We start from the raw sequence: 72,089 nt of genomic DNA, 5'->3' as shown, positions 1-72,089 counted from the left end.
CAATATCATTCCTGTTTGCAACTAGTGGGATATTTTCCTTGTCCAAAATAATTGGCGTGTTTTGGTCCATCTTGGAGTGATTAGTACCTGCAACGCTTGAATTTTTTGAGCCACAGAAATATGTTTTTCGATTAAATCTTAACGAAGTAATTTAAATTTGATAGAATTAACTTGGATCTAATATGGCCCGTAGCATTAGCACGGGCATGAAGTTGATGTATTCTACTTAATGTATGTTACTTGTGGGTCTATCTACAGGCTGCACTCATCCATTTTGATGCATAGTTTTATTCACTGATATAGTGAAAATTGGTCATGGCCTCATGGGAACTTCATTGTTGTGTTCAAAGTTCTGAAACATGATGGGCTCTTGTATGCAAAATAGGACAAATGAGCAGGCATTTGATTTGTGATGATGAAACTTCTTCCTCGAGCAGTGCTACATTGATCCACAAAGCAGGTATGACAGAGAGAAACCACACTGTATATCCAGTTGAAGTCGCCATCCATTAATTAATTTGAGTTCCAACTTTCTATGTTATTGGCTAATCCAAAATCAATGCTTCATTCCAGGAGGACAAATACCTAGGTTTTGTGATGTTTCTAGGTGGGGATTAGATCCTGCACCATTCTTGTTTTTGGATTTGTTTTCCTACATGTACTGATTCATGTTGTGTGATGAAATCAAGCCTTCAGACAGAGTCTATATCTGTTGGAGTATTGATTATAAATTTGTTAGATGCAAATCAAGCTTTCTGGAATAATTCAGTACAAATAGGCACTGTCAGTATGCTAGCAAATTAGTTTCCCTCTTGTGCAAATCAGTGCATCGATGCTTAAACCTTGAGTAGGCTAGAAATATCAATATAATGGACCTGATATTTACTTCATTTTCATGAAACATATTGTCTTTTTATTTTCCCTGTAGCATTAGCATGGGCAGGTATACTAGTTACATAAAGTTCACAGATACATTTCATTCATCAGAGTACTGAAATAGAGTTATTACAAACCAAGTTAGATAGAGTAGTAGCGGAAGCAAATTAAGTTCAAAACTAGCATTTGTCACATAGTTCAAATATAGTGCCAACATATGATCATAGTCCACAAAAGCATATAGACAGATTAATAAAGATGCCCGCCTAAGGCTCACTCCTCATCCACTGTGGGATAGAAGCAATGCTTGCAATATTCGTGATAGACGGTACCATCTGCAACAATGGGAATAAAACCCTGAGCATGAGAAGGTACTCAGCTAGACTTACCCATCATAGACCAAAAATAAATTGACTCCAAGGATTATGCAAAGCTTTATAAGTGGAGGTAGCTGACAACATTTTGCATAAAAAGCGATTAACTCAATTGTATAATTATACTTCGGTCATCAAGTTAATTATAGCTATTCATCTCTAGATTAGTAACTATCCTATGCCAAACATGTGGTATATCATTTTAATATCATACAATAGTAACCATAGTAGGTGTAGTAATTCCATGTTTATCCGAACCATCACATTCCATAATATAATTACTACGATGTTGGAGCTAGCCAAGTTTCTCACTATTCGGGAGAGACGACGATTCGAATTGATTTCAATCCAGCTAGGAATTTATTCCCAATACAAACCTAGGTAGACCAGCTACTCGGCTTTATGGTCAGAACGAGTTATCCGATCAGCTAAGTGATAGGCATGTGTTCAATCTCGTCAAAAGTTCCAACAACTGGTATGGTCCTTGATCGGCACAGATGGAATCACATGAGTCAACCTACGCATAGACTTCGCCCGGCCTCCATTTACATTACCCCATGGTTCTTTTTCATGATAGCAAATATAGCCAACCGTGCTTCGGTATCCACCTATATCTCACAAGTGATAGGAAATCACCCGACTTCTACCGGTCTAAGCAGGGCTAAGCATATATTTGATCCTAGACCTACATAGGGTTAAAGGTGTATATATATATCTAGACAAGGTAGTTCCATGCATCAAGTGTTTCCAGACAACTCTTATAACATAATGCATCAATCATAAAGGACTCAAGTAGTATTTTATAAAACACTGAGAGACTTAGAATACTCCTGGGGCTTGCCTTTCAGAAAAGAGGAGGGGCGGTGGTCAGGGCACTCTGGGAGCTCTTCTTGGGTCTGCTCCTCTTCTTTGGGAGCTGCGGCTTGAGGAATCTCCTGTTGGCCCCCTTCCTCTTCTTTGTTGAATTCTAGCAATGTTATCTCCTCGGTCGATCCTATATGCATGATCATGGAATAAGATATTGCTGAATGCATGTGTGACCAGCGGTGGACCCTAGAAAATATTACAAGGGGGCTAAACAACACTACTGGTCGATCTTAAGTCTCAACCCCCTACACTATAGAACTTTGCCTAAAAAATCATGGGAGCTCCACAGGGGTTCCACTGTCGTGATACGGGTAGGGGGGGCTTGAGCCCCCCCCCCCCCCCCCGCCCGCCCCACTACTGTGTCCACCCCTATGTGTGACAACACGTATAATATGATAAGAAGTTTGCACCAGAATTTGGAAGAAGGATTGTAGGAACTCGAAAGCTCCCAAGATCATGTCATTAAGGAATCAATTACATAAACGGTCGGTATCAGCTGATTCGAATGTGGCATTGGAATTGGCTCTCTTCAGATAGCGCCAGTAGATAACTATAATAGCTATAATCGGTGCCAGAAAAAACATGTTGGACTCTGCAAAAAGGAAAAGATTAGGGTCCAAGTTATCTTAAATTAGGAATGTTTTCTTTTAGGACAAAAATTATAATGAGTCGTGCTTAAGTAGGATTCATACGTAGGTTCTAGGTATAAATATTGGACCCTGGCTATTGTAAAGGACACACAATCAATCAAATAAATGTTACTTACTTTTTTGGCTCTAGCCACCCCTTAGGAGTAGGAGTAGAGTAGATCTCGGTGAGTTCTTCAGCGAGCAGGGCTGCATCGGATCTGGACGACCTTCCGGCTTGTTTGTAAGTACCATCATGGCTTATACTTCCGTTCGTACAGGCTGCATCAATCCAGTCGACCTCCACTGCGACTCTGGTATAAGCTAGTTATCGATTCTTGTCTAGTTCAAGTATGGCTACATCGATCCGGTCGACCTCCACTACTTGAACTAGATTAAGGTCAAGTTATCAGGCTCTATCTAAGGGTGGTATCCTTTGGATAGATTCATTAAGTTACCAATATTGCTTATTTTTCATTATTTATTTAATTACAGCAATATCACTTTGCCCGATTAGGATTTATCTAGATCGGCCTTATATCCTGTTTAACCCATCGTTTATTAATTTAAACTGATCCAATCCGCACCTTAAACTGATGAGTTATGCATTATCAACTATTTTATGTCAATCTTGATCATGCATAGTGTGCGGTTAAGGCATGCCTAGGTCTTGAATAGATCTATCGGCTAACGAAAAATTATTCCATGGCCTGTTATCATGGACTGTGTGATTCTACCTCACACCCCACTATTAGCACTGTAGGAGCGGGGATCGTTATTTGGTAGATCTGTTCCTGATAGGGCATGACCTTAATTGTGCGCTATGCCTGAATCGACTGTTTTAGACGATATCGAGTGTTTTCACATATGCAGTTCATGCCACGAGACCATTGAAGTAAGGGTAGGTTGAAAGATATGTTAGCCCCATGATCTTATTATTGTATTACAGGCCTGCATGATTCTGCCTCATGTCCCACTAATATTAGTAATAAGTTAGGGTCAGTCGAATTTATTATTGTTTCTATGGCCGGCATGATTCTGCCTCATGCCCCACTGGTCATAGTGATAGATGAGATCTAATATGTTTATTAGATTTATCTCTATTAAATGGTTAAATGATGATGAGCTAAATTTTTTATATAAAAAAGGGATTCGGTTACTTACAGTCATTGGCTTAGCATAAACTGATTAGTGTTGACATCTTATTACCATTGACTAATATTTGTCTAAATAACTATATTCAACCTAAATGATAACCAATTTTTCTTCCATAATTCCATGAGCTTTAACTGATTTATTCTTATGAGTATGCTGGAATCGGCTATTTAGTCGATCTCCTTCCACATCAGCTCTCAGAGCCGCATATTCGGGACTGTCTGGCAACACTGGTATGTTCTGCCTTAAATTACTAATTAGCTTTCTCTCCTTGTCAATTGTAGGGTCAAATTGACTAGCACGTTTTGGGAGGAGCGCGCATGATCGATCATCTCAGCGTTGAAGCCAGACAGATCTCTAGCTCCATCGAGCAGACCCTTCCGGCTTGCTCGTCTGCCTGGCACGAGACTGAATTTTCATGCCGACAGAAGTGATGAATGCATCCTTGTAAGTATTTTCAATAGCATGGTGCCTAAAGTAATAACAAGTGCATCCTATATTACTGAGTAGGTGCATATCTCTTCTCTATTACTTAAGCAAATACTCCTGCAATTCATTTACCGAACTACCAACACAGTAGCTATTTGTTTTACCCATTACTGGAGTTATATACATCAAAATAATATGATTGTGGATATTCTGGAAAGCTTATGAAATTGTCTACAACTTTATTTCAATACACTTAAGGTGATTCAATAGTTATATAGGTCAAACAAATCAGTCAATCAAATCTGTTCGGAAAGTAACCATCTCAGACAGCAAACTTATAACAGCTAAAACTCTTAAACCCTAAGGCTTATGACTGTAAAAATTTAACACAAGGTGGATTAGTAAGTTATCTACAACTTTGTTATTAACAAGTTTTATAGATAACACCATTATCAATATGAAATCATCCACACAATCAAAACTATACATGCAGCCCTTTATTTGAAATTATAAAGTGATAATTAGTTAGTTGCATACAATCAATTGCTTCTAAGCCTTACTATTGACATCAATAGTTACTATGCATCATAAGAACCATAGAAAACATCATGGTCAATCACAAACTATTTATTTAATTACATTTACTAATTTAATTAGATAATTAGGGGAATAACAAACATACACCTAAATGTGCACAATAAATTCTCATAAAATTATAGTAACTTCCTAGTACTTACAATAGGCTAATGTGACAATTTTATACCATTTGGTCATGTATAACATCCTATGCAAAAATAACAAGCTAGCAAGGCTTATTTTAGCAAAAATAGTTAACCCTATAGAAAAGTATCAAACAATAGATTCTAAATTTTTCCTAGCTTACTATTAGTGCCTTAATACTGTACAAAAATTTACATAGCAATATGTTATATATTTTTATCCCTATAATTTTCCATAGAAAATGCCATTTATTAATAGATAAATAGAAAGACCATATTTCGATCAAGTTTACTGCAAGTTTAATATTTTTCCTATCTAGATCATGTCAACACAAGACCAACAAAATTGGAATCATAATTTTATCATTTTTCTAGCTCAAGATATCTAATTTATAAGTTCACTAACAATCAAAAAGCACTTACGTAATACATTTTAATCACCAAGAAAAATATTAGAAACTGTACATTTCATATTTTTACAAAACACTACACTTCAAGAGAAACAGAACAAAATTTGGTTCACCAAAAATGGACATCTAGAACTCCACTTATGATTTTTCAAAGTTGCATGCAAATCTAAAAATAAATGAACTAGCTTTCTATTTTGAGCCATTGATAGTCGGGACCCATAGGTCAGTCGGGCCCGCATGTCAGCGATACGATAATAGGGGAGCGGCACTGCTCGACGTGGATCGGTCAGAGTTCATCGACGATGAGCTTTTCCGGCGACGGCACCGACACTACGAGCATCCCCACCACATTGCGCACACGTTGAGCTACCTAGTTGAACCTATTGCCGGAGCTAACGACGACTGGTGGTGACCATGGTGGCATGGTGGTGTGGTTCAACAACAAGGCACCAGAGCTGGTCGAGGTTGCTTGATCTAGGTTTATGCCAAGACTCTACATCCTAAGGCGACTCTAACGCACACCCAAGCATGACTAATGGTGGTCGGAGACGGCCCGGCCACGGCGACGGAGAACAGCGGCGAGGTCATGCATGGCACGACGGCTTACTGGGCGTGGCTAGCAAGCAAATGTGGGTGCGCTGGTGAGGTGGGAGTATGATAGGACTATGGTGGTGGCAGAGGAGTGATGCAGCGTAGAGCGAGCGGGGTGGCCAGCAATGGCAACGGCGGCGCTGTCCGAGCTAATGCAGGCTGCTACGCGAAGGTGAAGGAGAAGGTAGGGAGCGAAATGAGAGCATAGGCGAGCGCTGGGGCAGGTGAACGCGCGTTGTGGCTCGACATGGCCTAGGCCAGGCAGGGCAATGGCGATGCGTGGCCCTCTACATGGCGTTCAAGTTCTAGTGCCAGTCGGCCACCGAAACCAAGCCAAGGTGGCCATCAGAGTTTGACAAGCCAACTGTCAGCACAAATTTATGTTGACTAAACTCCTAATCCAAGGCAGATTAGCAAAAACTTCCTAAACCAAAGTTGTAGCCCTATATACCACCTACAATTCCTATTAAAGGATCAAGTTCTAATTCTTAACCAATATAGAGTAAAATCATCCCAAAGTTGAGCCAGCGAAACTGTAAACCAATTCTGACTTAGAAATATTTCTAAGTGTTGAAAAACAGTGACATGTTCATTTTTGGGAGCTCAAAAAGACTAAGCTATGCACTAAATTAGCTCATGACCCAAAAATAAAAGTTGTAGCTCTACTCAAACACTACCACTTTGCTTTAGTGAACATATCTATGCAAAGTCTCTATGACATAATCCAAACTAGGTCAAACATACTACTTTCAAATGATGGCTTACACTAGAACTATGACTTAGTGACCAAACTAGCCCTAGTCATGAATACCAAAGTTGTTCATAATGACATTCTAAACATGTTTAATGTATTCCTAAGATCACACAAGCATTTCATATATTGGTCACACATAAAACTCCCCTAGGTCAACATGCATATCATCACTTAGGAGCTTAATTAGACAAAAGGGTCTACATGAACAATGTTCCATTAGTCATCCTAAGTGTAGCTAAGGTTTTTTAGTAACTAACATCAACCACTTACACTTATACACTCATGATCATAAGCATACACAAAGGAAACATGAAATAACAAGGCATATTTCATATGTTTCAATCATATGTTTCATATGTAAAAGCTTATATATGAATGCTTGATGCTTATGCTCATGCAATGCAAGTCAAAATATGCAAGCCTAACGCCTAGGGTGTTACTACCCCTCCCCCTTATAAAAATCTCATCCCGAGATTTGCAAGACCTACCATTCTTTGAAAAAGGCGGGATAAACCTCACATAAATAATCCTCCCGTTCCCATGTAGCACCTTGTTCACTATGATTATTCCACACCACCTTATAGAACTTAATGACCTTACACCATGTTACTCTTTCCATCTCTTCTAACACTCAGATTGGTTTCTCCTCGTAGGTCAAATCCGATTGGTGCTTAATGTTGGTGGGTGCAACAACTTCCTCAGGTATGCGAAGACATCTCTTCAACTAAGAAACATGGAAGACATCGAATATTGCACTCATCTCTGTTGGAAGTTGTAACTTATAAGCGACCTTCCCTTTCCATTTAGAAATCTTGTATGGCCCTACATATCTAGGCGTAAGCTTTCTTTTCACTCAAAATCTCTGTACTCCTTTCATGGGAGATACTTTCAAGTATACATAGTCTCCCACTTCAAAAGTTAGTGGTCTTCTTCTTTTATCAGCATAACTCTTTTGTCTTGATTGAGCTGCTTTCATATGCTGTTGGATAATGTGCACTTGCTCTTTAGCTTTAGTGACAAAGTCAATGCCAAAGTATCTTCTTTCACTGGGCTCAATCCAATTCAACAGAGTTCTACATTTTCTATCGTACAAGGCTTCAAAAGGAGCCATCTTGATGCTTGCTTGATAACTGTTGTTGTAGGAGAACTCAGCTAAAGGTAGCCATTTCTCCTATGAACCCTTGGAAGATATAACATAAGCTCTTAGCAAATCTTCTAAGATCTGGTTCACTCACTCAGTCTGTCTAAAAGTTTGTGGATGGTATGCTAAACTTCTGATTAGTTTAGTCCCCAAAGCCTGGTGCAAGTGTTCCTAGAAATGAGCTATAAACTGCGGTCCTCGATCTGAGATTATAGTCCTAGGTATTCCATATAGTCTCATGATCTAAGAAACATATAGCTCAGCATACTTCACCGTGTGATATGTTGTGTTAACTGGTATAAAATATGCTGACTTGGTGAGACGATCTATAAGTGACCCATATTGAATCATGACCTTGCTATGTCATTGGAAGGCCTGTGATAAAGTCCATACTAATTTCTTTCCATTTCCAACCTGGAATAGGCAAAGGCTGAAGTAATCTGATAGATTTCAAATGAACGGCCTTTACTCTACTACAATTATCACACCTAGCGACATAAGCTACGATCTGCTTCTTCATCTTAGTCCACCAAAAATAGGTCTTCAAATCTTGATACATTTTGCTACTACCTAGATGGATAGACAACTTGGATGAATGTGCTTCATCTAAAATTTGATTTCTAAGCTCACAATCTTTTGGTACCACAAGTCAGTCCTCAAACCATAGCACACCTCTTTCATCTAATCCGAAATGCTTTATTTCTTGCTCTTGCATTTTTCTCTTGATGTGAAATATACCTACATTTGTTTTCTATAGTTCTATGATTTTGCTCTCAAGTGAACAACTGATAGTGATATTGTGTAGTACAATAGGATGTAGCAAATTAAACCCATCTTCCAACAATACTTCCACAGTGTTGTAATGAGATTTCTGACTAAGTGCATCTACTACAACATTGGCTTACCCTGGATGGTAGTAAACCTCCAAATTGTAGTCATTAATCAGCTCTAACCATCTTTGTTGTCTCATGTTCAACTTAGGTTGGGTAAAGATATATTTGAGACATTTGTGGTCCATATATATATGACATACATTGCCCAACAAATAATATCTCCATATCTTTAATGCACTAAACTACTGCTACAAGCTCTAAATCATGTGTAGGGTAATTGACTTCATGTTTCCTCAACTGTCGATAAGCATAGGTAATAACTCTTCCTTCTTGCATGAGCACACACCCCAAACCTATACCCAATGCATCACAGAACATATCAGAAGGTTTTTCAATGTCGGGTTGTGCTAAAACAGGAGCTAGTAGTTAATAGAGTCCTTAGGGTGTGAAAAGCTGCTTCACACTCTAGTGTCCATCTGAACTTTTCATCTTTCTGAAGGACTCTAGTTATGGTCTTAGCTATCTTGGAGAAATCTAGAATGAAACGACAATAATAACCTGCTAACCCTAGAAAACTCCGGACTTCATGAACCAAAGTCGGGGCCTTCTAATCCATGACTTCTTGTACTTTAGATGGGTCTACCGATATTCCATCCCTCGATAAGATATGACCCAAGAAAGGTACTTTACTCAACCAAAATTCACACTTGCTAAACTTTACATATAACTTATGTTCCCTTAGTCTGGACTAGAACAATTCTTAGATGCTCTGCATGATCTACCTCATTCTCCGAATAAATCAAGATATCATCGATAAACACAACCATGAACTTCGAGCTTGAGCATGAATACCAAATTTATCAAGTACATGAAGTAGGCAGGAGCATTCGTCAGTCCAAAAGACATGACCAAATACTCATACAAGTCGTACCTAGTGAAGAAAGTTGTTTTAGGTATGTCCTCTAGCCTGATCTTTATCTGATGATAACTTGACCTCAAGTCAATATTGGAGAATACCTTTGCTTTTGTCCAACTGATCGAACAAGATATCGATACGAGGCAAATGATACTTGTTTTTTATGGTCACAGCATTTAGTGGCCTATAATCCACACACATTCTCAAGGAGTTGTCCTTCTTCTTCACAAACAAAGTTGGACATCCCCATGGAGATAAACTAGGTTGAATGAGACCTTTGTCCAACAGTTCTTGTAGCTGAATTTTAAGCTTAGCTAGCTCATTTGGTGGCATTCCTATAGGGTCTTCTTGAGATGGGTGCCGTACCTAGCACTAACTCAATCTTGAATTCCACATCCATATCAGGTGGTAAGCCTAGTAAAAGCATCTAGGAATACATCAGGAGACTCACAAACCACTAGGGATATCGCAAAGGGTAGTGGCTTGGATAGCACAAGACAAGTTATGGAGTTCAAAGTTGCAGGAAAGTGGTACTAGGAAAGCGTTACCTCCCTTGGGTTCTCTCAACATAATGGTATGAGCGCTAGTGTCAATGAGAACACCATGATCTTTCATCCAATTCATGCCTAAGATTACACTTATGGATAATCTGGGTAATACTATCAGATCCATTGTATACTCCCTCTCTTGTATAGAGATGGGCACATTTCTCACCATCTTATTTGTAGAAATAGTAGCCCTAGCTGAACTTATACTATAACTACCCTTGCTTACCTTAATTACTTTCTGATCATGTCTAGATGCAAATGCTTGGGTCATAAATGAATGAGAAGCTCTCGAATCAAATAAAACAATGGCAAGATGCTTATCAACAAGAAACATACCAGCAGTGACAACTTCTCTTGCGGGCACCTCTTCAACAGCAGTGTAGTGCACGTATCCAGGACATGCCTTAGGATTCAGCCTGTCTCTGATTTCCTTGGTTTTGATTGCTATTCTTGTTAGGATGGGGGCATTCCTTGGCCCAATGACCTACTTGATTATAGTTGAAGTAGGGTTTATTATTCTTGGGTCCTATGGAGCTTCCTTGCCCTTCATTCCCCTTGGGTAAGACAATAGTGAACACCTTATGGAACACCTTCTGAGGTCGGCTTGTTCTAAGCTTTTGGTGGAGGAGGCTTCAACTTGGGCGTTGGTGGTCGAAATTGTGGCCTAGCTACCACTAGAGCTCTGGACTGTGAAGATCCTGAGGCACCTACCTTAGCTGCCCTCTTGCGGCTCTTTGCTGCCGCATGTAGATTGTTGTGGTTCTCCTGAGTCAATGCATCACTAATGAACTCGATTGTAGGTGGTGCACTTGGAGTTGGCCATAGTCTTCATCAACTTAGTGCCAAGGCCTCTCTTGAAACTTTCTATCTTCATTTCTTCAGTGTCAACAAAACATGGGTCATACCTAGACAGGTTGTTGAAAGCATGCATATATTCAGTAAGGATCTTTGTCCCTTATGTGAGCCTCATAAATTCAGCTGCCTTCATGCGCATTAGTCCTGGGGGAATGTGATGTCCCCTAAAGGCTAATTTGAATTGCTCCCACATGACTTGTGCATTAGTAGGTAAGGAGGACAGGAAATGGGTCCACCAAATCTTGGCTGGTCCCTATAGCTGATGGGATGCATACTCTGCCTTCTGGTGCTCAGGTGACCCTCAGCAGATGGAACTTTTGCTCAATAGTGTTGAGCCACTCATCTACTTGGAGCGGTTCCTCTACCACCTTGAAAATAGGAGGCTTGGTATCTAGAAAATCCTTGAAGGTATTGTACTAGTTTGGCTCAGGCCCCTGTTGCTGTGGGTGGGTATGAGTCAGTGTTCTACGCAATGAGGCGTTGGGCTTCCTCCATAGTCCTCTGACTTCCCAAGAATTGGGCAAAGAACTCATTAGTAGACGGTGGTGGTGGTGGTGGTGGTAAGTCACCATCATTGCCCTCTTGGCTGCTACTTTCTCCGGCACGGGTGCGAGTCATCTACAAAGTTGCAACAATAAGTGATTATTGGATGATGTCAAGAGATTGCAGATGAATTGTATATTCATGCCAAACTAAAATTACTGGAGAGAATCTTAAATTCATACAATAAAATAGAGGCACAATAATTCATTCTCACAACATGACATCACCAATTTGATCACTTATCAGGCTCACAGTGCGTTAACATTCAAGTCATATCACTGATAAAACGAACTGGAATTGCATTAACATTCAACCAAACATGAGATAACATGCAAGTACCAATATTACATGATAGTTCCATCACATCCGTTACATAAATAGCGAGGATACATCTAGCGTTTCCACTAGCCACTAAGCGATTTTAATCTTCATTATGATCACTGTCGAGGTCGGAGATAGGATCATCCCCCATCCTCTGGCTCCACTTCTTCCTCGTCCCTAGTCAGTCATCTTCTACTAACATATCTAGATCTTCGTCATCAAGGATTGGGTGCAGCAGGTTGTTCAGATAATGCACCTCATGCTGAAGATCCATCACTGCATGCTGGGCCTAATGCAAGCTACTGACGCAAGTCCCTCTCAGCACGGTCCTACATGACGCTCATGGTGTGGGTCCTATATCGTTCTACTTCTGCTACAGTGGCATAGGTTGTTTGCTATGTTTTGCTGGCAAGTAGCTATGGACACCTCGGCACTGGGCGGCCTCTAGCTGCTCCCGCAGTCCTGCTAGCATTGCTTGATCATCTGCTCTTGCTTCTTGGGTTGTAGCTCTCTATTGATCCACTTGCTCCATTTGGGTGTGGAGATTGCCCAAAGCTACATAGGCTTGATCGGTTTCCCATCGAGCCTCACTTGCTGCCTTCCTAGTGCTTGCGCACACTGCTTCTTGAGTTTATGTTGTGCGGCTTCAGCCCTCATGAGCTTATCCATGCAAGTAGTGTAGGATTCCTACTAGAAATCTCTAGTGTCTTGATGAGTATAGAACATCTTCATTACAGCAAACATGGCGCTCATAGCGGGACTAGAACTATTTACCCACTCATCCTAATCTCGGATCAATGCATTGTGGTTGCGTTGTTCCCATATTGCTGTAGATGGATCCACCCAAGGAAAAACACCAGCGGCACAACCGGTAAGTTCATCCCCGTGCTACTGGCAGATCTGACTCAATACCTCGAAGGCTACTACTTGGGTAGCCTCCTAAGGAGTTCTTCCTTCAGATTTCGCTTTCCACTCCTGTCAGATGGGTGCTTAGTGTGCGAGCTGGTATGGTTAGCCACACTTCATACCATGGTTGTCCCTCTAGGTACTCTTCATTCCAATGATAGAGGGGCAGTTCATAATACCCCATAAAGTGCAAGACTCTCCAAAGCAAAGCAGGAGTTCTGAACATCATCAGGAAATTCTCACTTCTAGCTGGTGCTACCATCTGTACCAACAACATATGCAACTCTCTTGAGACAAAGTCATAATGGATAAGAGTTACATAACCGAGTAAGAGATCTATAAGGGGAGGAACAATGCAAGTATTAAATAATTATTTATCATGATGCATGCACGTTTCGTATGTCCTTATAGACTTAGAAAAAATTATTTCTAACGACATATGCGGTGGCATACATACGTTATCTCATATATAGTGTAACTAGTTGGACTACACGTTTTGTTGTTAGTGTACCTGCACAAGAGTTTTATTTCAGCCCAACCCCACAATTATATATGTAGAATGTAAATCTGGGCTCTAAGTTGTAATCTAAATACTTCCATATATGTATACCCATACATATACTTCTGTATCAAAGCTACCCGATGATAGTTTATTACCCACAATTAAATATGCACCATATACACATGGAAGCATGCATACACAGTTGTATCAAAGCTAACTCTCCCTAACCACACGCTCACATCTTGCAGTCATGCCACTCATAAACTTACCTTCTTACCATGGCATAGAGGAATTTGATCCATACATTACCATTCAAGTGAGTGGTATCCATACAATAGCATGTCGTATGGATGATGAAAGTAAAAACCCCATGTTAGTACTTAAATAGCCACCTAAGAGTCCTTAATTGGGCATAAGGAAAGTGATCACTAACACACTTTAGATTTCAACTCTAGGTTTCAAATACCTATTGATATAGCTATTAGTTGCTAGAAAATGGTTTTGGAAAACAAAAACCTTTGTTTTAAATACACATATGGCAATTAATGTTGAATCTTGTTCTGATGCTAGCTATCATAGAACTGACCAATTTATAAGAGCACAAGTACAATGGTAGCCCGCAAGCGATCGCACTATCATACTTGAGCCCATATAAACCCGGTAGTCTATCGAGTACCACGACGGGTCTCGATAAACGATCCACATACAACCAAGATCGTACATGATTCAACATACATGTCACATATTACATAAAGTTCACAGATACATTGCATTCATCAGAGTATGAAATAGAGTTATTACAAACCAAGTTTGATAGAGTAGTAGCAGAAGCAAATTAAGTTTGAAACTAGCATTTGTCACATAGTTCAAACACAATGCCAACATATGATCACAGTCCACAAAAGCATATAGAAGGATTAATAAAGATGCCCGCCTAAGGCTCACTCCTCATCCACGGTGGGCTAGAAGCAATGCTTGTAATATTCATGATAGACGGTACCATCTGCAACAATGAGAATAAAACCCTGAGTACTAGAAGGTACTTAGCTAGACTTACCCGTCATAAACCAAAAATAAATTGACTCCAAGGATTATGCAAGGCTTTATAAGTGGAGGTAGCTGACAACATTTTGTATAAAAAGCGATTAACTCAATTGTACAATTATACTTCGATCATCAAGTTAATTATAGCTATTCATCTCTAGATTAGCAACTATCCTATGCCAAACATGTGGTATATCATTTTAATATCATACAATAGTAACCATAGCAGGTGTAGTAATTCCATGTTTATCCGAACCATCACATTCCATAATACAATTACTACGATGTTGGAGCTAGCCAAGTTTCTCACTATCTGGGAGAGACGGTGATTCGAATCAATTTCAACCAGCTAGGAATTTATTCCAAATACAAACCTAGACGGACTAGATCAACTGGTCACCTTAGGTCACCTTTAGTACAACTCAAGTCCACATTTTGTGAGTTTGCCCAGCGTCGCACAATTAGGGACAACCAACTGCCAGGTCGTTCAGGCCTAGCCTACCCTTGGGCTCATGTTTGGCTCCCCGCACATCCTTACTACCATCTAGAGTGTGCACTCTTACAGAGCGAGGCCTAGCTTGAGTTGAGCTACTCAGCTTCGTGGTCAGGACGAGTTATCCGGCCAGCTAAGTAATAGGCATGCGTTCAATCTCGTCAAAAGTTCCAACAATGGTACGGTCCTTGATCGGCACAGATGGAATCACATGAGTCAACCTATGCATAGACTCCGCCCGGCCTCCATTTACATTACCCCATGGTTCTTTTTCATGATAGCAAATATAGCCAACCGTGCTTTGGTATCCATCTATATCTCGTAGGTGACATGAAATCACCCGACTTCTACCGGTCTAAGCAGGGCTAAGCATATATTCGATCCTGGACCTACACAAGGTTAAAGGCGTATATATCTCTAGACAAGGTAGTTCCATGCATTAAGTGTTTCCAGACAACTCTTATAACCTAATGCATCAATCATAAAGGACTCAAGTAGTATTTTATAAAACACTGGGAGACTTAGAATGCTCCGGGGCTTGCCTTTCAAAAAAGAGGTGGGGCGGTGGTCAGGGCACTCTAGGAGCTCTTCTAGGGTCTGCTCCTCTTCTTCGGGAGCTGTAGCTTGAGGAATCTCCCACTGGTCCCCTTCCTCTTCTTTGTTGAATTCCAGCAATGTTATCTCCTTGGTCGATCCTATTGCATGATCATGGAATAAGATATTGCGAATGCATGTGTGACAACACGTATAATATGATAAGAAGTGATGAATGCATCCTTGTAAGTATTTTCAATAGCATGGTGCCAAAGTAATAACAAGTGCATCCTATATTACTGAGTAGGTGCATATCTCTTCTCTATTACTTAAGCAAATAGTCCTAGCAATTCATTTACCGAACTACCAAAACAGCAGCTACTTGTTTTACATATAATTGGAGTTCTATACATCAAAATAATATGATCGTGGACATTCTGGAAAGCTTATGAAATTTTCTACAACTCTCTTTTAATACACTCAAGGTGATTCAATAGTTATATAGGTCAAACAAATCAGTCAATCAAATCTGTTCAGAAAGTAACCATCTCGGACAGCAAACTTGTAACAGCTAAAACTCTTAAACCCTAAGGCCTATGACTGTTAAAATTTAACACAAGGTGGATTAGTAAGTTATCTACAACTTTGTTACTAACAAGTTTGACAAATAAGACCATTATCAACATGAAATCGTCCACACAATCAAAACTATACATGCAGCCCTTTATTTGAATTATAAAGTGATAATTAGTTAGTTGCATACAATTAATTGCTTCTAAGGCTTACTATTGACATCAGCAGTTACTATGCATCATAACAACCATAGAAAACATCATGATCCATAACAAACATATTATTTTGATGTATAGAACTCCAATTATATGTAAAACATATAATTTGCCTTTACTAATTTAATTAGATAATTAGGGGAAATAACAAACATACACCAAATGTGCACAATAAATTCTCATAAAATTATAGTAGCATCCTAGTGCATACAATAGGCTACTTTGGAAATTTTATACCATTTGGTCATGTATAACATCCTATGTAAAAATTACAAGCTAGCAAGGGTTATTTTAGCAAAAATAGTTAACCCTATAGAAAAGTATCAAACAACAGATTCTATTTTTTCCTAGCTTCCTATTAGTGTCTTACTACTGTATAAAAATTTGCATAGCAATATGTTACATATTTTTATTCCTATATTTTTTCTCAGAAAATGTCATTTATTAATAGATAAATAGAAAGACCATATTTCAATCAAGTTTACTGCAAGTTTAATATTTTTTCTAGCTATACCATGTCAACACAAGACCAACAAAATTGGAATCACAATTTTATCATTTTTCTAGCTCAAGATATCTAATTTACAAGTTTACTTAACAATCAAAAAGCACTTATATAAATACATTTTAATCACCAAGAAAAATATTAGAAACTATATATTTCATATTTTTAGAAAACACTACACTTCATGAGGAACACAACAAAATTTGGTTCACCAAAAATGGACATCTAGAACTTCACTTATGATTTTTCAAAGTTGCATGCAAATCTAAAAATAAATGAACTAGCTTTCTATTCTGAGCCACTGACAGCCGGGACCCATAGGTCAGTCGGGCCAGCATGTCAGCAATACAAAAACAGGGGAGTGGCGCTACTCGATGCGGATCAGACGGAGTTCGTCGATGGCGAGCTTTTCCTGCGACGGCACCGACACTACGAGCATCCCCACGACATTGCGCACATGTTGAGCTACCTAGTTGGACCTATTGCCGGAGCTAACGACGACAGCGGCGACCATGGCAGCACGGCGGTGTGGTTCGATGGTGAGGCGCCGAAGCCAATTGAGGCAGCTCGATCTAGGTTTATGCCAAGACTCTACGTCCTAAGGTGACTCTAACGCACACCCAAGCATGACTAATGGTGGTCGGAGATGGCCCGGCCACAGCAATGGAGGACGGTGGCAAAACAACAGCAAGGTTGTGCGTGACACGATGGCTTACCGGGCGTGGCTAGCAAGCAAATGTTGGTACGGTGGTGCAGTGGTACCACGACGGGACTACAACAGTGGTGGAGGAGTTACACTGGCACAAAGCGAGCGGGGTGGCCGACAATGGTGATGACGGCGTTGTCCGAGCTGTTGCGGCTGCTGCACGAAGGTGAAGGAGAAGGCAGGGAGCAAAATGAGAGCACGGGTGTCATGGGCAAGCGTTGGGGCGGGTGAAGGCGCGCTGCGGCTCAACGTGGCCTGACCGGGCAGGCCAACGGTGATGCGCGGCCTCCACACGGTGTTCAAGTTCTGGCTCTAGTCGGCCATCGAAGCCAAGCCATGGTGGCCATCAGAGTTCGATAGGCTAACTGTCATCGCAAATTTACGTTGACCAAACTCCTAATCCAAGGCAAATTAGCAAAAACTTCCTAAACCAAAGTTGTAGCCCTATATACCACCTACAATTCCTATTAAAGGATCAAGTTCTAATTCACAACCAATACAGAGTAAAATCATCCCAAAGTTGAGCCAGCAAAACTATAAACCAATTCTGACTTAGAAATATTTCTAAGTGTTGAAAAACAGTGACATGTTGATTTTTGGGAGCTCAAAAAGACTAAGCTATGCACTGAATTAGCTCATGACCCAAAAATAAAAGTTGTAGCTCTACTCAAACACTACCACTTTGCTTTAGTGAACATATCCATGCAAAGCCTCTATGACATAATCCAAACTAGGTCTAATATACTACTTTCAAATGATGACTTACACTAGAACTATGACTTAGTGACCAAACTAGCCCTAGTCATGAATACCAAAGTTGTTCATAATGACATTCTAAACATGTTTAATGTATTCCTAAGGTCATACAAGCATTTCATACATTGGTCACACATAAAACTCCCCAGGTCAACATGCATATCATCACTTAGGAGCTTAATTAGACAAAAGGGTCTACATGAACAATGTTCCATTAGTCATCCTAAGTGTAGCTAAGGTGTTTTAGTAACTAACATCAACCACTTACACTTATACACTCATGATCATAAGCATACACAAAGGAAACATGAAATAACAAGGCATGTTTCATATGTTTCATATGTAAAAGCTTATATATGAATGCTTGATGCTTATGCTCATGCAATGCAAGTCAAATTATGCAAGCCTAACACCTAGGGTGTTACATGCCTAGCCATTTTTGTGAAGAAGAAGGATGGCACTCTTTGGATGTGTGTGGATTACCGCCCTCTTAATGTGGTAACCATTAAGAACAAGTATCCTTTACCCCGCATAGATACTTTGTTCAATCAACCAGCTGGTGCCAAGATATTCTCCAAGATTGACCTCCGTTCAGGCTATCATCAGATCAAGATTAGACCACAAGATATACCAAAGACAACTTTTTCTACTAGGTATGGGCTGTATGAATACCTAGTCGTGTCTTTTGGTCTCACCAACACTCCTGCATTCTTCATGTACCTAATGAATTCAGTCTTTATGCTAGAGCTAGACAAGTTTGTAGTGGTATTCATTGATGATATCCTGATATATTCCAAGAGAGCATGCCCAACACCTTTGGATAGTACTCGGCTCGATTAAGGGAACATAAGTTGTATGCTAAATTCAGCAAGTGTGAATTTTGGTTAGATCGAGTGTAGTTTCTAGGGCATGTTTTGACACCTAATGGTATCTCCTGTTGACCCCAGCAAGGTGCAAGATGTGCTAAATTGGAAGTCTCCCAAGTCTATGCACTAGATTTGTCAGTTCCTTGGTCTAGCTAAATACTATCGGTGTTTTATTCCTAACTTCTCCAAGATAGCTTAGCTGATGACCAAGCTGCTCCAAAAAGAAGCCAAGTTTGATTGGAGATTGACCTATGAAGAAGCCTTCCAAGCTTTGAAGAACTTTCTGACCACTACTCCTGTCTTGGCCCAACTAGATACTGACAGACCTTTTGATGTATATTGTGATGCCTTGAAGATAGGGTTGGGATGTGTGCTTATGCAGGATGGGCGTGTGATAGCTTATGCTTTCGCGCCAACTGAAAAAGCACGAAGTGAATTACCACACCCATGATTTAAAGCTAGTTGTTGTGGTCCACTGCTCTAAAAATTTGGAGGCATTACTTGTTGGGCAACAAAGTACATATTTTTATAGATCATAAGAGCCTCAAATATATTTTTACTCGGTCTGAGTTAAATATGAGGCAAAGGAGATGGTTGGAGTTGATCAAGGATTATAACTTGGAAGTACATTACCACCTAGGAAAGGCCAATGTGGTAGCTGATGCGTTGAGCTGGAAGTCTTATCAGGTTGAAGAAACACCTTTGTCTCTCAACCATGTAGGGGTGCTGGCTCACATTGCCTTAGTCTCATAATTGCTTGAGCAGATTATTCTATAGCAAAGGCAAGACACTTTGGAAATTTCTCACATCAAGAAATTGATTGCCGAAAGGGTGTGGCCCTCAGTTCAGTATTGATGAGCAAGGTGTAGTGAGGTACAAGGATAGATTGGTGGTTCCATCAAATGAGGAGCTAAAAAGGAAGATTTTGAATGAAGCTCATCATTCAAAATTATCTATCCATCCTGGCAGCAACAAGATGTACCATGATTTGCACCACTTGTACTGGTGGTCCAACTATGAAGCAGGACATCACCCAGTACATCACGGAGTGCTGACACTTGTGGGAGAGTTAAAGCAGATCATATGTGTACCTCGGGATATTTACAGTCCCTTGCCCATTCCTATTTGGAAATGGGAAGATATCTCCATGGACTTTGTGGTGGGTTTGCCCCGCACATCCAAGGGCTATGATTCTATTTGGGTCATTGTGGACTGTCTAACTAAGTCTGCTCATTTTATCCCGGTGGACACCAGATATGCAGCCAGGAAGTATTGCTCAGATATATTTTGATCGGATTGTGACCCTGCACGAAGTTCCCCTTACTATCATCCCTGATAGAGGGATCAGTTTTTGTCTCTTATTTTTGGGAGCAACTACAACAATGTCTTGGTACCCGTATCCTCAGAAGCTCAGCTTATCATCCACAAACTGATGGCCAAACAAAAAGGGTGAACCAGGTACTCGAGGACATGTTGAGAGCTTGTGTCATTTCTTTTCTTGAGAAGTGGGACAAATGCCTGAAGTTAGCTAAGTTTTCTTACAACAACAGCTATCAAGAGAGTATCTGTATGGTACCATTTGAAGCTCTATATGAAAACAAATGTAGGACACCACTTAACAGGGTTAAAGTGGAAGCCCACAGATATTTTAGGCCTGATTTCATCAAAGAAGCCCGAGAGCAAGTAAGCATTATTTAGAGTCACTTGAAGGCAGCTCAGAGTCGACAGAAAGCTTATATGGACAAGCAAAAAAGGCCCTTGCAGTTTGTAGTTGGGAATTATGTATACCTCAAGGTGTCTCCTATGAGTGGGGTGCATCAGTTTGGTATCCATGGCAAGCTAGCCCCTTGATATGTGGGTCCTTACAAGGTTTTGGAGTAGTGTAGCCCAGTTGCTTATTGTCTCTAGCTTCCCGATATTTTATCTATGGTACACAATGTGTTTCCTGTATCGTAATTGAAGAAATGTTTGTGGGTCCCTGATGAAGCTGTGGAAATTGAGGGATTTCCACTCTAGCCTAATTTAACTTATATTGAGCACCCTATCAAAATCCTGGACGAAAAGGAAAGAGTGATAAGGAACAATGTGGTGAAGTTCTACAAGGTGTAGTGGCAAAACCACTCAGAGGATGAGGCCATGTGGGAACAAGAGAGCTATATATTGAAGCATTACCCCCACCTTCCCTCTGGTTCTGATAGGTAGTTGTTACGTTGAAATGTATTTCCTATCTCCTTCCCACACTAGGCACATAAAATCTTAGGGTCGAGATTTTGTTTTAGGGGGTTGGATTTGTAACACCCTCGGTGTTACACTATACAGTCTTTTCCTAAACCCTGCATGAGCATCATATTTGTGTGTAAATGTGTGTAATATAGGTTGTAAAGCAATGTACGTAACTTGAAACGTTCATCGAAAACACGAAACGGATGTTATAATTCATGTCATGTTACATCAGCTTAGGGTTCTAAACTAATTTTTATTGAGCAAGAACATAATAGAACGCATATGCGGGACTTTAATAGGGTTTGTAGTACAAGCTTCATAGGTGACGATGAAATACTTGCGGTCGAGAACAGAATTCACTAGCTAGCATATCGAATAGCTTGGAAATCAAATTCAATGCGAAACCATTTGAGACTTAGTCAAATTTCCTAAAGTCGGACAACGCTTTGATGAAGCTAAGTTCGGCAATTTTTGTAGGAGATTTGGGTTAAGTAGTGGTATGGTCTTAGGGTTTGTTTTAATAGCTTGACATGCCTATCTCGAGTGTAAAATAGGTGATTTAGCAACTAGATCACTGAGTTAGATGTTTGGGACGCTTTAAAAATCGTGCAAGGCACTTTCTCGGCCAGCTTCAGCATCTGGGCGTGATCACCGTGCCTGGCACTTGGCACTGCCACGCCGGCCACCCGATGCGCACACGCACGCACACGTGCCACCGCACTGACCGGTCCTACCTCCGGCGCTGTGTTGCTGGTCATTGTGAACCGCACCGCCGTTGCCGTGCCTCGGGCACGCGATTCATGCACGTGCAAGCCACGCCCGGTGTCCTGGCCGCTCAGCCACCACCGTCGTCGCATCCGCCTGGCCGCTCTGCCGCCTCACGCTTGCCTACGCGGGACCGTGCGCTCGTGGCTGTCCTCTGCTAGCCTGTGGCTTGGCCAGTCCGAGCTACTGTAGTGCAATGCCGCTGATGCTCGCCGTCACGTCGTGCTGCGTCCCTGGTCGCGCTATGCTCCAACCGCCGTTGTCGCGCGGCCACTGCTGCTGCTAACCCTTCATGGTTGCACGCGCGTGGGCTTGCCCGCCTGCCCTTGCCATCACATCGTGCTCGATGCGACGCTGTGCTGCTGCCTCTCTTGGACCGGCGCCATGCCACTACGGTGCAAAGTGCCGTCGTCGACTTACGAGTTATGGCAATGCGGCCAACCAATTCTGAGGCTGTTTGGCCGTTTCCCCATCGCCCTTATAGCCTGCGCACGATTGTGCACCGAGTTGACAGCACGTCCCGCCACGGCAGCGACGGGCCAAGCCATGCCTCCCGTCCCCTGTTCATCTATCACCATGGTCGCCAGACCCACGCTTTCAATTCGGGTCAATGGAGGCACCTCGGTCCAATTAACTTTGTCCACAGCTCTATCGTGTAGCCAGCCAACCACCCGACCCCTAGCTTGCAGTGAGCCTTGCCGTGCCATGCTCCAATTTGGAGCTTTCTTTCCGTGGGGTCAATAAGACCGTGTCGATATGCGTTCCGGTACAGCTTGTCTACGGTCTAATACCGTAGTAAGATCTGAAAGATAAAAGGTGATGAAATAAAACTGATTGCTCAACTCTTGCTTGAAAGTAGAACATGTGCTTACATAGAATGGCTAGATCAAGAATTAACCATGGTTGCTAATAATAATAACATAAATAAGAATCCACTATTAGCATTGCTTTCTGCAAAAAGAAAATCCAACGAACCATAAAGTTTATCATATCCCTTGGAGTCAGAAAATTATTCCCAATAGTCAGATAATTCTTGCGAGTACATTGTGTACTCCGAGTTTATTTACCCCTGTTGTAGGTAATGCTTGAGGAGTACTGTTGTGTGAAGGATTCTTCTAGTGGGCACAGACGGATTCTTGTTCTTTATCGATAGATGTTTATTATCATTCCGCTGTTTAATATTCTGCACTCTGAATTTGACGATGTAATAATAAATTTCTAAGAACTCTAGATGTATGAAATATACTAAGTATTGTAACTCGTTCTCATTATTGGATGCCTTGAGAAAAAATGTGGATCTTTTGGGCTCTCCCTTGGGGGTGTGCCTGACGAAACCCGTCCATTGTAGCTTGCTTTCGGGGTGTTTAGTGTCTGATGGAAGACGAGCGTCTTCGTAAGTATGTTATTTCGGACGGTTCCTGCCACATATTATTAGTAGAGTGCTTGCCCGAATATACATTCCAAATTTTGTGAAGACCTATTATATTATCGTATATTTTGACAAAACACATATAGAGTCTGCTTGGAACGGTTAGCTGCAGCAGCGTTGTGGCTACAGCTAAACCCTCTTCGTACGGATACTATTCAGTCACCGAAGAAAACCCGCAGCCGTTTCGCTGTGGCTACTAAAGTAGTTGAAGCGGGCGGAGGCATAGATATGTATATTTTGATATAAGCTAATATAGATCTTGATGGTTGTATGATTAATGTCAAGGAAACTTTTTTTTTCTAAAATTTCAAGTTAATGCTCCTATCAACTGAGAAAGAGCACATATCTAGTATCAATTGATGAATAGAACACATGTTAACTGCTTTATTCGTCGACAAGTACAAGGGATTCTGAGTTTGTAACAACTTACAAGTCAAACTATGTTGTGTGGCGGCTTTCTTCGGAGGTCACGGCTTGTTGCGAGTAGGTGGCGGTATGTTAGGGCTTTGACTGATATTCGCTGTGAGAAGTAGGAGCTATCGCTGAAACTTGTGATAAGCTCAGCAATAATAATGTGCAGTGGGCTTCATCGGTGCCATCTCTGTGTGTAAGTGAGTTGCTTAGGGTTTGGTTATCGTATTTAGATTTTTTTCACCGCATTTTTTCTAATAAACTATGGATAGTTTTGACGTCTTGTTTTCCTCATAAACTGAAACAATTTTATTTATTCTTAATGAAAGAATTAATTTTATTTCCTCATAATTAAAAGGCAGAGTTCCTACCATTATGTTAAAAATGGTGTAATCTCAAAAAAAACTATGCTAAATTTAACTAATTTATAGAAAAAATTATTAACATCTGTCATACCAAAGAATAAACTATGAAAAAAATTGATCATTGAAGTAATGATGCTATTTAATATTTACCTTTTTATTGTACTAATGGAAAGGATTTTTGGATTAATACAAGTATCCTACTCCCTCTGTCCCAAATTATCTGTCGCTTTTGGTTTTCGCGCCGCAAGTTTGACTCGATTTATAGAAAATGAGTGCAACATTTGTATCTCCAAATAAATTTATTAAAAAATTAGATTGAAAGATCTTTCCAACGATATCAATTATGTACCATAAATATTAATATTTTTTAATATATACTTTGTCAAAGTTATTTTTTGAAAAGTAAAAACGACAGATATTTTGGAACGGAGGGAGTATTTTGCATTTATGACCAATAGAAAAATCGTTATTCTCTTGACAACGTTTGCTTGTGTGTTTTATTTAATATAATAAAAAAAAGGCGCATATCATGACACGAACGGATTGTGTGGCCAACATATGCCTCGTGCCTCCTGTCGCCACCCCCATGCGACGTGAGAGGCCCGGGGCCCGGCCGGCCCCACCCCCAGCGTGAGCAGCGAGCGACGAAAGGAGAGGATAATGGTATCCACAAAACAAATCCCACATGTGCAAATGGCTGACGAGGACCCTGATCGACCGGGAAGGAAACGCCGAGCAAAACAAGCGAAATCCCCACCCCGGCTGCTGACAGACAGCCAGCCGCCCTCGCCCCGCTGCTGCTCGCGGCTCTGCCGCCGCGCCCGCTCCTGTAGGTCCTGCCTCCAGCCTCCAGCCTCCTGCTGATATATATATTCAGATCCGATCCCCGAGCAAGTACCTTCCCTCCTCGACGTCCAGGCACCATGGATTGGGCTGCTCCGGCATTGACGAGCTTCGTCGCCGACTCGTCGTCCTTCCGCCACCTCTGCTGCTACGGCGCCGGAATCGCAGGTTAGTACTTAGCCACCCAGCCGACATTCTATCTGTTCTTGTCTTCCCCTTCTCGCTCTGGGCGAGTCCTGGACTCCAAAACTTTGCTGCTGAATTTGATTGGCAGAGTTCTCGGCAGTTCCTCATCATCTCATAGTATCGCTGATTGCTGTTTGTGATTCGTCGTTTCAGGAAACGTCTTCGCCTTCGTGCTCTTCATCTCCCCACTGTAAGTTCCTCCCCTCTTTCTTCTGATTGAGCTGTCAGCAGATTACTCTCAAGACGACGAATTCCCACCCTTCTTTTCGTCCTCAATCGGTTCCAGCTGTAATGCCCGTCGCTTGCATTGCAGCCCCACATTCAAGCGGATCGTCCGGAACGGGTCCACGGAGCAGTTCTCGGCCATGCCGTACATCTACTCGCTGCTCAACTGCCTCATCTGCATGTGGTACGGCCTCCCCTTCGTCTCCTACGGCGTCGTCCTCGTCGCCACCGTCAACTCCATCGGCGCCGTCTTCCAGCTCGCCTACACCGCCGTCTTCATCGCCTTCGCCGACGCCAAGCAGAGGGTGGGTGCCCCGCCTGCGTTCTTGCTAGTCCTGTGCGAATTCATTAACATAGATAGGTACTGAATGAGTTGTTATCCTTGTTGCAGCTGAAGGTCTCTGCTCTCCTAGCCGCCGTCTTTGTGGTGTTCGGACTGATTGTGTTTGTTAGTTTGACTTTGTTGGATCACACAACCCGGCAGATGTTCGTCGGATATCTCAGCGTCGCATCCCTCATATTCATGTTCGCGTCCCCCTTGTCAATCATCGTGAGTTCTTATTCTTACGGCTTGTGTTGTGAAGAATATTTTGCATATCCTTACCTGACACTTATTAGGCTTTGTTTTGGCCACGTCTTCTTTTAGGACCTTTTGATGAATGATCCAAATTCGTTCCGTTATTGTTTGGCAGAATCTGGTCATCAGGACGAAGAGCGTGGAGTACATGCCCTTCTACTTGTCATTATCTATGTTTCTGATGAGTGCATCATTCTTCGGATACGGAGTGCTGCTGCGTGATTTCTTCATATATGTACGGTTCACGTTTCCTATTTGTTGGTTGAATTTTTTGCTTGGATTGGAAGGGTGTCTAACTGCATGTCTGTTAGTTGTGCTCATCTTGTTTGTTTCACTATTTCAGATTCCAAATGGTATTGGAACCATACTGGGTATCGTGCAGTTGATGCTGTATGCCTACTTCAGAAAAGGATCAAGCGAGGCAGCCAGGCTGCCATTGCTAGTCACACATACATGAGCATGACATTCACTCTCTTCCTGCTGGCCTGTGGCTACACCTGTACCACAACTTTACAACTGTTTACTAGTGATGTTCTAGCAGCTGCATATTTTGTAGTTTTGCTTCAATTCTCACTCAAATGTAGACAAATACTTGGAGGGAGTGGGACCTTTGATTTGTGAGCGGAAAGCTCTAGTTCTGTCCTGTCACCAACTATTCATCATGTTGATTTGTTCTCTCCTGAAAGCCAGCATTAACATAAGCAAAACTGGATTTCTTTTTGTAAAGGTAGATGGTGTGTTCTCTTAGCATACGCAAGTCTAAACCAAACAAAAGAAAACACATCATACCATCTTAGATAAATTCTTCAATTAAGTGCTGCTTATGGTCAATACAAAAAGTCTGTATATATCTAATGTTTGGATAACCTGCAAGCAATCACATGTTTATTTGAAAATCTTTGCTTCAATAGAGACTGCCAAAGACATAAGAAGCAACTTCACTTTTACACATGATGTTTGTTCAATTAAACACAAATGCGTGGTCAATGAAGACGTAGGTAGCTTTTTTATTCGGTGTCACTTTCTTGCAAGATATTGCTGTCTTTTGGTACGGCGCAAAATGTTTTGGCTCTGTTTGTTTGAGCTTATAAACTAGAATCCGTCCTGTTTTTTCAGCCATAGAACAGTATTTTTCTCTCATAACAAATCAATCCTTACGAATCAGTCGTAGCAACAATAAGTCCAGCCGAACAGAGCCCTTGTTTTCTTGGACGCAAGGCTGTAAACATGGCCACCATTCAACAAATATTATATTATTCTGATTTCAGCTCGAGAATAACAGATGTTGCTGGATCTGAGCTGGCACTAAATCAATCTAGTCTCTCCGAATTTTCAGGTTCGCTGTTGGACTTTCTCGAAATCCTTTGGGCGCGTACAGTACTCGCTATACTGTATTCTGCTGTATGCTAGGAAAAACTTGACCTGTCAGTGGTCAATGGCGACCTATCCCATTCACAAAAGTCCAGGTCGCTGTACTTGTCCAAATTGTTTTGCTCCTGTGAAAAGCATGATGTTCTTTCGTTTTATTTACACGCAACGGGGATCATAGTTTCGCTGTATATTCCATGGTAGATGCTGCAAGTTGTTGATGGAGTCATTCGTTTATTATGAGTGCGTGAGTGAAGTTTTGTATTATATTACTACTAGTAGTGTTGTTGCGTGGACTTCATCGGACCTATTTTTTTACATTTTGTTTTTTTTAAAAGAAAATTTATGTTTGGTAATCTGAGAGATTTAAACTCATCTTTTGAACCCTGGGGTCGGCGTCAGGACTCATGGCGTCGAGGTAACATGTCTCGGCGCCACAGACTTTGGCTCCGAGTTGCCTGGCCGTGCATAGCAGAGCATCCTAGATGACATTGACGTGGCCAGTACCTCGACGCCAGAATACATGGCTCCGAGCTCGACGCTACAGATCTTTGCACCGACCTTAGAGCCGTCAGATGATGTGTTGCGCTGCAGGTGAAGAGATGTAGCATCGAATCATCTAGCCACGTTGGGCTGCCATGTGCTGAGTCCGTGCATGGGAGGAGATGTGAGGGAGCAGCGTGGGCCCCAGCTGTCTGCGTTGAGAGGCAGGACGCATGGCAGGTGTATGCGGACCCGTGGTGCAGACGGGTCCAGGTGCATGCTGTGCTGTGGTTCCGCCATCACATCACCTCGCTCTATATACCAGTACATGTTCATGGATAACTATTCCGCATCTAGCCCCTACTCATGTACGTGTGTATATATATATATATATATATATATATATATATATATATATATATATATATATATATATATATATATATATATATATATATATATATATATTCATTTCTTTAGTAAGAGCCGGTTATATTTTATTAAACCATATTTTACTACTTTACTTTAGGTGTAAGTTCTGTATTTAACTGGTGTAAATTTTTAATATTTTTGAATTTGTTCCAATTTGCTTGTTATAGAACTAATCTGATTTTTATTCTATAATTTTTTTTAATTTGTATGTTTTATTTGATATTTTTGAATTTCTTCCAATTTGCCATTCATAGAACTAATATGTTAAATTTGTATGCCATATGCGCAGGCCACATCTTGGCCCGGGCAATCATTAATTGGGTCTTTGTTCTTCTCTTTAGATAAGATAAGATGATTGATGCACCGCGTCAATCTCAAGCAACTTATTTCGTGACACACACGAGCTCCAGAAAACAAACAACCGTACGTTAATTTAATTAACTGAAATGATTTGATTTGACGTTTGGTTGAGCTTTAAAAAAAGACCACGCTGTAGTTTTATTCGAAGGGTCTGTCTACTCTCAACTCGAGTATTTTAGACTCTCCTGACACCCAGGTGACACAGTCCTCTAAAACACTCTATTCTAAGAACCATGCAAAATTCGAGTGTTAAGACCAAGTCACACAAGATTTCCATAGCCACACACTCAGCATCTAACGAACCAAATTAAAGAGAACATATAACTACAAATTATCACATATCAGATTTAATTCTAGGGAATGCAAATTGAAAGAAATCCAGATACAAAACAAATAAAACATACAATTTTAACATATTAGTTCTATGAATGGCCAATTGGAAGAAATTCAAAAATATCAAATAAAACATACAAAGTTTAAAAAAAATATAGAAAAAAACCAAATTAGTTCTATAACAAGCAAATTGGAACAAATTCAAAAATATCAAAAATTTACACCAGTTAAATACAGAACTTACACTGAAACTAAAGTAGTAAAATATGTGTCGGTGTAGAAAGTGACCAACAAGTAAATATTTGTAGTTTTGTCGTACGTTGTGATCGGAGGTGGCTTAGCACTCAATGACATAAGGTTTATACTGGTTCAGGCAACGTGCCCTACGTCCAGTTTGAGTCGGTCGGTGACTTTATTCCTAAACCCAGGTGCTCAAAGTTTATAGTGGGGTTACAAACGAGAAGGAGAAACATGGGGGTACAAAAGGTCCGGTCGGACTCTGATTGAAAGGGCCGAGAGCGACAGGAGCTCCGCTATAAGCTAAGTGTTCAAGTGTGTGCTTATGTTTCTAACCTAGCGGTTCTGTAGTTGTGTGCTAGTGAACTTGGTCGATCTAATGAATCTGGAATCACTTGAATGTTGGAAGAGAGCGCATCCCCTTTTATAGATGAAGATGATGGCCTTACAAGTGAGAGGGAGAGAGTACGTATGCTTCTAAGCCTTGTTGCCCACGCCGGTGGGTACAGGATGATGGTAGGCGCCCACAACACTGTTGGATGTCGGATGCACGTGAGAGGTTGCGTCGTTTTGTTTGGGTATGGCAGATGTCGGTACCTGCTATACTGTTGATGCCCAGAGGCATGTGAGGAGTTTCACCATGTTTACTCGGTACAGTAAATGCCGGCGCCCACAACACTGTCGATGCCCAAAGGCATGTGGAGGGAGCCTCACCGTATGGGAGTTAATGGTGCCCACAATACTGTAGGGAAAATATCGGCGCCTACAACATTGTTTGTGTCAGGGAGGTTGCAGAATACTATTTCTATAGGTGTACAAGGTACGGTCTCTGGTATCGTGGTTTCACTTGTGCGTCTTGTCTTGCTTTCTCCGTTCGTTCCCTAATCCTTACCGTGCGGGCGTCCCCGGTCAGTTGGCCCCAGTCGGCTCTGATTGCGCCAGTTGGAGAATAGCAGTGAGCAGAGTTTTTTGCGTACCCCCGGTCGGAGATGTGGGGTCGGAGTCGGAAGTAGTGCTTTGGCCAAGCCTTCTGGTCGGAGAGGCCACCGGAGGCGGGCTGGAGACCGAAGTGAGCCCTCCGGTCAAAAAGGTGGGCCGGAGTCGGAAAACAGGCGTCGCTCCTCCTTGGCCAGACCTTCCGGTCGATGATTGGATCGCTCTTCTGGCCTATTGCCCAGATACTTGGACCGGCCCATGAGTTGCGCGTTGTCTGCTTGGGCTGAGCCTTTGTTGGGAAGCCAGTCTACGAGGGACCCTGGGTTTATGAACCCGACAAGAGCCTCCGAGCCCCAGGACGATTCGGGCAGAATCGTCTAGGGATTTTTTGTCTTCGACGGCGGGTGCGCGCGAGCGCCCCCGCAGGTGTAGCCCCTGAGCCTTGGATGATTCGGGCAGAATTGTCCAGGGGTTTTTTTTCGTGTTGCCAGCGGGGGAGGTTTTGTTTTGTCAGCGGGTGCGCGCGAGCGCACCCACGGGTGTAGCCCCCGGGCGATTCGGGCAGAATCATCTAGGGGTGTTTGTCAGCGGGCGTGTGTGCGTGTTTTTCAGTCGAGACGGAGTTTGTCAACCAAGGCGTCATTGCGTAGCCGAGGCGTTTAGTTTTGGGATCGGGCGAGGTAGAGCTCATGGATCCTGACATTAGTGTGCGTCGTGGAATCAGCCAAAGCAGTTAGTTTAGGGATCGTATGAAATGGAGCTCGTAGGTCCTAGCGTCAGTGCGCGCCATGGGATCGGGCGAGCCAGAGTCATGGATCCTGGCCATGGTGTAGCCTGCGTAGCCGTGTTAGTTAGTTTAGGGATCGGGCGAGCCAGAGCTTGTGGATCCTGATGGGGCGAGTTCGGGGTCTTAGACCCAGGCATTTGGTGTGCAGTCAAAGCGTAGCCGGATAGGGCGAGTTCGAGGTCGTAGACCTAGGCGTTTGGTGTGTAGTCAAAGCATAGCCAGATGGGGTGAGTTTGGGGTCATAGACCCAGGCATTTGGTGTACAGTCAAAGCGTAGCTGGATGGGGCAAGTTTGGAGTCATAGACCCAGGGTTTTTGGATGTCTTGAGCCCCTGAGCCCTGTTGGGCTTTGGTAGGGGTTGGTTTGAGTTGTGTGCGTTACTCCATCCTTGGTTTCTCTCAACCGGAGGGCCTAAGTTTTGTCCCTTGTCCCGATCACTCAGGCTCAAGTGACATGCTTAGTGTGTTCGCTAACGGGTATGATTGAGCGGAATCCAGGTCCATTGTTCGTGATGGGGTCGGCATAGCCCTCTTGTGACATTCCACTGCTCCTTTACCTACAACCCAACAGATGCCTAGGTCGTTCTGGAGACTGACCCAGGTGGCCTGATGGCCTCCCCTCGATGGAGATTCTATGGGTTTGGTAAGAGGTTCAGGATCGAACGAGAAGGTTGAGATGACCCTATCTGCTTCGGGGCAAACCAGGTGATGGCTGCACGGGGCTCATCTATGTTTTTCTCCCCTGGCTCTATTTGATGTGGGGCGGCCTCAAGCCCATCGTGGGCCGACCTTCGAACCCCGATCAGTCGTTGCTCATGTCAAATTAGGCAACTACCGCTTCGTGACACAATACGGAGTGTTGTGATGCATTTTGCTGCATGTGCGATGCTTAGTTCTTGAGCCCTGGGCGGTTTAGGGCCTGAATCATCCGGGGGTATGGGCGTATGGAATGAATGCATGTATGAATGTATGAAATGATTATAAAGAAATAGAGGGGGTTGGTAGTGTTACCTTGATGACTCAAGTAACAGGGTTTGGAGAGCTCCAGTCAGAAATGTCCGACTAGGACCCATGCTCGTCGTTCGTGATGGAGTCAGCATGGCCTACATGGGGCATCCCTTTGCTCCCTACCTATCTCTCGGTGTGTTTTTCTGAGCCGTTCGATTGACTTAGGAAGCTCGATGGTCTCTCCCGGCGGAGATCTCGTTTTGGGTTTTTCCAAGTCCTGCCTGGGGTGCGGAGAGCGGCTTGCATGTGGTGACGCTTCGGTTTTTGCGCCTAGTCGTGCGATAGTGGTGGGCCATACCTAGGCAACATCTCGTCTCACCAGGCGGTGTTCCGTCTAACCAGGCATCGTTCCGTTGGTCAGCATGCGTCTCATCGGTCAGGGTGTGTCCCATCGTTTCCCATCTGCATTGAATGGGGGAAGGGAGATAGTTTTTTGCTCTAATGTTTTGCCCCTCTTTGGCTATCCCGTTTCTTCCTTAAATAGGGGGAGAGAGAGGGCTCTCCATCGTAGTCCTTTTGCATGTTCTCCAACTATTGTCTCTCCTCCTTTTTCCTCCTCACCGAGAGTGCCTATATGCCGTAGCGGTTCCTAAGTGAGAGAGTGGGTGAGCGAGGGGGAGGACTTACATATCCTTTCATGAATCCAGAGCGCGATGTTGAGCTGGAGGCTGCTCGAGGCGGTGCTGGCCATCTTTGCCTAAGAAGAGGCGGCTTCCGCCAAAGGGGGTGGCGTGCTAGATTCATCTACGAGGCCTTCTTCGGGATGGAGTCATGTGTGGATTTTCTATGGTGGATCTTCATCGGGCGAGCCTTGTTGGAGGGGAAGTTGCTTAGGATCATGCCGGTGGAGGGTTCCGCGCCTACAGCTGCTTAGGTTGGCCAGTTCATAAAGTTTGATGAGATCTCTTCTAGCCATGGCGATCATACCTCGGTAGCCGTGTCCCTGCCTAGGAGCTGCCTTGACTACATGAGAAGGTCAAGAGCTCCATGTTCCTCTGTGAACATCTATGGGTGCGATGTCCTTAAGGTACCCGTTGCGCTCGCCGAAGTCGAGGGAGCAAAACCGGGCGGGGCCCCAGTGGTGGTGGTTATGTCCAACGACGTGTGCCGTGGTTTCTCCTTTGGTGTTCAGGCGATGTCGTTGAGCGGCCATAGTAGTATTTGGAGTAGTAGTAGAAAATGTAATAGTTGAGTTTGTGGGTGAGTCTCCGTGTGAGTAGTTTTTTGTATCAATGAATATATCAGTACTGTTTTTGGGATAGAATCACTATCCGTTCCTTGTTTTTATCCTAGCATAGCTTTTGTTTTTGTCCTTTCTTTTTCGCACCTGCCCGTTAGTTCCATAGGCTGTAGCTTTTTTAAGAACCTGTGGCATGGCCCGTGGGGCTCGGTTGCTCGTAACCATAGGTCGTGGCGGGGTGCATTCTATTAGGAGTAAGAACAAAGTTTACATAGGGTAATCAAAGGAAAAGGAATGTGCTTTCATTTGGGGACAAACTTGTTTACCATGTGACAGTAAAAAAGAGAGTAAAAAGAGAGGTAGTATTCAGTATTGTACCCTTATGGAGCCCCCAAGCGACCTGGGCTGAAAGTGTTCGGGCTAGGGTGCTTTATAGGGGCAAGTGTTGACTAAAAAGCGGTGAGACCATATTTAGGGGGAAAACGACGTAGCTGTTCAATGTTCCAAGTGTTGGTGAGAACATCGCCATTCTTGTCCTCTAGTCGGTAGGTGCCTGGTCGGATTACTTCGGTCACCATATAGGGCCCTTCCCATGATGGAGAGAGTTTGTGTTTTTCCTTTGTTGATTGGGCCCTCTAGAGTACGAGATCGCCGACTTTGAGTATCTGCCCCCTGATCTTCCTTTCATGGTACCTACACAGGGTTTGTTGGTAGCGAGTGGAACAAATGACGGTCGTCTCGTGGGCCTCTTTGAGCAGGTCGACTGCGTCTTGCTGAGCCTCCGTGGCTTGGTCATGGTCGAAAGCCTTCACTCTTGGGGTGCCATGGTCGAGGTTCGAGGGTAGCACTGCCTTAGCTCCATAGGCCAGGAAGAAGGGTGTGAACCCTGTGGATCGGTTTGGGGTCATTCTTAGGCTCTAGAGGATCGCTGGGACCTCTATAACCCATCGCCCGGCATATTTGTTGAGTCGGTCGAAGATGCGTGACTTAAGTCCTTAGAGGACCATGCCATTGGCACGCTTGACCTGACCATTAGTTTCATGGATGTTCGATTGAGGCCCAGTCGATCCTGATGTTGTACCCATCACTGAAGTCTAGGAACTTCTTTCCGATGAAGTTAGTCCCATGGTCGATGATGATACAGTTAGGAATGCCGAACTAGTAGATGATGTCGAGGAAGAATTTGACTGCCTCTTTCGAGTGGATGTTGGTGATGGGCTTGGCCTCTATCCACTTGGTGAACTTGTTGACTGCTATGAGTAGGTGAGTGAAACCGCCTGGGCCCTTTTTGAGGGGTCCCACCATGTCGAGGCCCCAGACCACGAATGGCTAGGTGATGGGGATGGTTTGGAGCTCCTGTGCCGGCAAATGGGTTTGCCGAGCATAGAACTGGCATCCTTCACACCTGCGAACGACCTCCTCTGCATCTCATAGCATGGTGGGCCAGTAAAAACCTTCACAAAAGGCTTTTGTGACCAGCGACCTTGGGGCTGCGTGATGTTTGTAGATCCTGGCATGGACCTCGAGGAGGAGCTGCTTCCCTTGGTTGGTTGGGATGCACTTCATGAGTACCCCCGATGGACTTCATTTGTAGAGTTCATCACCGAGCACGACAAAGGTCTTGGCACGTCAAGCGATCCATTAGGCTTCAGTCCTTTTGAACAGGAGAACCTCCTTGAGGAGGTAGGCTAGTAGCGGTGTTCGCCAATCGGTTTGATTGAGTGCCAATATGGCGACGTTGGTGGGTGACGTCGTCATGGAGGTACTAGGATCGAAGCCCTGAGCGCTGGCTTAGCATTGGGGTTGAAGCCCCTAGGCGCTGGCTTGGCATCGGGGTCAGAGCCCTCAGGCGCCACCTAGGCGTCGGGGTGTGCCTGGATCGGACCTTCTAGGATGCGGGCAGACGGCTCATGGATGTCGTTGATGAAGACCCCGCTTGGGGATGGATCCCGCCTAGCAGCCAATTTTGCAAGAAAATCGGTGGCATCGTTGTCCCTTCGAGGGACATGATGTAGCTCGATCCCCTAGAATTTATCCTTGAGCTTGCGCACCTCTTGGCAGTATGCTACCATGAGAGGGCTTTTGTAGGAGGACTCCTTCATGACTTGATCAACGACTAGCTCCAAGTCACCGTGAACTTAGAGTCGCATAGCACCAAGCTCGATGGTGATGCGTAGTCCATTGATGAGGGCCTCGTACTCCGCGGTGTTGTTTGAGGCTAAAAAGTGGAGGCGAATGGTGTAGCGGAGCCTACTCCTGTCCGGGGAGATCAGAACCACTCTAGCCCCCGAGCCTAGCGCCATTACAAACCCATTGAAATACACTGTCTAGTACTCATGGGTGACGTCTGGAGTCGATAGCTATACCTCTGTCCATTCGGCGACAAAATCCACAAGAGCCTGAGATTTAATGGCGGTATAGGGGATGTACCTCATGTCGTGGCCCATGAGTTTGAGTGCCCACTTAGAGATCCATCCCGCGGTGTCACGGTTGTGGATGATGTCCCTGAGTGGGTATGAAGTAACGACTGCAACTTCATGGTCGGTGAAGTAGTGCAGGAGCTTTCGGGTTGCCATCAGCACGGTGTATAGGAGTTTCTACACCTAGGGGTACCAGACCTTGGGGTTGATGAGTACTTCCTCGATGAAGTATACGGGTCGCTGGACCTTAAGTTGATGTCCCAGCTCCTCCCTTTCGATGACCAGCACGGCGCTTACCGCATGGTTGCTGGCCGCGATGTAGAGGAGAAGGGGTTCTCCCTGTTCGGGAGCGATGAGGATCGGGGCTGACGTCAGGGATGCTTTGAGGCTCTCTTGGGCCTACTAAGCTTCCTCAGTCCAAACGAAAGTGTCCGTCCTTTTGAGGAGCTTGTAGAGTGGCGTCTCCCGTTCGCCGAACCGAGAGATGAATCGACTTAGGATAGCTAGACAGCCGGTGAGCCTTTGCACGCCCTTGACATTACATATAGGACCCCTATTGGAGATGGCCGTGATTTTTTGGGGTTGGTCGCGATGCCGCGCTCGGACATAATGTATCCTAGCAGCTTCCCCTTTGGAACCCGAAAACACATTTTTTGGGATTCAGCCTGATGTTGAATCTTTGGAGGTTCACGAACGTTGCGGCCAAGCTTATGATCAGGTCACAAGCTTGAGTTGTTTTGACCACTATGTCATCAACATAGATGGCAATCGTTGGTCTTGGCCGCTCGACCTGATTAGGCTGGTCGAGTGGGTCAATTTGGTCGACGAAGCATTGCTGCATGCACCTTTGGTAGGTGGCGTTAGCATTCTTCAAGCCAAATGGCATGGTTATGTAGCAGTACAAACCATACGGGGTGATGAATGAGATTGCGAGCTGATCAAACTCTTTGATCTTGATATGGTGATAGCCCAAGTAGGCATCCAGAAAGGAGAGGATCTCATAACCCGAGATGGAGTCGACTATCTGGTCTATGCGTGGCAAAGGAAAGTGATCCTTTGGACATGCTTTGTTGAGGCCAGTATTCAATGCACATTCTCCACTTCCTGGTCTTCTTTTTAACAAGAATAGGATTGGCAAGCCCGTCGGAGTGGAAACCTCTCTGATGAATCCGGCTGCTAGGAGTTTGGCGATCTCTTCGCCTATGGCTTTGCGCCTGTCATCATTGAAGTGACGTAGGCATTGCTTGGTGGGCTTCGAGCCCAGGATGAGGCGTAGTGCATGCTTGGCAACCTCCTGTGGTATGCCCAGCATGTTAGAAGGCTACCATGCGAAGACATCACGATTAGCGCATAGGAAGTCGATGAGCTTGCATTCCTATTTGGCCAAGAGCTGGGTCCCGATCCGCACCGTCTTGGTTGGGTCGGTGGGGTCGATTCCCACCACCTTGGTTTCCTCGAGCGGGTGGAAGGCCATCGAGGAGGTTGGTTTGTTGCAGTCTAGGACTGCTGGGGTCGATGACTCCTCGAGCCGTGGGAGCTCGAATGAGTTGATGACCATGGTGGTGAGCTCAAAATGCTTGGGGTCACACATGAAGGCGTGCGAGAAGGCGCTGCTCATGATGATGACGTCGTTTGGTCCTAGCATCTTCAGCTTGAGGTAGGTGTAGTTGGGGATTGCCATGAATTTGGCGTAGTATGGTCGCCCCAAGATGGCGTGGTAGGATCCTAGGAAGTCCACCACTTTGAAGGTGAGGACCTCCGAGCAGAAGTTGGCTCGGTTGCCAAATGTGACAGGCAGATCAATCTGCCCGAGTGGGTATGCCTACGCTCCCAGAATCACCCCGTGGAAGGGAGAACCCGCAAGGTAGAGTTTCGACCAGGGGATGCGCATGGCATCGAGGGTGTCAATATAGAGGATGTTGAGGCCATTGCCTCTGTCCATTGACACCTTGGTGAGACGCTTCTTACGAACGATAGGGTCGACGACGAGCGGGTAGTGTCCTGGTCTCATGATGTGGGAGGGATGGTCCCTTTGATCGAAGGTGATCGGTGATTTCGACCAGCTAAGGAAGGAGGGGATGGCCGTCTCGGTGGTGCATGCCTCCCTATAGCGTACCTTGTGTTGGCGCTTAGACCAGATGGTGTCGGATTTGCCGAAGATCATGATGCATTCCTCAGCATCGGGGAAACTATCTCCATCCTTGCCCGTTGCGCCTCCTTTCTTGGCTGCCGCCTCTTTGCCGTCCCCTTCTTTTGGCCCGCTGGCCTATCGTAGGAAACTTTTGAGGAGCTCACAGTCCTTGTAGAGGTGCTTGATAGGGTAGACGTGGTTGGTGCACGGACTATCCATGAGCTTATTGAAGTGGTTAGGCAGTCCCTATTGGGGTTGCTTGCCCGTGCGATCCGCCACGACGACCAATGTGGTGTTGTCCGATCGACGCCGATCCTTTTTTTTCTTCTTGCCCCTCTGTGTCGAGGGGCCCTCATCTTGGTTGATGCGCTTGGCCTTGCCTTTGTCCTGGCCCCCATTGAAGACCGCTCCGACTGCCTCCTTGCCGAAGGTGTGATTAGTGGTGACGTCGAGTAGGTTGCGGGTGGTACGGGGCATCAGGCATCCAAGCTTGTGGATCAGGGATTTGTAGGTCATCCTAGAGAGGAATGCGCTGATGACGTCCGTGTCAACGACATCAGGGAGGGAGTTGCATCATTAGGAGAACCTACGGATGTAATCCCGCAGGGACTCGCTGGGCTCCTGCTGGCAACTCTTGAGGTCCTATGAGTTTCTAGGGTGGACATACGTCCCCTAAAAATTTCCGACGAAGACCCTCTTGAGGTCCACCTAGTCACAGATGCTGTCGTGCGGGAGGAATTCAAGCCATGCTCAAACATGTTCCCCCATGTAGATGGGGAGATACTGAATGATGAAATAGTCATAATCCACCCCTCCGGCTCGGTAGGCGAGCTAGAAATCTTCGAGCGAAATACCGGGGTTTGTCTCCCTAGTGTACTTAGTGATGTTGGTGGGTGGTCGGAAGCACTGTGGGAACGACGCTCTCCAGATACGCCGGTCAAAGGCCCGTCCTAGGCCCTCAGGGTTGGGACTCCAGTCATCCGGCCGGTGACCATGCCTGGGGCACATTTCACCGCTCCCCTCGATGGTTCGGTTGGGATCCATGTCGCCTACTCTCGCCGCCGCTCGGTGGGTGTCATCATCGTGTTGGGCCCGATGCCGATTGCTGATGATGCTGCAAGCGTCCTGGTGCGGACCGGGCCGCTTGTGTACCAGTGGTCGGTGCGGAGCAGGCGCCAGGTCAGACCGAGGCACGGTTGCTGCCTCCCGAGCCGCAACTGGCGGCTGTAGCGATGAGTGGATGGAGCGATCCGTCTGGCGTGTCCCCGCTCCCCCGGTGGGGAGAGAGGGCGCGTGTCGGAGTCACGATGCGGAGCTTTTCGCCTATTGAGCGACGGCGGCTTCTACTAGAACCCGGAGGTTTCGGTAGACTACACGCTCCTAGGGGTTGATGGGCTCGGGAACACCGCGTAGAAGCATTGCTGCAGCAGCGATGTTCTGGCTAACCCGAGCGAATTGTGGGAGATCGTTCCCCTCGTTCATGATATCGCACTGGACTTGGCGGGCATGACCTCGGGCGCCGCCCGCCGGGTTATGCGCATGGGGCGCGACGTGCTGCACTGATCTTGCCGATGCAGGCGGTAGCTGGTTTTGCCGTCGTTGTCATAGTTCCTCGGTGTGCCGGTGTGCAAACGTGAGGGCCTCTGCACGTGGGTCCGGAGGTGTGTGAGTTTGTGCAGACTCTACAACGATCGACGGCTGTCCTAGAGCATCTGCCATAGCGCACTCGTAGGACGGACGGTGGCTAGGTGCCACATCACCGACGCTGGAGCCGTCGCTCTCACCATCGTCATCCGGGAGTTCGTGGAAAGTGGTAGGAGCATAGCGTGACATTCCCATGAATTCGGATGTGAGGGGGGATGGCGGCAGCATCCCTCGGAGTCCCCGAGCGCACGGGTCCGCGGGGGATGCGAGGCCATAGGGGAACCGATCATATGGTGTTTGTGATGTGGTAAATACAGTCCCTCCGGATAATCGACGGGAGATAGTAAATAGAGAGTAAATTACAGTATGCATATTACTCACAGCGGGGTTTGAGCAGGGAGTTTGCTCGGAATAAAGCGCAGATGCCTCGTCGTTGAAGTCGTCGTGCGTCCTGGAGCCGATGGAGGGCGCCGCTCCGATGGGTGCCGGAACGAGAGTCTCCTCATGGAGGTGTAGTACGCTGAGCCGGTTGGCGACAAAGTCCATGCTTCCGAAGAGGAAGGCCTAGGAAGACTCGAAGACGGGTGGAACCCACATCCCAATAGGTGGGAGTGCAGGAAATTCCAGTGAGCCGAAGTGAATCGTGTCGCCTGAGCCCGCCATGGCGAAGGTGGTGGAAAAGTGGGCCATCCGATGACCAAAAAAGTGTTGAACATACAACGTCTTTCCCACGGACGCCGCCAACTGTCGATGCAGAAAGTGACCAACAAGTAAATATTTATAGTTTTGCCATACGTTGTGATCGAAGGTGGCCTAGCACTCAATGACACAGGGTTTATACTGGTTCAGGCAACATGCCCTACGTCTAGTTTGAGTCAGTCGGTGACTTTATTCCTGAGCCCAGGTGCTCAAAGTTTACAGTGGGGTTACAAACGAGAAGGAGAAAGATGGGGGGTACAAGAGGTCTGGTCGGAAGGGCCGAGAGAGACAGGAGCTCCGCTATGAGCTAAGTGTTCAAGCGTGTGCTTGTGGTTCGAACTTGGCGGTTCTGTGGTTGTGTGCTAGTGAACTTGGTCGATCTAATGAATCTAGAATCACTTGAATATTGGGAGAGAGCGCATCCCCTTTTATAGATGAAGGGGATGACATTACAAGTGAGAGGGAGAGAGTGCATATGCTTCTAAGCCTTGTTGCCCACGCCGACGAGTACAGGATGATGGCAGTCGCCCACAACACTGTTGGATGTCAGATGCATGTGGGAGGTTGCGTCGTTTTGTTCGGGTATGGCAGATGTCAGTACCTGCTATACTGTTGATGCCCAGAGGCATGTGAGGAATTTCACCATGTTCACTAGGTACGGTAAATGCTGACGCCCACAACACTGTCGATGTCCATAGACATATGGGGGGAGCCTCACTGTATGGGAGTTAATGGCGCCCACATTATTGTAGGGAAAATGTCGGCGCCTACAACATTGTTTGTGTTAGGGAGGTTGCAGAATACTGTTTCTACAGGTGTACAGGATACGGTCCCTGGTATCGTGGTTTGACTTGTGTGCCTTGCCTTGCTTTTTTTGTTCGTTCCCTGGTCCTTACCGAGCGGGCGTCCCCGGTTGGTTGGCCCCAGTCGGCTTTGATTGCGCCAGTCGGAGAAGAGCAGTGAGCAGGGTTTTTTACGTACCTCCGGTCGGAGACGTGGGGTCGGAGTCGAAAGTAGTGCTTTGGCTAGGCCTTCCGGTCGAAGAGGCCGTCCGGAGGTGGGCTGGAGACCGAAGTGAGCCCTCTGGTCGGAAAGGTGGGCCAGAGTCAGAAAACGGGTGTCGCTCCTCCTTGGCCAGACCTTCCAGTCGGTGATTGGATCGTCCTTCTGGCCTGTTGTCCAGATACTTGGGCCGGCCCATGAGTTGCGTGTTGTCTGCTTGGACCGAGCCTTTGTTGGAAAGCCAGTCCACAAGGAACCCTGGGATTATGAACCCGACAATATGGTTCAATGAAATGTAACATGCTCTTACTAAAGAAATGAATATACATATACGTGCATGAGTAGGGGCTAGATGATGAATGAATATCCATGAACAGGTACTGGTACATAGAGCGAGGTGATGTGATGGCGGGACCACAGCACAGCAAGCACCTGCACCCGTCTGCACCATGGGACCGCATGCACCTGTCATGCGTCCCGCCTCTCAACGCGGACAGCTGGGGCCCACGCCGCTCCCTCACATCTCCTCCTATGCGCAGACTTAGCAGGTGGCGGCCCAATGCGGCTAGATGATTTGATGCTACAACTCTCCACCTACAGCGCAGCACATCATCTGACGGCTCTGAGGTCGGCGCCAAGATCTGTGGCGCCAAGCTCGGAGCCATGTATTCTGACGCCGAGGTACCGGCCACGTCAACGCCACCTAGGATACTCTGCTGTGTACGGCCAGACAACTCGAAGCCAAGATCTATGACACCGAGACGTGTTACCTCGGCGCTGAGTCCTGGCGTCGACCCCTGGGGTCTAAAGATGAGTTTAAGTCTTCCAGAGGGCCAAACGTAAATTTTCTTCAAAAAAAAAGAGCCAAATTGTAAAAAATTGGGACGGATGGGGCCTCCTGTATATACACAAAGAAAAGCAATAAGAGGATATTGTTATAGTTATCGATAAAAGAAAATTTGTTTCGTCATCTTAACTTGTTTGTCCGGATCTCTCATGACACCAATGGGCAAGACTCAATTATACTAGGACATTGTATTGTCCCTCTCAAAAAAAGAAAGGATATTGTATTGTCGGATAAGGATAATGATTTGCATGTTCCACAAACCGTCCGATGTACTAGAGCGAATTTCCACAATTTTCAAGAGAAATATCCTCACCTCAAAGGCTCAAAAGCACCCAGCTAGTATACTTTTAATACAGAGTATTTATTCTGTGTTCTGCTTTTACAGCTGAAAAAACTCCTGTGTATATGCATTTGGCTTGTATAGTTTACACACGAGAAATGTTGCAAATGATTGAAAAAAATTTGCAGAAGAGGCTGCTATCTGGGTATTATTTCTTCTTTCGGATTCTATACAAACACAAGAATGAATGTATAGCTTCTTTCTTCTGTACCGATGCAGATCGAATAAAAAAATTGCAAGTTAACAGCCGAAAGCGTGCAGTATGCCCAGCTGAAGTTAATGAGAAAAGGTTTTCGGTGGTGACTCAGTAGATCCGCTCAGCTGTGGAGACGGGGCGAAGAAACACGACAATGACAGTGATATTGTCTTTGCTGCCCCGCTCTGCAGCCTCCGTGGCCAACCTCTTGGAGCACATTCCAGGCTCTTTAACTGTGTCCTTGATTATTGACAGCACATCCTCGTTGCTTACCATATCCCATAGGCCATCACTAGCCATCACCTACAAGAAATTGAATGAAGTTATTGTGAATCTTAGATACTTTATTTCAGTGAATCGCTTGATATTTGCTGAATAATCAACACCAAAGTGGAGCAGGAATTCTGTGGCAATCATTTATTCTTTTAAAAAGATGACAATAATTTCAAAGAGCAGTTTGATGTAATGTAAGCGAGGGACACAATAATACACTTAAGAGCATTATATCCAATAAGTTTCATATCCAATTAATCATCAAGAGAAGTGCATATGCCCCTTCAATGGATATCATGAGTTAACAAAGCTAAGTAAACAATTCAATGGATATCATTTGTTAACAAAGCTAAGTAAACAAGGTATTTCTGAAAATTCAAAATGCACATCCACATGCTTTGATTTGAAGTGCTCCCAGTCTGGTGGGTGGTGGCATTTAAATTAGTTTAATAAGTATTGGATTATGACAGAAAGTGATTTCAGGTGGGGACTGGCAATCACTGTCTTTTCATGAGCACCTGGTCAGATTCAAAATCGGAATTTAAGATGGACAAATCAAACCCTAGGAAGGGAACTGTTAGAGGATGCTGTGTAAACGTGTGTCCATGGGCTTAAAGCCAGGCGTGTACAGCCGGCCTGCCCAGTCAATATGGTTAGTGTCCATGGGTTTAGAGCTAGGCATGTACAGCCGGCCTGCCCAGTCAATGTGGTTAGTCTGTTAGAGAGTATGAGGTGATCCTTGATTGGTGGTGTTTCTATAAACCACAGGATCTCATCTCCTCAGCATATATGTGTAATACAGCTCTCCTCTAATCAATTGAACCATTCCACACAATCTCTTTCAGGAACCAATATAATAGCACCTCTGGTCCTGGACTTTTTGCAAAACCAGGTCCAGGTAATATTTCAATAACCATTTCATAACATTGCTGTCCATTGGAATTTGGGATGATGTGAAATATCCAATAACGACATTTTGTACCCTATAACTTTAGAAGAAGATTGATATAGGAAAATTAGCATGATAACCAATAATCATTTATTCTATAATTGTTTAATCACTCAACTTGATAAAATTAATATTTAATAGAGTGGTATCAAGCTGGACATTGTCAGAAGTAAGCTAGTTCCCCATATACTTCACGCTGAACTATGTAAAGAATGCAATCAGACCTTACCATTTTCATTATTGATAACATTTATTATGGAAAAAATAACCTACCTATTATCTAAATACCCTCCATACAGCATTGTGCACATCAGAAAAGAAAGAAAATCTTTATTTTACAAGGGAGTATGAAATCTAAAGAGGTAATTTGTCTCTCAATATACTCTATTATCAGACAACAAAAAGAGTGGGTGGCAAAATACTCTCCACTTTGAAATAAGAAAAATGCTCCTGTTCCAATTCAATACAAGCTAAAAAACTAAAATAGCTCATTGTATCTCATTGATTTAATAATTAATATAAGAAACTGCAGAGAGCAACGTATTATCATAAGAAAATAGGACCTACCAGGAACTCATCATCAGCTGATAAAGCAGTTTCAATAACCTCAGGTTGTGCTGTGACTGCTGGCTTGAGGTCATCATCACCAATTGACCTTGTAACCTGTTAGAAAAAGCCTCATTTCTATTAACAAAAATTTCAATCTTTTAAGCAAGCATCATTTTTAAGCAAGTAGAGTAGCAGACTCCAGCACAGCATCATTTATACTACTTACTGGCTACTGCCACAAGTCACAAAAGTGACATAGAAAAAAAGATGGAACATTTTTCTTATGACCTTAGTTCCTGTAACTAATCAATTCATCTCTAGTTTGGGGATGCACAGAAAAAAAATGAATGGAAGACTTAATTCCTGATGATATAACATAACACAAAACTAGTGGAATGCTGAGGTGACGAGATTTAAGAGATGTTTATGGACTTTTTAAGCAAAATATATTAGAGTTGAAGCCCAAGGCACCATTAAAAATTCATATAGCTGTAGAAAACATCCTGGAGTAAATCAAACTTTATAACTTTGCTAATCATGTGATGGAATGATGTAGACGTCTTCCTTGATCCATATAATCTTGTGTGCAATTATTTTCCATGGCAGATTTTCCTTTTATGAGCTAAAGGTTTACCATGCATGAAGTATAGTTCCATTGCTAAATAGCAAATACCAACTATTCATGTGACCAATAGGAGCACAGTGGCTGGCTCATTAGTTTTCTTTTTACCAGAAGTGCACAGATAATTCAATACTTTGACCAAACAAGTTGCAAGGTAATGACCAAGCAGTCAAGCACCATCTTATAACTGAGAGAGGGGACAAGTAAATTTACAAGAAAACTTATTAGAAAGCAATAATGGAAAAGTGACTGCTTGCAACATGGTCACAAAAGAGCACTTGCTTCATGGATGAACAATTGAACAAAAAAGATTTTGCCAGTTTCTTGCCGACCATGGGGCGTGGTCTGAGTCGGTACATGGCAAGAAGGGTCAATTTGAGCACCTGAAGAGCAGCTGAACCCACTCGCCAAGTATCTATTTGCCATTTTACTTCAGTTCCTGCCTTTGTTACTCGTTCTCTTTCATTTGGACAACTAGCGACATGATCCTATAACAACAGATTGAAAATAAAGTTGTGCAAGAGATGGCATACTACCAAAAAAAATGTAGTAATGATATAGAAAGGTTAATCCCAACCTTGGTCAACGGAAATGGTTTGCCATTACGGCTCAAGATTGCTCGGCAATCACCAGCATTTGCTACAAAAAGCTTGTTCCTCACTATCAGGGCTGTTACTGCTGTGCAACCAGGATGCCAGTCTTTTTGGATTATCCTTTTTGACTTTCGGTGAAGAATTAGTTCTTCTCGAAATGCTATGTCAGTCCTTACAAATGCTTCTGAAAGGGCGTCAGTTGGGCTGCAAAGTGCCAGAACTCAGATCGATACATGGCAAATATTTTAGATTGTTTGCATTCAATACAAACTGACAAACCTTGCACCCTGACCAAATTGCTTGAGAAATCCAGGGACTGCTCGGACAGAAAATTCAGCAGCTGCTGAACCTATGAAAAGTTTTTTTTTGTAAGAAATGCTAATGTAAAAGCTAGCAAAGATCAACCAAACTATGTGTTTTGACTAGCGAACCTCTGTGGCCATCAAAAATGCCAAAGGCAAAAACATCCTTTTCTTCACTCATATGGGGAAGCACAAAATGGGTATCTTCCATAGTTTCCCTTCGACCACATGTTGCAAAAGAGCCCCAACTTAATGTTGGATGATACTCTGAGGACTGATCGAAACAACCAGACCAAAGATTCTTAAGATCTGATCTACTTGATCTCTTAACAAAAAGCTCCCCTTGGTTGAACCAGTTCAATGCTTCTTGATAATGGTGCACTTCTATGGTACCATTTTGACTCTTGCTCACAGCAGATGATGGAACGGAAGCATTTGAAACTAAATGCTTTTGAACTGTATTTAGCTCATCAATTATATCTTCAAATGATGGTCTCTTTTCAGGATCAGGATCCCAGCAACGCTGGATAAGTGACAAAAGAGTTGGTGGGGCACCAGATTCAGGAAAGGCAAGTGCTGGACGCAATCCTTGAGAAACAATTGCTGCTGTAAGTTGTTGTTCAGTATATGTCATTTCAAGAACAGTGTGTGCCTAAACAAAATATGGCCAATGGTCACTTCTAGATAAAAAAATGGACCTGCAATGTTAACTACAGTGAACTGTATATGGATAGAATAGAACTAATAAATGCATAAACCAAGTAAAACACACTTGAAGTTAAATATTATAAAAGTTCCATAGTAAATCAAATTTCAACGTATTAGAATAGGAACTATTCACTGATTGTTATAACCACAATAAGCAAATTTCTAACTGCAGCTGAATGGCAAAGCAATTATGGTAACCTTTTCTGCTAGGCATTATGGAATACATTATATTATAGAATGATTGTCGCTCATAATCAATCAGATGAACTTTTACAACAAAATTGCAATAAACAGGAGAACACTTTAACAAACCCACAGAGAACATAAAAGAACAATTAAATACCTGTGCTTCTGCTCTCAGATCTGTATAAGGCACCACACCAGTAAGAAGCTCACTGTAAGTTATTGGAACGGAGAGGAAGTGTTAAAACATCATGACTAATGATGCTAGCAGAATACTTTGCCTTGTACTGAACGAATTGTCACATGTACAATGATGCAACATAGTTGAATATTCTAGCAAAACCTCTTGCCCATCACATCATAACTAATGGTTAAAATGGATTTACTGTTTGAAGTATACAGCTATGTTAGACTACCCAGAGCATAATCAGTGCTGAAAAAAAAATCACCGTACGCCACCTCATACCGATGCCAGGAACTATACAAGTCACAGTGTTCGCATTGATGCATCTAGGTACATGGGACCCAAATTTGTCAGAATCATCCCCTTGCTTCTAGAGTCATTCATGACCTGAGGACCTGCTGAAAAATACTTTTTTATATGTCTAGCATCGAGGAAAGAACATGACTCAAGGCTTGTGATTTTTGGTTCAGCATCGGAAGATGACACGAGTCTTGTGATTTTTGGTTTAGCATCAGTTTGCACAATGGGTGACCTCGATGCTTCAACGTTATCTCTCCTCTTTCAGCATTGGTAAAAAAAACAGCGTTGTGGCTTCAAGCAAATTCACTGGGAGTGCGGTGGTTGGTCACCGAGTTGTGTTACCAGCCAGTTAGTGTTTAAGTCCTGGGGAAAACTCACTGTGACACCCCAAAAAATAGTGGCAGGGCGGTTTGGCTGTGGTTTCTTCTCAGTGCAAAGCCGTGAGGTGGCCTTTTCCCCACTGGTTGAATTTTTTTATGTAGTTCAATTAGTTCCATGTCCCTTCCACAAATCTCATCATTGGTGGAATTACATAGAAGAGGCAATGACATCAATGCTGTTAAGGTATAATAGTCAGGGGTATTAGCTAAGTTGCGCGGATACGGATACGTGTATCGGTATCGGAAGGATACGGATACGCGGATACGGCAATTTCCCAAAAAACCCAATACGCAGATACGTTTACTATTTAAAAAATAAAATAAAAATAATAATAATGCAGGTCTGAATTTAAAACTGATAACAATAAAACGTCGCAATTAACTACTTAAGTACTATTATTACATCAATACCGTATTAGTGTAATCACCTAGTCTAGGGTTTCCCTCTTGTGTCCCTCATCTACTCTATACATAGTCCTCATTGGGCCTCAATACCATTATCCAATTCAGCCACTCTTATCTGTAACCTGTAACATGGTACAAATGCATGCAACCCGGATCAAATTATCAAACACCTGGTTGCATTCTAGGGGTCCAGGTAGACACAGACATGGTGGCGAAGAATTTCTGGCAAGTCACTGATATGGTAATACTGCTGTAGTTATTTATTCTCAAACACTATAGTAGCACCTCTTGTTCACATAAATTAAAAAAGTAAACCTCAAAACAAAATTAAAAAATGTAGTATCATTGAATGTGTATCAACATGCTAATATCACTGTAAGCTACCCCCCAAAAATAAGATGTATAATGTATGTCATGTATACAACAAGAGAATTTATCTTTATGTGTGTGAATATGGATTGATTGCACATGTCAAAGAAGTGTTCTGTAGGCAATAGTGTCAAACACATGTTGCACACGGGTTATGTAACTCTCCATGTACTTAGTCTATGTGAAATAAGCGACTTCCTCGGCTACAGATATGGCACCTGTGTCAGATCAACCATTTTCCTATAAGCAGGTGAAATTACTGCTGTTACATGACATTGTATTAACAATAGAAACACTGCAGAAATAACATATGCTGTACTGTTGTGGTGAAGTTGCTGAATAGGACGATGTCATTTTACATTCAATTCTAGAGGAGAGATGCCTTACTTGATAGATATTGCAAAGCTATATACATCAGACTTTTCTGTATGTATATCCTTTCTCAAAATTTCTGGTGCCATGTAAATTAGTGTCCCAACCATATTCTTTTTATGGAAACCACCAGTGGGCTTGCCAGATGATTTCCAGTTCTCAACTGAAACAGGCTTAATATCCTTTTGAAACATGGCTAAGCCAAAATCTGCTAGATGTGGATGGAGGTCTTTGTCTAACTGTACAAAGTTATAAGCCTCCATAAATGTATGGAAAAAGATGGAAATCTGTTGTGCTGAGAATTACATGATTCTACACAGATATAAGAAAAATGCTTGGACATACCAAAATATTTGCAGGTTTTATATCTCTGTGTACTACCCCAAGGATTTGTAGGTACTGGAGAGCCTTTGCTGCAAAAATATTGTGCAAAATGGTATGAAACTAGTAATTTTCGACTGTTCGAATAACAGATATGTAACTCAAACAATATCAAGCAGGACATTGCCACCTAACAAGGATAAACAATATTCATGCATGTGCTATTATTTTCCAATCAGACGACAGCTGATGCTTCTTTGAATTAGCACCAATACTTGGTCCAGGAACTTTAAGCTGACAATATCTTTTGTCTTTATACCCAAACTTTGGCAACACTATTTTTCCTTAATCCTTAGCGATTCATTTGCCAATACAAATATACATGTTCAGTTTATTTTTGTGCATCGCCATGGCATTGTCTTGTTTACATTGCACTAAACCACATTGAATTAGGCAATTATAATAGTGAAAGTTTTAGTTGACCACAATGAAGTACCAAAAAAGTAGGCTAGATTCTGAAATTCCTGTGGATCAGAAATAATAGGTGCAACTACAACAACTTGTGTGTTTGAGGGGGCTAACAGATTTAGTCCCCCATCAAAATGAAAGGAGCTTTGCAGATTGGTGGCGCAAGATGATGAGAAGAGTAAAAAAGGAGCACAAAAAAGGAGTGAACACTCTAATTATTCTTGGCGCCTGGACTATTTGGAAACATAGAAATGCTTGTGTGTTTGAGGGGGTTTCTCCTTTGGTTAACACAATTTTGTGTGAACTGAAGGGATGAGCACGGCTTATGGTGCATGGCTGGTGCAAAGAAACTGCAGGGGTTAGGACTTACTTTTGCAATCTAGGGCAGTTGAGTCGTGTGTGTTAGCTATGTGGAAAAGTTTTGAGTCTGTGTAATTGCCTCACTCATATTTGGTCCCCGTATGAGTGAGGATCCTGCTGAGGACCACCCATTCTCTTTAATACAATGAAACACAGCTCTCCTGCGTTTTCAAAATAAAAAAAAAGCTACAACTACAGTTCTCCAGTTGGGTACAACAATTTGTGCATAATCAAATGAGCAAATAAAAAAAATAAGCCTTTACAGAGAAGTAAGCAAGGTTGAAGCAGATCAAATTTCAAGAGCATGAAGACAGAAACCATATTACGACAAACTATCATCGTTTCATTCTGACAACTGATTCTAGTTAAAGACATTCTGCTTGTAGCATGTTCGAAAGTACCATTTACGCAAGCTTGTTAAATTAGATCCTCAGATAGAACACTCTCCAGTCTCCAGTTTCAACATTATACGTCCTATAGTAACCCCTAAGGTATATACTTATTTTGATATTGAGTATCACAAGATATGTAGCAAACACTGACCTAGATCACTGGCAATTGCAACCACTTGCTGGGTAGAAGGGATCCATTCCTCAACATGTATCTTTTCTGCGAGGTTTGGAGGCTCAAAGAAGTCAAAGAACATCAAGTAATTTGGAGGGCATGCATGTGCTGCGATCAGTTTTGCCAACCCAGGGTGGTCCAGATCACTGCATACACACAAGAAATTCCAAATTAATGAAATATAAATATAGAAAGAAGCTTTTTTCATTTATGCAGGCTGCAAACGCCCATTCCAGCCAACAGCTCATACATCAAAAAGGTAACAGTTGCCACAATGCAAAGTGTCAGAATGCAATGCATCCAGAGAGCAAGCCTCCATGCTTTCCTCATGGGATCCATCATCAACGTTTACAATAGCTTGTGTGCAAGCAGCTTTACTCCAACCAAAAAACGTTGTATTCACAGTTTGCTGGAGTTTCCTACTCCCTCAATTGCACATTGTAACACGTTTTAGCTTTTCTAGATACATAGCTTTTTCTATGCACTTAGATATACACTATGTCTAGATACATAGTAAAAGCAATATATCTAGAAAAGCCAAAATGTTTTGCAATTTGGAACGGAGGGAGTACTACAACCTAGCTAACATTCTTCTATTCAAGGTGATATCATGTTCATGAATCAAGCAAGATTGACCTTTCCATAGCAGCATGGTCCTTATATCAACATAATGAATTTGACCTTTCCATAGAGATTATGTCCACATATTTGTGGCAGCATTCAGATTAGTTCTGTGTATTACTACTTGCTGAAGTAAATGATGACAAACAGGCTTTTATCAGCCGTCCACGACATTTGATAGGTAAGCAAGATTGCAAGAATAAGGCCATTGTAAATAATTTTCATGCCTATTTGTTTGGAAAGGAAGCTTTGCCTGCTGTGTTATCTACTTATCTCATGATATAACCAGATATCAAGAGAAAACTTTTTATAGCTAAGATGAATAGCAATTTCCGTAATCATCTTTTTTTCTATGGGAACCAATTAGTACGGAGAAATAACCAGAGGTTCGTGTTCATCACAATTACTGGCCAATGAAATAGTTTAACATTAAACATTAGCTTCCTATCCATCGATGAAACTGTTCGCATTACTATCTATTTTTCTATTTTTTTCTAAAACAAAACTCCGATGCTATTACCTGAGTACCTGACTCCACTATATCTATGTATGCATCAGTGAAGCTTGACAGCCAACAACTGTTTTATGCAGTTACAAATCTCAAATATGAGTCAATAGTAAACATATATGCTTGGATTTTTTTCTCTCTAAAGATTCGATCATCTGTTCCAATGCTTGTCCCCGTTACTGAGTTCTAACCAGTCAGATTACTGTTTTGGAGCAGGCAGTTGTAAGTTACAGAAACATTCCAAAGCCACTATGTCGCTGCCTCGTCATCCCAAGAATCAATACTTTGTAGATACTGAATTAGGAAAGTGCATCTCATGGAAATTACTGCTGACCACTGAGCATGTAGCACTAACCAGTCTCACCAAGCAATGCAAGTTCAGAGGTATCAGGGTGATAGCCAAAATCTTTTAGTAGACCCGTCAGATCATCCAATACTGCATATATCAATTCTGCCTGTGGGTGTTCTGTCCCTCTTGCAATGAACGTATGAACCTCCTTCATCACCTCAATCCAACTATAACCTGGCTCCTTCACCGCCCCAGCATAATCCATCCTCAGTCTTAGCTGCTGCACATCCACCCATAGCCCTTTGGAGGCATAAATATTTGAGAGTAATACATAAGGGCCACTGTCTGACGGATCTCCCAAGAGTGCCATTTCAGCGGCATACCTCCCAATTTCAACATTACCAAAGAGACGGCAGGCACTCAGCAAGCTCCTCCAAACAGCTGCCGCTGGTTTGATTGGCATCTTTTCAATAAACTCCTGAGCAGAATGTAATCTCCCTGCACAACCAAGAAGATTGACCACTGAAGCATAATGCTCGGTGCCCGGTTCAACACCATATTTTGATTTCATGGAGTTAAAATGCTGTAAGCCTTCATCCACAAGACCTGCATGAGCACATGCTGATAGCACACCAACAAAAGTCACATAATTTGGTTCTACATTGGCCTCTCTCATCAGCTGGAAAGCACGAAGTGCTTCGTCAGCATGACCATGTTGTGCATTCGTAGTAATCATGGAGTTCCAACAAATAACATCCTTCCCACATGTTGACTCAAACAACATCCATCCTTCTTTGATGCAGCCACATTTTGCATACATGTCTATAAGAGCATTTGAAACATGAGGATTAATGTCACAACCTGCTTTGATGATCTGGGTATGAAACTGCTGCCCATGGAACATGCTTGCCAAGTTGCTTGCCACGTTTACTAGTGCTACAAATGTGAACTCATTGGGTGTCATCCCAGAGACACGAAGTTGGTTGAAGAGTTTTACCGCCTCTTCCCCTTGCTCATTCTGTGTGTGGCCAAATATCATAGCATTCCAGATGGCCATGTCCCTGTTTTGCATCATAAGAAACACAGCCTTGGCATCATCCACAAGGGAAGATTTTGAATAGGCATCAATTAGAGCACTTCCCATGTATAGGTCTACTGAAGTTCCTGATTTGATGACGAGGCCATGAATCTGCTTACTCCATTCAATAGATGACAGAAGTGATGACATCCCAAGTAGCGAAACAAAGGTTAGTAGGTTTGGCATTAGAGAGCAATATCTCATTTTACGGAATATATGAACTGCTTCTGTAAGATCACCTTGCCTTGCATAGCCTTCAATCATCGCATTGTAAGAGACTACATCATCATGTGCCAAGGCATCAAATGCCACTCTTGCAGCAGTTAAATGGTCACATTTAGCGTACATGTCAATGAGAGCATTCTTGACATACTCATCATTCTCCAGATTGGCCTTTATGGCATGGGCATGTATTTGTGTTCCTTGCGATATAGCTTCCATTGAGCCACACGAGTTCAAGATACTTGTACAGGCAAAAGCATCTGGCTGCCACCCAGCCTGACACATCTGCCGGAACATTTCTATGGCTTCAGCATCAAGTGAATTCTGCATATAACCAGCGATCATTGTAGTCCAAGACACAAGATTATGGTTCTTCATTCGATCAAATAGCTTACGAGCCACTAACGGTCTGGAGCACTTGCAATACAAATCTATGAGCGCGTTGATCACGGAAGCATCCACTCCTTCTGCACTTCGATAAGCGTAGCCATGTATTTGCCTGCCTCCCTGTAGAAAGGCAAGCCTAGAGCAGGCACTGACTGCACTTGCTAACACAAACCTGTCAGGCTGGACACCTTGAGCCCCCATCTTTTGAAACAAGTCAAGGGCTAGTCCGCCGTGGCCAATCCGAGAGTAACCGGTGATGACTGCTGTCCAAGTAATCGGATTCTTTGCAGGAAGAGCATGGAACACCTGCATGGCCGCATCCATGCAGGCAACCTTCGCATATAGGTTGACGAGCGAAGTGCCAACATAGAGATTAATATCCAGGCCAAGCTTGACGGTGTTGCCATGCACTTGCTCGCCAAGAGGAACAGCCCTGGACTGCATGCAGGCCCGCATGACACTGGCAAGCAAGAACTCGTTGGGTGCCTCGTCAGACGATCTCCTGAACGCTGCAAACAGGGCAAGGGCTTGGCTATCAGCGCCATGTTGTGCGTACATGGAGATGGCTGAGGACCAGGACACAAGGTTCCGGTGAGGCATTCCGTCGAACAGGCGGCGCGCATCGTGGATGCGGCCGAGCTTGGAGTAACCGTGGAGAAGAAGGTTCGCGAGGAACAGGAAGCCAAGGCCATCGGAGACGACGGCGCGGGCGTGGGCAGCCGGGAGAAGGCGGCCGAGGCGGCTGCCTGTGAGACCGGAGAGCAAGACTTGCGCGAGGCTGCGCAACTGGGTGGGGGAGCACGAAACGGAGGAAGGTGAGCCAGACAGAGGCCCCCCAAGAAGATTCATTGTTCTACTATCTACTGGCCTGGGTGGGGTAGGGTGGGGGACAAATACTGATCATCCCCAATGTCACGATTCCAAAACAAGAGAATCAGCAGCAATTTTCCATCATAAGTAATTCGATGGGAGAGAATGAAACCGACCAGAGGAGCTGGAGCTGGTAGTGGAACTTGTCGAGGTCCTCGGCGGTTGACAGCACAGGCTTCTTGGCCGCGGCGCGCTCGCCGCCCAGCAGCGCCTCGTACACAGTGCTCTCCGAGCCTGCACAGCTTTTCACCGTTACCACTACGCACGCGCCGTCCCCACCTCCGGAGCGCCACAACCGAAAGGGAGAGCCGAAAAGCGAGGGCTTAGCGTGTGGGGATACCTCGCGCGATGGGGGACAGGAGGGAGAAGGAGGCGGGCGGGAGGTGGAGCGGGATGGTGGCGCTGCGGCAGCACCCGCGCACGCACCGGTTGAACTCCTCCGGCGGCACCTGCAGCCCCATGTTCACTGCCGCCGGGGGAAGGGGACGATTGGTGCGCCGGCCTGCGGCTTCGCTCTTGCTTGGCTAGTGGGAGGAACCCAGGAATGAGTTGGGGAGGCGGGCGGAGGGCGGCGTCGGTGGCGACGACGAGGCCACCGGGGTGGTGTATGGATGATGGATCGATTCACGATTCACCCGGAAGGAAGGTGCGTTGACTGGTTCCTCCCTCTTTTTCTTCGTTACGCGAGTACCTTTGCTTCCAACGTGGCGAATCAGGGCACCACTAACGTTCGTCAGCCTATTCGTCGGTTGGCTGGTTCGTATTGTTGCTGGTTTATGAAAAAGTATTGCTGGCTGGTTTATGTGAGAGAAAAATACTGTTATGGCTGAAAATTTACGATCGTTTACGACAAGCCACAGCCAAACGAACAGGCTGCGTAGTGGTCTAGAAATAAAGTGATTCACGTAGTTAAGGAAATGTTAATATTATTTACATAATGTAAATTATCATTACCTGTAGTTTATAAATAAATTTTTTCTTTTATCATATCTCATCTTTATTTCTCCTTCCTCTTCTTTTTTAACATGGATCATCTTCTTTCTCCCTAAGTATATATAGCTTCTGTAAGCAATTATGATAAATATAAAGCATCTGTTTTTTTTATCTGATCCTACGGAACACTCGTAGCTACTAGTAAAAAAGCAGCATTAAACCCTCACGAGACTTCTCTGGTTTTGCCCAGCCTTTGTGCCACCTTCGACCATGGTGTTACCACGTCTTGCGCCACCGTGGGCGGAAGTTTGAAACAGTAGTAAAAAAAATTGGCAGCTAATAAATCTGTCCCAATTGTCCTATCAAGGCGGCGCTAAGCAACGTAGATATTGGTAAAATTCTCTATAAACTCATCAAAATAAAGGACTGCTCCAACTTTCTCAGCAGCAATTGGATCATCCCAACCGTTGATCTTAGGGAGGATCATAAGTTCATAACACTTCCAGGTGTTGAGTCAATATTGTCCAACAGTAAATGTGGTGTCGAGCTTGACTCCAACGAGAGAGATGGCTACATGCCTTTCATCGGTACAACCCGCAACTATTTTAAGTGCTGATATCATCTTATTTTTATCTTCTTGCAAAGATTTTTATTGCATCTCAAATTTTACAGGAACATAGAACTTTTCATCGTGTATCCATTTATATTTTTGTTGGGAGTTTTTGCTCTGGTGGTCCTCTTCAACAAAGTTGCAGTATCTCGAAGCGCCTGGTTAATTAATTAAAATTAATTTCGTTTGGAACTGGACTCGGGCTGACCCTACCCGTATCCAACCCAAGCCCAGCTGCAGGCAACCCCAGCCCAGTCATTCTCGATCTGGAGTTATGCACTCACGCACATCACTCCTATCTCCCTCCCTCCCCCTTCATTTATTCTCTCGTTGGAACAGCCGAACTGGAGAGGTGGCCGACGCCGGCGACGGCGGCAACACCAGCCATTGAGTTTCCTTCCTCGCCTTGCTTCCCCCGCTCTACGCTGGTCTTGTAGTGCGGACTGCGGCGGCTCTGCAGGGCTATGTGCCGATCTGCTTGGGTATCCTCCGTTGTGCGCTGGTCTTGTAGTGTGGGCGGCGGCAGCGGCGTTGTACAGTGTTGGCGGAGGCGGCGGCGGCGGACAGCGGCGGCGGCGGTATAAGCGACGGGCGATGGTCACCTGGATCACTCTGCGTGGTGGCCACAGCCTCCGCTGCCTCTCAATTGCCAAGAGCTCCGGTGAGCCACACGTATCTCGATCTTGGTCATTTTTAGTCAGTTTAGCATTGTCTTACGTGATGGGAAATTTTGCGATGAGATTCAGGGAGGGTTCACGTTCATTTCCTAGAGGCAACATTGATGTAAATTTCTAAATTAGGACTAGGTCAGTGATCTCGCGTAATTGATACTTATGTGCTGGCTGCTGGACTAGGGTAGGCTTAAATTTTGAGCTGCTTGCTTAAAATTTAGAACCAAATTTTACAGGATCAACCCCTCTGGCTTTAGCAGCTTTTGTTCGGGAAAGGAATTTCTCTGGAAATGCTTCTGTCAGTTTAACCTGCATAATTGTTAACCTTTTGTAAAATCAAAAGGGAGATGGAAAGATCTTGTTGAAATATCTTTTTCTTTCCTTTTGGTTGAAGTGATGTCTTTAGTGAGTTTGGATTACTGTAGTTCCAAGATAAATTGTATGAGTTGTTAGTAGTAGTGTTCCAATTTAGAGCATACGCAGTTTAGAATTCCTGAGGTTGATACTGTGACCTTTCTAGGCATGCACTCCCCTGTTGCATTTTATTAATCAGAATGGCAACAACAGGATTTGCAGAAGCACCAGAACTAGTTTGTAATAACATTGCAGTATTTTGCTAACATGTAACCTTGACTTGAGCTCTAAATAGATGAAGTGAAGTGTATAGATATGCCAATTAATTTTTCTGGTTATATGCAGCTTGTCCAACAGCCTGCAGTATTAAGACAATTATTTGTTAACCTTTTGTGAAATCAAAGGGGAGATGGAAAGATCCTGTTCAAATATATTTTTCTTTCCTTTAGGTTGTCTGCTATCTTGCCTTTCCTACAGAATATGCTATCTGCACTCGTCCTTGTACTAGGAAAAAAATTTCCACTGAATAATCATATTTCCATTATATGTATGGAGTTCTCAACAATTATTGAGTTTTGCTTGAAATGTGACGTGAACTGCAGCCTCGTAATGGATAACAGAGGTGAAGATGAACATGAGGAGGAATTGGATTTCCATCTTGGGACTGCTTTGGATGATGAAAACACGTTGTTGAATTCATGTTTATCATCAATGGGAAAGGATGTTGGTGGGGATGCACAAAGAGATGCACCGGTAAATTATCCATATGGCTTCCTATTTATTTCATCAGTATTGTGGGTTTGTTGCAGCTAGTTTTGTGACGATGTTTTATATGTCCATACTGATGAAACACAACATTTGTGTCTGCAGGGAGATGGCAACTATACTTATGACCAGGATATATTTACGAGAATGGCATCTAGTGCAGAGATGAACAATACATTGGATGAGTACTAGGACATAGTCAAAAAGACCTTTGCATTTGAAGGAGAGGCTTACATTTTCTACAACAAGTATGTGAGGGACAAGGGTTTCAGTGTCAGAAAGTAGAAGGTGAGGCGTGCCAAGTACTCTGGACAACTATTGTTCAGGCGGTTCTTGTGTTCTCGAGAAGGCGAGTGAGAAACAAAAATGGCTATTCAAGTTTATCATCAATGGGAAAGGATGTTGGTGGGGATGCACAAAGAGATGCACTGGTAAATTATCCATATGACTTCCTATTTATTTCATCAGTATTGTGGGTTTGTGGCAGCTAGTTTGTGACGATGTTTCATATGTCCATACTGATGAAACACAACATTTGCGTCTGCAGGGAGATGGCAACTGTACTTATGACCAGGATATATTTACGAGAATGGCATCTGATGCAGAGATGAACAATACATTGGATGAGTACTAGGACTAATCAAAAAGACCTTTGCATGTGAAGGAGAGGCTTACATTTTCTACAAGTATGTGAGGGACAAGGGTTTCAGTGTCAGAAAGCAGAAGTTGAGGCGTGCCAAGTACTCTAGACAACTATTGTTTAGGCGGTTCTTGTGTTCTCGAGAAGGCGAGCGAGAAACAAAAATGGCTAGAGAAAGAGGATTTCAGCCATAGACCAAGAGCTCTAACTCGATAAACTAGAGACCAAATTGGCATCATTAGGAAGGATGCATACAACTTCTCTTCTAGGTACAAGAGAGCTAGGATCGCACAAGGTGATGCAATGACGGTGTTAGGTCTCATGTAGACTAGGCAGAAGTGAAAGGTCCTTGTTTGGTTTTGATAATTGAGTGACAACCTAGGTGGACTAATTGTGTTTAATATGAGATACATAGATAATGAGTCCATAGATACATATGTGTGAGCAACATATGCCATGGAGGTGAAAATGGCTCAGAGATGTTGCAAAGCTCACACATGTGATGAAGAAACATCATTGCATGAGACATGACATGGAGTCATATGACTAAGTTGGAGAAGATTAACACAAGACTTGAGTGATGACTTGACGTCGATGGACCGAAACAACAGTGAAAAGCAAGTGAGGTCAAGATCGATGAACCAATATAGTCACTTGATGATATGGAGCGGATCATATTATTGTTGATCGTATTGGTGCATGTGTTGCATCGACATTAGAGGAGATGGAATGGAATGCACAAGGCAAAGGTATAACCTATAAGGCATTTTATTTCACCGGTCATAGGTGAGTAGAGAAGCTGATGACCCGGTTTAGAATAGATGGTTGTACTATTAAGAGGGGCAAACTTGTTTGCATATCGGTCATCAAGTGCCACTTGAGTGATCTAACATTGCAATATTATAGGATCGAGCAATGTGGAAAGATCAAGTGAAAATCCTTTGAAAAATGTTTGTGAAAATGCTAACACATATGCACATGGTGTTGTACACTTGGTGGTGTTGGCACATTTGCAAAGGATAAGTTTGAGTTGAAAAGGAGGGTTTTAGGTGTGACCGGACGCTGCAACATAGATCGGACGCTAGTGCAACATGCGTCCGATGCTAATGCAACTTTGACCGGACGCTATTGCAACATATGACCGGACGTGCCTGTGTAACTGTTCCTTGACAGACAACACGTGCAGCAGTGCGACCTGATGCTGGGGGAGTCCGGTCAGTGGTGACAGGACACGTCCGGTCGCTAAAATACCTCTTTGTTCGTGACCGGACGCTGGGTGTTGACGAGTCCGATCAAATGATCGGACGCGGAGTTTGTTTGCATGCGTTGGGAGCTGTTGGCAGGTGATGCTAATTAGTTACCGAACCACCAAGTAAGCGGTCGACACAACGGGGACTAGTGTGTTGGCAAGCACGTGAAGCTCGGGAGAAAAATCGTCGTGTCATCCTTGTCTTCCTGTTGGTTTGCATTCCCGTTACACAAGCTTGTATTTACTTTCACATACATTGCGCTTGTGTAGTTGCTCTTTGTCGATGAAATATGGTCGGCAGTCCACTGAGGGGGTGCCCGTAGTGGTAGATTATCGGTAGACGGTGCGTGTAATCAGGAACTAGATGGTGACACAAGGCGCAGAGACAACGATTTAGATAGGTTCGGGCCATCTGATCGACGTAATACCCTACGTCCTGTGTCTTTGGTGCATTGTATTGAGATGTATATGGATTAACCTGTCCTCTAGGGGACCCTTGTCTCTCCTTATATACTCCGAAGAGACAAGGTTACAAGTAAAGTATCCAATTTGATACTATTACAATATCTAGTACAACTTGTAATCTTGATATGTACGTCTTGATCTTACGGGCCGGGCCACCTCGGATGGTGCGGCCCATGTACCATCTTGTGGTACCCAGGGGTATATCCCCCACAGCTAGTCCTCGAGTGCCATGTATTCTGATGCGACACGCCATTTTAACCTTCTCCGAACAGTGAGGCTTGAGTTCTTGACATCTTCGACCGTCGTTGTCGCCGGAGAAGTAGGTTGTCCGAAGAATGTATGGTGCTCTTAAGAAGAAAGAAAAAGATTTTCGTCCCGGGAAGTGTGCCCACTTGTATTTCTGAAAAGAAATGTAAGTGCGTCTTGAAGCGTAGCATCTTTGATCATCAGAGGCGTAGTGGTCGAAAAACAAGCACATTCATCGTAAGGTGAAGTGTGCCCACTTAGTCCCCGAGCCTGGTAGTAGGTGACGTAGGCACGTGGTGCCAGGGTCTAAAAAGAATTCCCAGTTAAGTTGAGAATCCAATCATCGTATAGGCGATACGAGATGCACCGGCAGGTGCATCGTACCGATGTAGTCCCCGAGCTTGCTAGAAGGCGAGGTATGAGCCTTGTAACAAGGTCTAAACGAGAAAGAATATCCCAACTGTATGTGAGTCGCCAGTCGCATGTAGTTGAGACGCAAAGTTCCCGAGCTGTGGTCAGAGAGTGGTCGAGGCAGTCCCCGAGCATAGGTCGAGGAGCGAGCGACGAAGTCCCCGAGCTGTGGTCGGAGAGTGATCGAGGTAGTCCTCGAGCATAGGTCGAGAAGCGAGCGACGAAGTCCCCGAGCTGTGGTCGGAGAGTGATCGAGGTAGTCCCCGAGCATAGGTCGAGGAGCGAGCGACGAAGTCCCCGAGCCGTGGTCGGAGAGTGATCGAGGCAGTCCCCGAGCGTAGGTCAAGAAGCGAGCGACGAAGTCCCCGAGCATAGCTCAAAATTCCTACAATATAAATATGTAGAATGGTAGTACATGATGTACAAAATAATAAATTATGGAGAAAAATCAGCGGTGAAGAAACAACGCTCAGCAGTCATTTGTAAATGAGTATGATGTGATAAAAGCAGTTGGTGCTTTGTAAACATTAGTGTTAATGTGAAGTTTGTGTTTATACTTAATATAAACCGCCCGACCAGTTAGTATGTAGCTGAGTCTCCAGCCCTAGCTAGCCCGTGAATCATAACGCGGGGCGCGGAGCCCGTGCACGTGTAGGAAGAACAAAGCGTCGCTAAGGAGCCGCTGCCGACCACCCATAACGTAGAGGGCAGACGCTCGTGCACGTGTAGGGAGGAGCCGGAGACATGGCCGTCTCTAGAGGCATCGAGCGTCAACATGACTGGTCGAGGATTTGCATTAAGTATAGCTGTATGTTATATTTAAGATGGTATACATGGACAAACGCTATTTGAAGAATAATCATGACCAGGACGTTGTGGAGAAATGTCGTAATGAAAATTATATTAAATATAAATATTAGAAGTGTACTTATCTTTGGATAGAAATCTGGTCGGTGGCGATGAAGTTGTCCGGTCCTCGAGCTTTTCGGCCTGTTGTGACAGTGGTCACGGTTGTCATAGCGTCGTTTCTTCGTGGCGATCATCATTGCGACGTGGTCTGGTGGTCGGAGCTCGGCAAAGCCACTCGAGATGTGGTCTGGTGGTCGAAGCTCGACGGAGCCGCTCTGGACGTGGTCTGGTGGTCGGAGCTCGGCGGAGCCGCACTGGACGTGGTCGACGTGGTCTGGTGGTCGAAGCTCAGCAGAGCTGCTCTAGACGTGGTCTGGTGGTCTGGGCTCGGCGGAGCCGCTCGGGACGTGGTCTGGTGGTCTGGTGGTCGGAGCTCGGCGGAGTCGCTCTCGACGTGGTCTAGTGGTCGGAGCTCGGTGGAGCCGCTCTGGACGTGGTCGACGTGGTCTGGTGGTCGGAGCTCGTCGGAGCCGCTCGGGACGTGGTCTGGTGGTCCGGTGGTCGGAGCTCGGCCGAGCCGCTCTGGACATGGTCTGGTGGTCGGAGCTCGGCGGAGCCGCTCTGGATGTGGTCGACATGGTCTGGTGGTCGGAGCTCAACGGAGCCGCTCTGGACGTGGTCTGGTGGTCTGGGCACGGCGGAGCCGCTCAGGACGTGGTCTGGTGGTCTGGTGGTCGGAGCTCGGCGGAGGCCGAACGCCGGGATCGATCTTGACTGGGACAGATCACTGCGGCAGCTGAAGTCACCACGGGTGGTGTTGATAAAGAGGATCTCATCTGATTCGCCGGAAGATCAGCACGCACAACCTCTAAAAGGTGACCCCTACCTGGCGCGCCACTGTCGACGAAATATGGTCGGCAGTCCACCGAGGGGGGTGCCCGTGGTGGTAGATTATCGGTAGACGGTGCGTGTAATTAGGAACCAGATGGTGACACAAGGCGCAGAGACAACGATTTAGACAGGTTCGGACCGTCTGATCGACGTAATACCCTACGTCGTGTGTCTTTGGTGTATTGTATTGAGATGTATATGGATTAACCTGTCCTCTTAGGGACCCTTGTCTCTCCTTATATACTCCGAAGAGACAAGCAGCTTGTTCGCTTGTTGGTTTCAACCAGCCCAAACCAGCCAGCCAACAGTGTTTTTCTCTCACAACAAACCAGCACCAGCCAGTCCAAATCAGCCCAGAAACCAACCAGCGAACAGGCCGAAGGTTACAAGTAAAGTATCCAATTTGGTACTATTATAATATCTAGTACAACTTGTAATCTTGATGTGTACGCCTTGATCTTACGGGCCGGGCCACCTCGGATGGTGCGGGTCATGTACCATCTTGTGGTACCCCGGGGGTATATCCCCCACACTCTTGTAATTAGTTTGCTTGTGCAGCTTACTAGTTATCTTCTTGCTTGTGTAGCATAGAAGTAACTCCTTTGTGTGGCTAATTTAGTTTTAGTAACCTTGTTAGTCACATTGCTTAGTTTATGTAGCTAAGTAATTTGCGCTCTCTAATTTGGCATTAGTTACCTTGTTATTGAGTCTTGCCAATGAGCTTAGGTAGTTTTATACTTTTGCTTATTAGTATGTGTAGGAGCTTTCTCGTTGTTTGAAGTATTAATGGCATAGGTTTATGTGACCTTGCTCCTAGAATTGGTTAGGTGAGCTCTAGTTAACCCGGCATCTTATTTTCTTGTTTATGATCTTTGTAAGGTGTTAGAGAACTTAGATAGAGAGGTGTAGTCTTTGCTAGACCGATAGTTTTATTTCCGTATTTATTTCAGTTACCCGGCGTGATTAATTTTTAAAAAGGACTATTTATCCCTCCTCGAGTCCACCATCTCGAGCCTACAAGAAGGTCTCATGTAATTCTCTCACAGTTGCCTCTGTTACCTTCAGCCTGTATCTACCCTGCTGGTTGCACATGTATTTTCACGTAGGCTACTATCTATTGATCAAAGGCTCATGCCCGGCTTTATTACAAAGCGTACAATTCAGTACCAAATTGGCATTGCACAGGCATGCAGGCGCTGGCTCCTCCCTTTCAGAACAGCTATGAATCCAACGAAACATCTCAACTAACGAACTACAAATGAACGACCAACACCACCAACACATGACCAAAAGATCACTTGACTCTGCACAAAGTTTACAGACTCAACTTAGGGGAAAAAAAACAGGGTCACCACATGCTACATCTCTCCCTGCACTAGTTTCTTTAGTAGTTCATCAGCCATCTCCAGATTCTTCGGCTTTAGCAACGGGCGCCTATTCTTGTGGATCACCGTAGAAGGAGAATTCAAGATCTGATTGTTAAAAACTGCATCCGTCCTTGTATTCCACAATGTCCAAAGAACTCCTGCATAGAGAAAAAGAATTAAACATTTTTTGCTGCCTCTAACTTGATCCACCACGTGAAAAAAGCCCTCCTCTAAGAGTCGTTCATCCAGAGTCCTTATGAATTAAAGTGTAGTTTCTTTAACCATGGAACCTAACTAAGGAGACCAATTTACAGCTACGTTTCCTCTAAAATGAAATTTTAGCTAAAATACAAGTGTGTTTTTTCTCAAGTTATACCTATCTGCAGGTGCTTGCTCCAAACAATTTTGAAGACTGCATAGTATGATATGATTTAATTTGGCTAATTTGCATCTTGGGCCGGCCCACGACATTGTCACCTCCTTCAGGATCAGGGGCGCCTTCAGTATTTAGGAGAGGGTGGCTGCTGACACAGACCAACTCCGGGTTCAGAGGAGAAACCATTTTAGACTGCTTAAAACTGCGTCTGCTAATGTAGTCTAGTGCGCAATCAAAATTGCAGATATGGATGTTTGCTGTCCTGGTGCATCTTCTGAATCAAAGAGGCAATTGAGCTTCTTGTTCTTAATCAAAATTGTTCTGAAGGCCGAACTGGAGAAGCTGACATGCAACAAGATTAACAGCAGCCCATCAGGCGAGGCATTGACGGTGAGATTCAGCGGAGGGCCAGATTTCATGTGTAGGAAGAAACGAAACACGAAAGGAATCCCTGTCCATTGTTAATCCAAACACGAAATACAGTTTCTTTTTCGTAATCGAAACATGAAGGGAATTAAACTGAATAGGGAGGATGAAAGCACACGCACACACGGTACACTCCGGCCTCAGCCCCGCCGCCGCCAAGCCCTCTGTGCGATGCCGCCGCCACCCCTCGCCCATCGGTGATGCGAGCGAGCCCGAGCACCTCCGTGTGTTGTGGATCAAAGAAAAAGCCTGAGTCGTCTAACTAATGCTATGGATCGAATGGACTGAGCCTGGGCATGGGCTTGGACACGGATAGGGTCAGCCCGAGTCCAGATCCAAACGTAATTAATTGTAATTAATTACCTAGGTGCTTTGAGATGTGTGCAATCTTTGAAAAGAGAACCACCGGAGCAAAACTCGTTTGTTGGAACTTTTTGGATACATTTGGATGGAGTTATTTCAGTTGGGAGCATGGGAAGGGGTGGGAGCGATGGATCTGTACTCCTTAGTAGTAGTCTTATTGTCCTGGTATGCACTTGCAGAGCTTAGTGAGGACCATAGTGGGTCATTGTCCCCCTAAGCTAAATCAATTCTTAATGAAAGTCTTAGCTTTGCTACTTTAGTTGCTAATGAAATATTAATATACCCTCCTCTTCTTGTATTTTACATCATATTGGTGTTGACACAAAAATATGGCGATGTCATCAACACACAGCAAGCTAGAAGATCTGAGTGTAACGAGACTAGAGATCTGCTTGGCTTCAACACAGAACCAACCGATTCTGAAAACCCAACACGTGCCAGTCAATTTGACCTGCAATTAACAAGGAGAGAAAATCTTATCAGTAATTTAAGATAGAACATGTCGGTGTTGCACCAAATAGTTCCAAATGTATGGCTAGATAGCCGATTCAATGAGGCTATCGACTAAATAGTCCATATCCAGCGTATCCATAAAATAAAGATCTTAAATCAAGGATTATCAACTAATATTAAATGATAATAATATGAATCAAAATAACCGATGCTTATAAAACATCAGAAAGCATCATCGGCTAAATAGAACATGATCGATATAAAGCGTTGAGCCGATAAATTTGATGAAAAGAGTACAGCATGCGAACAAATTAACTGTCTAATATAAAGAAATCTACAAACAATTTTGAGTCTAATATATTATCATCAACCGTGAGGTTCGATCGGATCGATGCAGCTATGATAATAATAATAAACCAAACCCAAAGAATCTATAAAACCATTTATATGTTGACAGATTCATGAAAACATGCTATATGCGTGAGAGTATAGGCAAATCGGCTAAAATAGCCGATGCAGTTATAGCAAACAAACAGAGTATATATCTTGATCATGAACAAGACCACTAATCGATAATTTCTAATCTAAAGTCTTACCAGTGAGGTTCGACCGGATCGATGCAGCTATGGTAGTGTCATTAGATTAGATCTCATTAACTAGTGAGTTTATTCAAGATTGAAACATGTCTTTGGATGCATACTATGTTTGATTAGAATAGAGATAAAACAACTAATCTAGCAGAATTAAGCCATCAATTATAAGATTTGAAGTATGACCAGATCAGAGGACGACCAATTAAGATGGTATGATACCGATCTATCTCTATCTCAATCGGGTGATTTTGTTATAATTAATAAAACATTAATTATAACAAGATCGATAACTAGTGAATCAACCAAAAATAGCAAGGAAAATCTTACTAATCTTAGCAGATTCGATAACGGATGGTATTGTATTAAACAACAAGTTATTTAATACAAGATCGATAACTTGGATCTATATTATGATTCGTAAGAGATTGTAACACCCGGTTTTAAGGACAAAACCTGATGCACACCATATGTGAGTCTTTAGAAACAAATCTCACATATAGCTATAAATAAGGGGTGTTATCAAATAACAATGCTTAATAACATAATGTATGTGGGGGATATACCCCCGGGTACCACAAGATGGTACATGGGCCGCACCATCCGAGGTGGCCCGGCCCGTAAGATCAAGGCGTGCATAGCAAGATTACAAGTTGTACTAGATATTGTAATAGTACCAAATTGGATACTTTACTTGTAACCTTGTCTCTTCAAAGTATATAAGGAGAGACAAGAGTCCCCTAGAGGATAGGTTAATCTGTATACATCTCAATACAATACACCAAAGACACAGGACGTAGGGTATTACGTCGATCAGACGGCCCGAACCTGTCTAAATCGCTGTCTCTGCGCCTTGTGTCACCATCTGGTTCCTGATTACACGCATCCTACCGATAATCTACCACCACGGGCACCCCCCTCGGTGGACTGCCGACCATATTTCGTCGACAGTGGCGCGCCAGGTAGGGGATCCCCTCTTAGGGGTTGTGCGTGCTAATCTCCCGGCGAACCAGATGGAAATTTTCTTTATTAACATCATCCATGGCGACCCGACGTCATGGCGCAACTCGCCGTGAACTCGCAGCAGTGTGCTTCGATGCGTGGAGTCAAGCTACGGCTCCGGTTCGACGCACGTAGCTCTGCTTCCCGTAACAATCAACATCGTTCGGAGCCACTCAACGTCCCACGACGATGCAGAATATATATCAGTCGTACTCCACTCACACGTGCGAAGATCAACAGCACAAAACGGCTCAAGTCAAGTCAGACTGCAATGCTGCCTCCGTCTCCTACTTCAACGACGACTTCTGCCAGAGTTAGATTCGGGTTGCACTCCAGTGCTAGCAGCGGAGGCATACTCGGACACGTCATTATTAATAATGACTGAAGCAAATAAGGAAGGCCAACTACAGATTGCTACAGCACTTGCATGTGCACATGCATACATTGAGCCATCAAGCAAGCTGTCCGAGCCGTTGGCGAGCCGCAGCGAGCCATCAAGCAAGCCACGCCGAGCCGCGGAGCGAGCCGCTGAGCGAGCCACGCCGAGCTCCGACCACGTCGACCACCGACCACGTCGACCACATCCCGAGCAGCTCTGCCGAGCTCCGACCACGTCAACCACCAGACCACGACGACCACGTCCAGAGCGGCTCCGCCGAGCTCCAGACCACCAGACCACGTCGCAAATGATGATCGCCGCAAAGAACGGCGCTACGACAACCGCGACCACAGTCATGATGACAGGCCGAAAAGCTCGAGGACCGGACAACTTCATCGCCACCGACCAGATTTCTATCCAAAGATAAGTACACTTCTAATATTTATATTTAATATAATTTTCATTACGACGTTTCTCCACAACGTCATCGTCATGATTATTCTTCAAATAACGTTTGTCCATGTATATCATCTTAAAGATAACATACATCTATACTTAATGCAAATCCTCGACCAGTCCTGTTGACGCTCGGACGCCTCCAGAGACGGCCCTGTCTCTGGCTCCTCCCTACACGTGCATGAGCGTCTGCCCTCTGCGTTATGGGTGGTCGACACCGGATCCTTAGCGACGCTTTGTTCTTCCTACACGTACACGGGCTCCGCGCCCCGCGTTATGGTTAACGGGCTAGCTAGGGCTAGAGACTCAGCTATATACTAACTGGTCAGACGGTTTATATTAAGTATAAACACAAACTTTACATTAACACTGATGTTTACAAAGCACCAACTGCTTTATCACATCATGCTCATTTACAAATGGCTGCTGAGCGTCATTTTCTCCATAATTTATTACTTTGTACATCATGTACTACCATTCTACATATTTATATTGCAGGAATTTCGAGCTATGCTCGGGGACTTCGTCGCTCGCTTCTTGACCTACGCTCGGGGACTGCCTCGACCACTCTCCGACCACGGTTCGGGGACTTCGTCGCTCGCTCCTCGACATGTGCCCGGGGACTGCCTCGACCACTCTCCGACCACGGCTCGGGGACTTCGTCGCTCGCTCCTCAACCTGTGCTCGGGGACTGCCTGCCTCGATCACTCTCCGACCACGGCTCGGGGACTTCGTCGCTCGCTCCTCAACCTATGCTCGGGGACTGCCTCGATCACTCTCCGACCACGGTTCGGGGACTTCATCGCTCGCTCCTCGACCGTAGCTCGGGGACTGCCTCGACCACTCTCTGACCATGGCTCGGGGACTTTGCGTCTCAACTACATGTGACTGGCAACTCGCATACAGTTGGGATATTTTTTTTTCTCACTTAGACCTTGCTACAAGGCTCATACCTCGCCTTCCAGCAAGCTCGGGGACTACATCGGTACGATGCACCTGCCGGTGCATCTCGTATCGCCTGTACGACGATTGGATTCTCAACTTAACTGGGAATTCTTTTTAGACCCTAGCACCACGTGCCTACGTCACCTACTACCAGGCTCGGGGACTAAGTGGGCACACTTCACCTTGCGGTGAATGTGTTTGTTTTTTGACCTCTACGCCTCTGATGATCAAGGATGCTACGCTTCAAGACGCACTTACATTTCTTTTCAGAAATACAAGTGGGCACACTTCCCAGGACGAAAATCTTTTTCTTTCTTCTGAAGAGCACCATACATTTTTCGGACAACCTACTTCTCCGGCGATAACGGTGGTCGGAGATGTCAAGAACTCAAGCCTCACTATTCGGAGAAGGTTGAAATGGCGTGTCGCATTAGAATACATGGCGCTCGGGGACTAGCTGTGGGGGATATACCCCCGGGTACCACAAGATGGTACATGGGCCGCACCATCCGAGGTGGCCCGGCCCGTAAGATCAAGGCGTGCATAGCAAGATTACAAGTTGTACTAGATATTGTAATAGTACCAAATTGGATACTTTACTTGTAACCTTGTCTCTTCAGAGTATATAAGGAGAGACAAGGGTCCCCTAGAGGATAGGTTAATCTGTATACATCTCAATACAATACACCAAAGACACAGGACGTAGGGTATTACGTCGATCAGACGGCCCGAACCTGTCTAAATCGTTGTCTCTGCGCCTTGTGTCACCATCTGGTTCCTGATTACACGCATCCTACCGATAATCTACCACCACGGGCACCCCCCTCGGTGGACTGCCGACCATATTTCGTCGACAATGTACATAGTATAAAAGATATAACCTTAGGAACAATCAACGGATAAACAACTCTGATCTTCGGGTGTAGACTCCACTCCACTAGATCCAAACTGACTGGTTGATCATAAGCCTAGCTCCTTTGAAAACTAGCAATCTGAACTTCGTCCTAAGGTGTGGGGGAAATTGCAAGAGTGAGTCCATGTCGAACTCAACAAATATAGCCAGAGGTTTATGAGGCTCAAAAAGCCGACGCTGGTTTACTGCGGTTAGCATTTAAGTAATCTTCAAGTTTAGCATTCATTAACATCAAGGTAGCAATAATCCCATAACACATGATCAATGAACATGAATAATCAATATCTTAAACAATTAACGTAAATGATCATCTTAACAAGTAAAAGTAATTATCCCTTAATGTAAGTGTTCCAAGGTCGCTCGTATCCATGAGCACGGCTAGTATACCAGTTTGTTAAGTCTACGCAGAGGTGTACACTTTCACTGTGAGTCATGTTTCCTAAATGAGTGGGTTAATTACTACCAAAACACCGAAAACCATATAAAGCCACCCAAGGGCTCGTCTAACCGGCCAGGGCCGTAGGGTCATCAAATATAGGAACCCCCCTTCCAATAATATAAAAGGCCGCTTCCATAGCTAGGCTCAACAGGACAGAGGCTGTCCTATACCAAACTCACAGACCTCTAACCAGCTAGAAAAGGGTTTCTCAAGCAACTAAAGCCAGAGCCATATAGCCCTCACAGTTGTACATTAAATCCTGGATAATCAGTTACAAGACAAGTCCTTCTGTTGCTAAAAGTCATCTTGTTTATGTTTATAGCATATTCATTAATCAAGTTTCAAGATCATGATTGTTGCACTAGCAATAGAACTACCCAATGCAAACCTCCTAGGGTGACAAGGTAATTGAGTATTCAAAAGCTAGGAAATCCTACCATAGGTAGCAAGGAAGACACATGCATATGTATTTTAGTGAGCATCATGAATATGACAACAAGGAAGGTCCCTAGCTATACTTGCCTTGATCAAAGTTCTCCTAAAAGTCTTGCTGGTCTTGCTGGTCATAGAAGTTCTCTTGATCACCAACATAAACCTCACTGTCTGAACTCGATCAATCAACACCAAGCAGCAACATACAAACATCCGAGCAATCATGCATGAATCAAACAAAGTGCTATAATCATAACAATACACCACCAGCAAGAAAAACAGTTTGAAAAGTGTATAAAAACATTCTACTCGTCACCACGATCACATAGACGTGAAATTCACCGAAATCGGATCTAAAATGAGCAAGATATGAATTTTTCAAGTTTTCCTATAGACTATTAATGTACTAAACATGGACTCGAAATTTAATAACTAGAACTGAGCTAACAAGGACACTAACACGTAGATTACAAAATTACGAACCCAACGCAAATTGAACGGATCAAATCGGAGTTAAAATGAAGAAACGGCGGGGATTAAAAGATCGATGGCAGAACTATAATTAACTCATGGCGAACTTGTAACTCACCTCATCTTTTTCCTGGATCCGGAGACGAGGACGAAGATGGCTGAAAAAGCTCGCCGGAGTTGGCCGATGATGGCATGACAAGGAGAGTTGAAATATCAATTTACTACATGAAGGATTTCCTAAACTAGGGGCTCCTCATATGGTAGTTTTGGTGTGCTTAGCCCAAGGGGTTAGTACATATATATAGGGCGGAGAACTCCCCACATCTACATCGACTAGCAATATGGTACTAATTGATGTTGCACCCTCCAACTTTACTAATAGGCCTAATTAATTATTAAAGCCCATTAGTAAATAAAGACATGGGCCTTTGGGCATGAGGAAACCTGAGATATTTTATTATTTTCAGAATTAATTAATTTCATGGATAAAATAATTCTAGAAAAGTCCAGAATTAAATTTTAAGCCACGAAAAATACTCCGAAGGCTCCAAAAATTCAGGGAAAAATTCTCAGAGATATTTTAGAACAAGACGAACCCAAATAAAGTATTTGGAGCTCATGAAAAGATATTTTGGAGCATTTAAAAATTAGATTATGCTTACAAACAAGTGGAAACAAGTTTTGGAAAAAGCCAAAGAAATTCCCGAGGTATCCATGGAGATAGGTTGATAAATAGTGAGCAGGAAGGAGTGATTTGGATTTCATGGAAAAGATTTTAGGATACTTCTCAAGCAAATATTAAATTGAAAAACAAGAAATTTGATCCATGAGAAAGACTAAGAATTGCTGGAGAAAGAAGATCGACTTAATAAACGCATTTTAAAAATCTTTTCTCACAACATGAAATAAATCAACAACCAAGCATCACATCAAGCAATAGCTCGTCAAATTAATTTGGAAAAGCTTGAAAATTCACATTTTTCCTATAACTAAATTAACGCTAGTTCAAACTAAGATTGGTAAATTTTACC

The 72,089-nt window shown here is 44.0% G+C and overlaps 2 protein-coding genes and 1 long non-coding RNA gene across 7 annotated transcripts; 2 read left to right on the top strand and 1 right to left on the bottom strand.

The window, feature by feature from the left end:
• Window positions 1–24,964: 24,964 nt before the first annotated feature.
• On the top strand, window positions 24,965–26,808 carry LOC136458340 (bidirectional sugar transporter SWEET2a-like). 2 transcript variants are annotated; one of them, XM_066458292.1, is made up of 6 exons: window positions 24,965–25,262; window positions 25,434–25,470; window positions 25,594–25,810; window positions 25,897–26,055; window positions 26,152–26,317; window positions 26,426–26,808. In XM_066458292.1, exons 1-5 carry the CDS (start codon window positions 25,175–25,177, stop codon window positions 26,302–26,304), a joined length of 654 nt encoding a protein of 217 aa, XP_066314389.1. In that variant the 5' UTR covers window positions 24,965–25,174; the 3' UTR covers window positions 26,305–26,317; window positions 26,426–26,808. The 2 variants fall into 2 exon arrangements, with proteins under 2 accessions (XP_066314389.1, XP_066314388.1); XM_066458291.1 differs by having other exon boundaries at window positions 24,966–25,262; window positions 26,198–26,317.
• Window positions 26,809–42,268: 15,460 nt separating this feature from the next.
• Window positions 42,269–55,021, bottom strand: LOC136456095 (protein kinase and PP2C-like domain-containing protein). 4 transcript variants are annotated; one of them, XM_066455861.1, is made up of 12 exons: window positions 54,703–55,021; window positions 54,479–54,596; window positions 50,367–50,533; window positions 49,020–49,087; window positions 48,690–48,913; window positions 46,825–46,876; window positions 45,903–46,425; window positions 45,751–45,814; window positions 45,456–45,675; window positions 45,262–45,366; window positions 44,275–44,370; window positions 42,269–42,788 (listed from the first exon to the last, which is right to left on the bottom strand). In XM_066455861.1, exons 1-12 carry the CDS (start codon window positions 54,821–54,823, stop codon window positions 42,594–42,596), a joined length of 1,953 nt encoding a protein of 650 aa, XP_066311958.1. In that variant the 5' UTR covers window positions 54,824–55,021; the 3' UTR covers window positions 42,269–42,593. The 4 variants fall into 4 exon arrangements, with proteins under 4 accessions (XP_066311958.1, XP_066311957.1, XP_066311959.1 ...); XM_066455860.1 differs by having other exon boundaries at window positions 45,751–45,820; window positions 54,703–55,019; XM_066455862.1 differs by lacking the exons at window positions 54,479–54,596; window positions 54,703–55,021 and adding an exon at window positions 51,529–51,851 and having other exon boundaries at window positions 45,751–45,820.
• Window positions 55,022–56,071: 1,050 nt separating this feature from the next.
• Window positions 56,072–59,522, top strand: LOC136458339 (uncharacterized). The gene is made up of 4 exons (XR_010759976.1): window positions 56,072–56,566; window positions 57,533–57,683; window positions 57,801–58,126; window positions 58,243–59,522. It is a non-coding gene; the product is annotated as an uncharacterized lncRNA (long non-coding RNA).
• Window positions 59,523–72,089: the final 12,567 nt, after the last annotated feature.

Source organism: Miscanthus floridulus, chromosome 6 (genome assembly GCF_019320115.1).
Source record: "Miscanthus floridulus cultivar M001 chromosome 6, ASM1932011v1, whole genome shotgun sequence".
Classification (NCBI taxonomy): domain Eukaryota; kingdom Viridiplantae; phylum Streptophyta; class Magnoliopsida; order Poales; family Poaceae; genus Miscanthus; species Miscanthus floridulus.
Note: the sequence above shows the minus strand (reverse complement) of the source record. Positions and strands in the feature narration are given on the sequence as shown.

Bases quoted from the DNA above. Each gene is read 5' to 3' on its own strand.
- LOC136458340 (XM_066458291.1), top strand. From the start codon at position 25,175: ATGGATTGGGCTGCTCCGGCATTGACGAGCTTCGTCGCCGACTCGTCG. The intron at 25,263-25,433 runs GTTAGTACTTAG...TCGTCGTTTCAG, and splicing joins CTACGGCGCCGGAATCGCAG to GAAACGTCTTCGCCTTCGTG. The intron at 25,811-25,896 runs GTGGGTGCCCCG...TCCTTGTTGCAG, and splicing joins TCGCCGACGCCAAGCAGAGG to CTGAAGGTCTCTGCTCTCCT.
- LOC136456095 (XM_066455859.1), bottom strand. From the start codon at position 54,341: ATGAATCTTCTTGGGGGGCCTCTGTCTGGCTCACCTTCCTCCGTTTCG.